The following is a 72089-nucleotide window of genomic DNA, read 5'->3' on the forward strand; positions in this document are numbered from 1 at the left end:
CCGCAGTTGGCTCAATCATGTACGCTATGACTTGTACTCGCCCTGATGTAGCCTTCGCTTTGAGCATGGTTAGCAGATATCAAGGGAACCCTGGCAAAGCACATTGGATTGCGGTGAAGAACATCCTTAAGTACCTTCGGAGAACGAAAGAATGGTTCTTAGTCCTTGGAGGGAGTGATGACTTGAAGGTGCGAGGGTATAGTGATGCTAGCTTTCAAACCGACAGGGACAACTACCGTTCGCAGTCGGGCTGGGTCTTTACCCTAAATGGAGGAGCAGTGACATGGAAAAGTTCCAAGCAGGAAACCGTAGCTGATTCAACGTGCGAATCAGAGTACATCGCAGCGAGCGAAGCGTCGAAGGAGGCAATATGGCTGAAAAACTTCATCGGTGATCTTGGAGTTGTGCCGGCCATAAAGGAGCCCATGGAGATTTTCTGTGATAACGAAGGTGCGGTTGCCTTGACTAAGGAACCGAGGGATCATGGTAGATCTCGACATATCGACAGAAAATATCACTTCATTAGACATCGTGTAGAAGAAGGACAACTCGTAGTGAAGAGGATATCATCAGAAGATAACCCAGCAGATCCGCTTACGAAGGGACTGAGTAGGGTTAAGCACTTACAGCATGCTAGGAGTATTGGGCTGAAGGATGATATTAGCATAGATTAGATAGTATTAGAAACGTATAATAGATAAATGTAATTAACATTTGATGATTACATAAAGAAGTTTTATTTATGAGTAAAGTTACTATCACATGTTAGTTGTTTAACTATTGTTTCACTTTGCATGTTTTGACTTCCAGAATAATTGAGTTTATTAGGAATAATCGAATTATTCAAATGGTCCACAATCGTTCATATGTTGGGAGTAGATATGAATGAAGATTGTCGTGAATTGGTGTGTAGAGTGTCTAAATGGTGTTAGACATAGCAAGAGTTGCTGCAACGTTCATGAGTGCTTACGAACTAGTTTTGAGCATTGGAATAAACCCGCGCTTGCTGGAATCACCTTATGGAATACGATATAAAAGGTGATCGCAAGACGATAATATCATATGGTCTTAAAACCTAGATATATGGTTTATTATTTGTTGATTGATTGTGCATTGATAATGCGAAAACGCATCAGTAACTTGATGTTATAAAACGCATTGTTGTGTATAGTTGGTTAATGAATAAGTAAATGCATATAAGTCGAAGTTTATCTGTAAATTTTATCCTAAGAGTGTAGAAGAGATATCTTGGCCACTCGATGATTTGATTTGACTTATGTGCCGGTCCCGGTCAGAACTGAATTGATGTGTTCGATTAAGTTCTATGTCAAATAAATCGAAGATCGAGAAATCTAAATGCTAGACTAACCATTCCATAGGATTGTCAGCATGATATCTAACAGAGGACTGTACGATCCCTTATCTAAAGGACAAGATTGATTAGATCAGAGTTGACAGCGTCTTTGAGAGCTACGATTGCAAACCGAATTGTACTTGTATAGTTACTAGACTTATCCAAGTGGGAGACTGTTGGAATAGTGTCTAAGGCTGTAACTATATTCGGTTGTGCATGGTCCTTTTGGGTTGCCTTCACCATAGCAACTTGAAGGATGATTTGTTAAGAGAGAGTAAATATTATAAGGAATAATATTTAGCTATTTGATTAATATAAGTCATAAATTAATTGGTATTAATTTGGTGACTTAAAGAGATTAATTAAATAAGAGGGTATAAACTGTCAATTGTTTGATAGTTAAGCTTTAGACTGTAAATCCATTAGGGTTGACTTTGGACGGTTTCTAAGAGCTTTAGGATAGCTCAAAATAGTCCATAAGGATATCTATGGAATGGATTTGGATAGCCTTAAGTGAAGATTATCCAATTAGGGTTTAGGGTGAAACCCTTAAGGAGTCTAAAGGTATAAATAGGCCCTTGGGGTGTGGAATTCGTGTACAACTTTTCAGAACCTAAAGCAAGGAACCTCTGGCCGAATTCCATCCCCTCTCCTCTCTCCTAAATCATCTTGCTTGCTATTGGTGTTTGTAAGCCATTAGAGGAGTGACAATTGTGACTCTAGAAGCTCCAAGACAAGAAGATCAACAAGGAACTCAAAGGTATGATTCTAGATCTGTATTAATGTTGTTGTTTAACCTAATTAGCCATTAGAAGTCTTGGATTCAAAAGCATGTTTATTAGAAAGCCTAGATCCAAGCATTAGGGTTTTGCATGCGCACATAGGAAAGTTCTTATGGCTAAAACCCAACAAAGCATACATAAACACTTCTCAAGACCGCCCCGACATCGGACCGAAGTCCGGTATACGCTAACATACATAAACAGACCGACATTGGTGCCTTCGACCTGTTCCTACTAGAGGAAAACTCACCTCTCAAACTGGTTGCTAATATCTCAAGTGAGGAATCTCTGATGGCTGCTCCAACGACTCCCCGACTATACATATACAAAACATTTAGTCAAAAACTGAAAATCCTTCTAAGGGTAAAATGACCATTTTAGCCCTCGGTTAAAGTCAACATTCTGGGTTGACCAACTCGCCGAGTCAACCTTTCAACTCGCCGAGCTCTTTACCCATTGATAGCCTTTCTTGTTCATTGGAAATAATCTTTCTAAGGGTAAAGTTTCCAACTTTACCCATTGATAGCCTTTCTTGAAGGGTTTAGCTAAAACCCTAATTCTTTTAGGACATAGATCTTATCCAAAAGGCCTTAATATCCCAAACCAAAGTATGAAAACCTAGATCTAGGGCCTAATACTAGTTGAACACGTAAAGTATCGAGCTTGCTTCCGTGCACGGCCTTTTGGGCTCCAAAAGGCCATAATGAAGTTCTTAGATCTTTTATGGGGGCTTTAATGACATAAAGTTTGCACCTTTATGCTATACCAACACCTGAAGGTCTTAGATTTGGAAGATTACCCTCTTGGGTCGATCATTATCCACAAGCTATCATTCTTTGATACAAAACCCGAAGACATAAATATATCTAATGAACTAAGAGCCAATATAAGAGCTTGATTACCAGAAAGTGTAGCAAAATGAGTGTAGTTCCTGGATATACTCTTTCCCTCTTGATCCCTCTATCTTCTTCTTCTTCTACAAGCTTCAAAATCACACCAAGATCACTCAAATGGCTCACACTCTCAGAGAAAACTTTAGGGTTTCGTGGATTAGGGTTTAGGACAAGGAGGCTAGAAATGGGACTAAGGGCTGGGGGTTAAGGAGTTTAAATAGGGTGCAAAACCCCAAGATTAGGGTTTCACTATAGCCGAGCTACACATCGAGTCGAGGGCTCTTGACTCGTCGAGTAGATAGCTCAAACCCCGCGCATACCCTGCTCTCTACTCGACGAGTTACGGCCACCAACTCATCGAGTCCCTCTTTCAAAAGAAATAAATAAATGAGTCTAATGTGTACCAGGAACCAAACGTTACATGTTTTGCTAGAATTTTTTGTTTATATATTTTTGTTACTGACAGTTTAAAAAAATTAATATATTATATGTAATACACGTATGAGTTGCTCGTGAGTGGCTTGACATAGCCAAGTCACACATGAGATGCCAAGGAACGGTCGGATTAGGTGTCTAAGCCCATAAGTATTATCGGTATGTACTTGACTCGAGAGTAGCATGGTCCATTTGGGTTGCATATCACCAGGACAATTTGATAGGATGGACTTTTGAGAAGAGATTATTTATGATTTGTTCATCTATTATAAGTTCTAGTATATTAATATGAAATCATGTTATTTAATTAGTATTGATCTAGAATTAATTTGGAATTAATTTTGTGATCAAAAGAGATTAATTAAATACATGGGGATTGATTGTGTGAATCATTCATTCTTATAATGTAGGCTTATGATCTATAGTTTTGTATGTTGGGATAAACCCATGTGGGGATTGATTGTGTGAATCATTCATTCTTATAATGTAGGCTTATGATCTAGAATTAATTTGGAATTAATTTTGTGATCAAAAGAGATTAATTAAGAAGCCTCACGATTACCAAAATGTTACAACAAGTATAATACTAGAGGGCTAGCCAATTTTTGTAGCATCCAAAAATATGACCCAATTTTTTTTTGTTTTAATAATACTAAAATCACATCATCAATAACATGATGGGTTTTGTACATAAGAACATTCCTATGTGCGCATACAAACCCTAATGCTTGGATCTAGGCTTCTCTAATTAAACATGCATTGAATCCAAGACTCCTAATGGCTGATTAGGTATAAGAACAATACAAAACCAGAGTTAGAATCATACCTTGAAACACTTGTTTGATCTTCTTGTTCTTGGAGCTTTAAAGTCACAATTGTCACTCCTCTAATGGCTTACAAACACCAACTAGCAAAGAGAATGATTTGAGAGAGAGGAAAGAGAAGGAAATCGGCCAGGGTATCCTTGTTGTAGAGGAGGTGCCGATTTCCTATCCCAAGGGGTCTATTTATACTTGTAAGGATCCTAGGGTTTCACCCTTAAACCCTAATTGGATAACTTAGACTCTAAGCAATCCCAATCCTTTCCATAGATAATCCATGGACGAATTTGAGTCTATCCCAAGCCCTAGAATTCATCCAACCCATATCCTCTAAGGATTTACAGCCTAAAGTGTAACTATCAAACAATTGACATTTTATACCCTCTTATTTAATTAATCTATTTAAGTCACCAAATTAATACTAATTAATCTATGACTTATATTAATCAAATAATATTATTATTCATTATATTATTCTCATAATATATTAATAATATCTGTTCTCTCATAATAAATCATCCTACCAAGTTGCTATGGTGAAGGCAACCCAAAAGGACCATGCACAATCGGGTCAAATACTAGCCTAATATAGTTGCAGCCTTAGACACTATTCCAACAGTCTCCCACTTGGATAAGTCTAGTAACTATATGCACAAGTAAAATCCGATTTGCAATCGTAGCTCTCAAAGACGCTGTCAAACTCTGATCTAATCAATCTTGTCCTTTAGATAAGGGATCGTACAGTCCTCTGTTAGATATCATGCTGACAATTCTATGGAACGATTAGTCTAGCATTTGGTTTCTCGATCTCCGATTTATTTGACATAGAACTTAATCGAAGACATCAATTCAGTTCTGACCGGGCCCGACACATAAGTCAAATCAAATCATCGAGCGGCCGAAATATCACCTTTTCCTTCTTAGGATAAAAGTTACAGATAAACTTCGACTTATATGCATTTACTTATTCATTAATCAACTATACACAACAATGCGTTTTATAACATCGAGTTACCAATGCGTTTTTGCATTATCAATGTACAATCAATTAGCAAATAACAAACCATATATCTAGGTTTTAAGACTATATGATATTATCGTCTTGCGATCACCCTTTTATCACATTCCATAAGGTAATTCCAGCAAGCGCGGGCTTGTTCCAATGCTCAAAACTAGTTCATAAGCACTCATGAACGTTGCAACAATATTTTGCTATGTCTAACACCATTTAGACACTCTACACACCTATTCATGACAATCTTCATTCATATCTACTTCCAACATATGAACGATTGTGGACGATTTGAACAATTCAATTATTCTTAATAAACTCAATTATTCTGGAAGTCAAAACATGCAAAGTCAAACAATAGTTAAACAATTAACATAAGACAGTAACATGACTTATAAATAAAACTCCTTTATTTAATCATCAAATGTTAATTACATTTATCTATTATACGTTTCTAATACTATCTATTCTGTAACATCCCGGAATAGCAAGTGTAGTGTTGAAGGGCTAAAAGTGTAAATCTTGTAGGGCGACTCGGCGAGTCCATGGATGGACTCGGCGAGTAGAGTCGCGACTTTGGTCGCGTGCCAAGTGACCTACTCGGCGAGTCCAAAGATGGACTCGGCGAGTAGGTGCTGGGTGAAGAAAACCCTAAATCCGGGGAATGAGCCCTATATAAAGACCATTATGTTTCCTGCACAACCTCCTTGATCCCCCTTGAGTCCCAGAAACCCTAATTTCGTGGAGGAACCCCATTGTTGAGCAAATTGGAGCTTGGAGAGGTGTTTGTTGAAGAAATCTTGAAGGAGAAGAGGCTTGGATCAAAGGGCTTTGCTTGGATTCGAGTTTCATTGCTGCTGGGGCATTCTTTGCAGGTAATATTTCGTTCTTGGGTTGTGTTCTCTTAGATTCTCATTTTTGGGGTTGTGTGGGAAGCTTAGTTGTGTGGCATCTTGAGTTTGAAGGATGGATCTGAGGTTGCTACCTCATATCTGGAGTGGAGAAGATCTTAAGAGCATTAAAGCCCCTGTTCTTGTGTTGTTAATGGAGTTATCATGTCCCAAACCTTAGTTCTAAGGTAAATAAGGCCTAGATCTCTTTGGATTCACGTAAAGTTTGCCACTTTACGTGATGGATGGATTGTAGGAGGTTGGATCTATGTTTTGGATCAATTGCATGGCCTGGAGTGCTTGTGAATTGATTCAGACCGGTGCTACTCGGCGAGTCACATGGGTGGACTCGACGAGTTGCTTGAAGATGGCCTGGAACTCGGCGAGTTGGAAGAACAACTCGGCGAGTAGGTTGAAGATAGCCTTAGACTCGGCGAGTCTGTTCTTGGACTCGGCGAGTCTTGTCGAAGAGTCCCAATATTTCCTGGTTGAGTCGAGAATCGGTGAGTCAAGGAATGACTCGGTGAGTTGGGTGCGAGTGGACTCAGAGTTGTTGGACTCGGCGAGTTGGGTCGCGGATGGAGGGAAGTTCTGAGCATAGGGACTCGGCGAGTCATCGGGTTGACTCGGTGAGTAGGGTCAGTCAGGGGTTGACTTTGACTTTGTCCAAGGTTGACCAGTTGTCTTCCGGGGGTATTTTGGTAATTAAGGGTATTTATTGAATTGAATGTTTTGGTGTTCAGTGAAGGAGTTCGTGTCAGAGTTGGAGCAGCGGGATCTTATCCTTTTCAGCCGGCAGTTTCGAGGTGAGTTATCCTCACTATATCAACAGGGTCTAAGGCACCAAGGCCGGCCCTTATCGGATTGTGATCCGGGTAGTTGTTATTATTTTGTTGTTGTGATATTCTTGCATCCTGAGAGTTAGGACGGTATATGTTAGAGACCTGATCGAGATCGGTATCCTGAGAGATAGGGAGATGCTATGCTAATGACCTGTTAGGTCGGTACCCTGCTTAGAGTATGTTATGCTATGTGATATGCTAGATCGGCTTGTTTGAATGTGAACTGTTATATGATTGTGTACATGGTTGTTTGGACTGGAGATGGGTTGAGGCGGTCCTGCTTTGTGCTGTAGGCCAAGATACTCAGGGCGGACCAGTTGTTCCGAAGGCCCAGCGAGCGATCCGGATATGCTGTAGGCCCCACGCGGGCGGACCAAACGTGCCGAGGCTCGGAGAGTGGACCAGGCCGACTGAAGGCCCGATGCGGGCGGACCAGTCATACTGTAGACTCAGAGAGTGGATCAGGTGAGTTGAAGGCCTAGTGCGGGCGGACCAACCACACTGTAGACTCGAAGGACATGACTAGACTCGGAGGATGGATCCGGTGGACTGAAGGCCCGATACGGCGGACCAGTCACACAGTAGACCCGATATGCATGGTTGTTCTATGTTCTGTTATGTTATGTATGTTTCATATGTTATGGGCCGGAAGGCAATATGTTTTGGACCGGAAGGTCGTAGCCTGGAAGGGCGTATATGTGGTTGGTATCTTGGGGGTATCTCACTAAGCTTTCGGGCTTACAGTTGTGGTTTAATGTTTTTCAGGTTCTTCAGGAGACTGTGGCAAGGCGAAGGCATGATCGTACCACTCCTCATGATTTTGTAGCAATGTGATTCTGGGAATACACTAAATGATTTGTATTGAAAACCTTTTGTAAACAATTTAATGAAATCGGGTTGTTTTTGAAAAATTTAAATTGGTTGTATTTTTCGGTCTTTACAAGTTGGTATCAGAGCCTTGGTTTGAGTGAATTGGAGGAACACTTGTGTGACTCCAGTCTCAAATCGAGGAGGGTTTTCAAAAGAGAATTTAAAATGGTTTTCAAAATAAGTAAAGGAGGACGTGGAGGTACGATCAGCCGGAGCCAGTAAGTAACCCCAAAATACTATACATGATATTTGTTTTATTGAGCTTTTTTAGAACAGCATGTTAGAGTTAGGCTAGCGATCTTCAGAATTTCTCGATTTGTTGCTTGATTTATGATGCCTGTTAGCCTAGGGTTTTCTTGTGAGAGATTTCTAGTGTTCCTCTAATTGTGAAGATAGAGCGTTGTTATGTATGTTTTCGCTAGGGTGTTGTGGAAGTACTTCATACAAATATGGGTAGGCGTGGAAGGTAGTATGGGCCCGTACTACTGAAAGCACAGGACCCACACGCGTATTAGGGAAACCATAACCTCTAGGGTTGGGTTGAGAGTTGGTTCCCGGGATAGTGGGAGGTGTCTGAGAGTTTTGGTGGTTTATTTTCAGTATGGAGATTTCAGGGCACGCTGGGAGTAGATCCGGGTCAGGATCAGGAGCAGGAGAGGGATTTCCGGGTGGGTTTGTACAACCCGAGGTTATCAGTCAGATGAGTACGCACGAGTTGGATGCGAGGATTCGTGAGATCCTGCATGATGAGGTTGCTGCATTGTTTCGGGCTGAGCTGTCGGAGTTGTTTGGGTCGATCAAGACCGCCATGGTGGAGTATTTTGATGAGCGTTATGCGGCTCTCACAGAGACGGCTGCCGCGGCGGCTACAGCAGCTGTAGCAGCGGCAGGGGGAGGAGCTAGTAGAGGTTTTCAGTATCGGGACTTCGATAATACGAAGCCTCCCACCTTTGATGGAGTTCAGGATCCGATCGTTGCTATGAGATGGTTATTAGATGTGGAGGGATGTTTCTTCACGTGTTCGTGCCCTGCTGATCAGAGGGTGAGGTGTGCTCTGAACCTGTTGAGGCTCGGGGCAAAGGATTGGTGGAGATTGACCATGGGGTCGTATTCGGATGCGCAGAGGGCTACGATTTCATGGGATGAGTTCAGAGGGATGTTCAGTACTCGTTATATTCCGCAGGTCGAGAGGGAGAGGTTGGCTCAGGAGTTCCTCGAGCTGAAGCAGGATTCGGAGTCGGTGACGGAAATCACCAGGATGTTTACTGAGAGGGAGATGTTTTGCCCTGAGTTCGCTTCGGAGCAGGCTCAGATGTCCCGATATCTGAGTATGCTAAAGAGAGACATCAGGCAGTTTGCGTCTGCATAGAGGTGCGAGACCTTGTTAGAGTTGCAGGAGGCCGCCAGGCGGCGTGAGTTAGAGATTGAGTTGCAGATGCGTGAGCTGAGACAAGCTCCGGTTCAGTCGCAGCCGACGACGAAGCGGTCTAAGACCGTTGATTTCAGGATGGGAGAGCAGAGTAGCCACGCTTGTGGAAAGTGTGGAAGGGGTCACGCCGGAGTCTGTCGGTCCGGTGGTGCATGCCGCAAGTGCGGAAAGGATGGGCATTATGCGAGGGATTGTCGGCAATCAGTGCCGGTTCGGGATTTGAGGATATGTTATCATTGTCATCAGGTTGGACACTTGAGGGTCAACTGTCCACAGCTTGTTGCAGAACCGGTGCAGGCTCCAGCACCGGCCACGTTGAGGATCACAGGTGGAGGTCAGCCCCCAAGGGCTTAGGGTTGTGCTTTTCAGCTTGCTGTTGTGGGTATGTTTCTTTCCTATTGTCTTAATTATTTATGATTATTGTGGGATTATCGTTTATCTGCTAGTCTCGTTGGATGGTTATGGGTTTGCGTTTCGGGTTTTCGTGAGGTATCCATTGTTCCGTGAGGGTTGGGCGAGTTGTGTTCGAGATTTCGTTTTGGTATCCGTTGTTCCTTGAAGGACCGATATGGTTAGGGATCAGTGCTTAGAGATATCGTTGTTTATCTTTGTGTGGATTAGTGGCGGATGCGGCTTTGGTTTGAAGGCCGGGTAGCTTCTGCAGTCTAAGGAATGGATAGTTAAAGATTGGGTTCCTTTCAAGCGGGTTGTTCAGTGTGGAAATATGTTTTTATGAAAGTTGTTAGCGTTGGCGAGGGATTAAGTGCGTGTAAGTGTTGTTTTTCTCTGCATTGTTGTTTTGGGAGATCGGTGATGGCGACCGGTGGTTAACTGTCAGTGTCTTAAGTGGGGGAGAATTGGAAATTCTCCGGATGGTCGTTAGGCTTGAGAGGTTGGTTAGCTGCTTGGGAATTCAGCGGTATTTTGATCAGCCGAGAGCAGGCTCGTATGAGTGAGTAGCAGGCGTGCGGGGCGGAATACAAACCTAGGGCATTTGATTGTGGAAGGCCTGGGCGCAGGCCGGGATCGGGTATGTATGATGGAGTTAGAGTTTGGAACCCCTATAGGGCTAGAACGGTATGCACGAGAGGACTCCCCGAAGAGATAGCTCGGAATGATGAATTCTAGTTGAGCGGTCCGGATAGACTGAAGGCCGGTAGGCGTACCAGTCAGGCCGAAGGCTCGGAGGACGGTCCAGCCAGACTGAAGGCACTGGGAGCGGTCCAGATTGGCTGAAGGTTCTGAGAGTGGTCCAGATTGGCTGAAGGCCTGGTGAGGCGGTCCAGTCATGCTGAAGACTCTGCGAGTATTGTTGGATCGGTTCGAGGTTATGGATAGCGAAGATAGTGCATGGGCTTAAGAGCCCCTGCGAAGAGAGTCAAAGTAGTTGTGTCGAATGGATATCGGGTGCACTTTGAAGAGGTAGTGTAGCGTGGGGTGAACACCATAGTACCTGTCATGGTGACAGGACGGGCGAGTGGTTTCCTTGGTAAGGAAAGAAGGAGGAATGAAATTCCGAAAGGGAGTGCGAATTCACGGAAGTGAAAGCGGCAGTGTAGAGTTATGATTGGAGTGGTCCGACGGTGGTTTTTGAGTAGCATGTTTGCGGCAGTGGAATAAAAGCTCATCCGACTTGAGATGTCTGCTTAGGGCGCGGAGGGAATCCCACAGGCGTAGAGCCAAGGGGGGGGGGGGTTCGGAAGGGATGCAGGGAGAGAGTCTTGGACTCTCAGTGAGATTCTGATCAGGGTTTTGGGTATGTATTAGTGGTTCATCCTGGAGGGATGTTTGAGGATATCATCAGTGTATCGGGTTTTCCAAACCTGAGGGTGCTAGAGCTAGTTCAGCATGTGTGTGTGATTGCATGAGCAGAACTCGTGGGGGTTGCTCCGGGATTGAAGAGTGGGTCTTTCTGTCGTCAGGGAATGGATAGTGTGGGATTCGGATCGGGGATCCGATGGTTCATGGTTTTCTAGCCATATGAGTCAAGTGAATGATGATAATTGGAACAATAAGACATCATGGGTAATTCTCGGTTGTGAGTGCGACTATCGGAGGGTAGAGCCGGTGCCCGATTTGAGACGGTGGTCGGACACCGTAAGGAAAGAGAGAGTGAGTTGAGTTTCGTGGGGTATGCCTTGAGGGACCTGGTCCGGTTAAAGCCAGGTGGTGCGTTGTGGGAGTATTTTGGAATTGAGTTGCCATAAGCTTCGAGGACGAAGCCAAATTTAAGTGGGGGAGAATTGTAACATCCCGGAATAGCAAGAGTAGTGTTGAAGGGATAAAAGTGTAAATCTTGTAGGGCGACTCAGCGAGTCCATGGATGGACTCGGCGAGTAGAGTCGCGACTTTGGTCGCGTGCCAAGTGACCTACTCGGCGAGTCCAAAGATGGACTTGGCGAGTAGGTGCTGGGTGAAGAAAACCCTAAATCCGGGGAATGAGCCCTATATAAAGACCATTATGTTTCCTGCACAGCCTCCTTGATCCCCCTTGAGTCCTAGAAACCCTAATTTCGTGGAGGAACCCCATTGTTGAGCAAATTGGAGCTTGGAGAGGTGTTTGTTGAAGAAATCTTGAAGGAGAAGAGGCTTGGATCAAAGGGCTTTGCTTGGATTCGAGTTTCATTGCTATTGGGGCATTCTTTGGAGGTAATATTTCGTTCTTGGGCTGTGTTCTCTTAGATTCTCATTTTTTGGGTTGTGTGGGAAGCTTAGTTGTGTGGCATCTTGAGTTTGAAGGATGGATCTGAGGTTGCTACCTCATATCTGGAGTGGAGAAGATCTTAAGAGCATTAAATCCCCTGTTCTTGTGTTGTTAATGGAGCTATCATGTCCCAAACCTTAGTTCTAAGGTAAATAAGGCCTAGATCTCTTTGGATTCACGTAAAGTTTGCCACTTTACATGATGGATGGATTGTAGGAGGTTGGATCTATGTTTTGGATCAATTACATGGCCTGGAGTGCTTGTGAATTGATTCAGACCGGTGCTACTCGGCGAGTCACATGGGTGGACTCGACGAGTTGCTTGAAGATGGCCTGGAACTCGGCGAGTTGGAAGAACAACTCGGCGAGTAGGTTGAAGATAGCCTTAGACTCGGCGAGTCTGTTCTTGGACTCGGCGAGTCTTGTCGAAGAGTCCCAATATTTCCTGGTTGAGTCGAGAATCGGTGAGTCAAGGGATGACTCGGTGAGTTGGGTGCGAGTGGACTCAGAGTTGTTGGACTCGGCGAGTCTTGGGGTAACTCGGCGACTTGGGTCGCGGATGGAGGGAAGTTCTGAGCATAGGGACTCGGCGAGTCATCGGGTTGACTCGGTGAGTAGGGTCAGTCAGGGGTTGACTTTGACTTTGTCCAAGGTTGACCAGTTGTCTTCCGGGGGTATTTTGGTAATTAAGGGTATTTATTGAATTGAATGTTTTGGTGTTCAGTGAAGGAGTTCGTGTCAGAGTTGGAGCAGCGGGATCTTATCCTTTCAGCCGGCAGTTTCGAGGTGAGTTATCCTCACTATATCAACAGGGTCTAAGGCACCAAGGCCGGCCCTTATCGGATTGTGATCCGGGTAGTTGTTATTATTTTGTTGTTGTGATATGCTTGCATCCTGAGAGTTAGGACGGTATATGTTAGAGACCTGATCGAGATCGGTATCCTGAGAGATAGGGAGATGCTATGCTAATGACCTGTTAGGTTGGTACCCTGCTTAGAGTATGTTATGCTATGTGATATGCTAGATCGGCTTGTTTGAATGTGAACTGTTATATGATTGTGTACATGGTTGTTTGGACTGGAGATGGGTTGAGGCGGTCCTGCTTTGTGCTGTAGGCCAAGATACTCAGGGCGGACCGGTTGTTCCGAAGGCCCAGCGAGTGGTCCGGATATGTTGTAGGCCCCACGCGGGCGGACCAGAGATTTCGAGGCTCGGAGAGTGGACCAGGCCGACTGAAGGCCCGATGCGGGCGGACCAGTCATACTGTAGACTCAGAGAGTGGACCAGGTGAGTTGAAGGCCCAGTGCGGGCGGACCAACCACACTGTAGACTCGAAGGACATGACTAGACTCGGAGGATGGATGCGGTGGACTGAAGGCCCGATACGGCGGACCAGTCACACAGTAGACCCGATATGCATGGCTGTTCTATGTTCTGTTATGTTATGTATGTTTCATATGTTATGGGCCGGAAGGCAGTATGTTTTGGACCGGAAGGTCGTAGCCTGGAAGGGCGTATATGTGGTTGGTATCTTGGGGGTATCTCACTAAGTTTTCGGGCTTACAGTTGTGGTTTAATGTTTTTCAGGTTCTTCAGGAGACTGTGGCAAGGCGAAGGCGTGATCGTACCGCTCCTCATGATTTTGTAGCAATGTGATTCCGGGAATACACTAAATGATTTGTATTGAAAACCTTTTGTAAACAATTTAATGAAATCGTGTTGTTTTTGAAAAATTTAAATTGGTTGTATTTTTCGGTCTTTACATAATCTATGCTAATATCATCCTTTAGCCCAATACTCCTAGCATGATGCAAATGCTTAACCCTACTAAGTCCCTTCGTAAGCGGATCTGCTGGATTATCTTCTGATGATATCCTCTTCACTACGAGTTGTCCTTCTTCTACACGATGTCTAATAAAGTGATATTTCCTGTTGATATGTCGTGATCTACCATGATCTCTTGGTTCGTTGGTCAAGTCAACCGCTCCTTCATTATCACAGGAAATCTCCATGGGCTCCTTTATGGCAGGTACAACTCCAAGATCACCAATGAAGTTCTTCAGTCATAATTCCTCCTTCGACGCTTCGCTCGCTGCAATGTACTCTGATGCACGTTGAATCAGCTACGGTTTCCTGCTTAGAACTTTTCCAAGTTACTGCTCCTCCATTCGGGGTAAAGACCCAGCCGGACTGCGAACGGTAGTTGTCTCTGTCTGTCTGAAAGGTAGCGTCACTATACCCTTGCACCTTCAAGTCATCACTCCCTCCGAGGACTAAAAAACATTCCTTCGTCCTCCGAAGGTACTTAAGGATATTCTTCACCACAATCCAATGGGCTCTGCCAGGGTTCCCTTGATATCTACTAACCATGCTCAAAGCAAAGGCTACATCAGGGCGAGTACAAGTCATAGCGTACATGATTGAGCCAACTGCGGAAGCGTATGGAACTCGGCTCATTTCAGCTATCTCGACTTCGGTACTCGGACTTTGAGTCTTACTCAACTTGGCATTGCTTTGTATAGGTAATTCTCCCTTCTTCGAGTTTTCCATACTAAAATGTTTTAGTACCTTCTTTAAGTAAGTGTTTTGACTAAGTCCTATTAGTCTCTTACTTCTTTCTCTTACTATCCTTATTCCCAAAATATAGGAAGTCTCTCCGAGGTCCTTCATAGCGAAGCACTTCCTGAGCCAGGACTTAACCTCCTGCAGGGTCGGGACGTCGTTTCCTATGAGTAATATGTCATCGACATATAGAACGAGGAAGCTTACTACACTCCCACTGGCTTTGACATATACACATGATTCATCTTCGCTTCGTACAAATCCAAACTCTTTGACTTTCTCATCGAAGCAAAGATTCCATCTGCGAGACGCTTGCTTTAGTCCATAAATGGACTTCTCAAGGTTACACACTCTATTCGGATGCTTCGGATCCACAAACCCCTCTGGCTGAGCCATGTAAACATCCTCAGCCAACTTCCCGTTTAGGAAAGCGGTCTTGGCCTCCATTTGCCAAATCTCATAATCATGAAATGCGGTAATAGCTAGCATCACTCTAATAGATTTTATCTTCGCAACTGGTGAGAAGGTCTCTTCATAGTCAACTCCGGGAGTTTGAGTAAAGCCCTTCGCAACCAATCGCGCTTTACACGTGTGTACCTTTCCATCCACGTCGGTCTTCTTCTTGAAGATCCATTTGCACCCAACGGTCTTACGTCCGGGCACATTGTCAACCAAATTCCAAACTTGGTTATCATACATGGATTGGATCTCGCTATTCATTGCCTCTTTCCACTTTGCAGACTCCGGGCCTGCCATGGCTTCCTTATAGCTATTAGGTTCATCAAGGTTTATTAGTGTGCTATCACTAATATACGTGTCCCCTTCGGTAGTGATATGAAAACCATACAACTGGGGTTGAAGTCTAACTCTTTTGGAACGTCTAAGAGGTAATGATACGTCAATTGGTTCAACCGGAGTTTCCTCCTCGGGATGAGCGCCAGCGGTAGAGATTCCTTCATCTATCGACTCTTGAATCTCTTCAAGATCGATTTGCCTCCCACTGTCTCCTTGGCTTATGAGTTCTCGCTCTCGGAAAACTCCTCTCCTCGCAACAAAGACAACATTATCCTTCGGTCTATAGAAGAGATATCCAAAGGATTTCTGCGGGTAGCCGATGAAAATACATTGCTCACTACGAGGTTCGAGCTTGTCATGAGTATCCCGTCTTACGAAATCCTCGCAACCCCAAACCTTGATATGTGTTAACGAAGGAGCTTTCCTCGTCCACATCTCGTGAGGTGTTTTGGCAACCTTCTTAGTAGGGACTCGGTTAAGGATATGGGCGGCAATCTCTAAGGCATACCCCTAAAAAGAGATATATAGCAAAGCACGACTCATCATAGAGTGAACCATGTCCAACAAGGTCCGATTACACCTTTCTGCCACACCATTCAATTGCGGTGTCCTAGGTGGCGTCAATTGTGAAACTATTCCACACTCCTCGAGATAATTGTGGAATTCAAGACTTAGGTACTCTCCTCCTCGATCGGATCGAAGCATCTTGATCTTCCTGCCCAATTGATTCTCCACTTCATTCTTGAACTCTTTGAACTTTTCAAAAGGTTCTGACTTTTGCTTGATTAAGTAGATATACCCGTATCTACTATAGTCATCGGTAAAAGTCACGTAGAAGCGGTTTCCATCCTTCGTGGTAGATCTAAATGGTCCACACACATCGGTATGTATGAGGTCCAATAGACCCTCACCCCTTTCGCACCTACCAGCGAAGGGTGACTTAGTCATCTTTCCAAGTAAACATGACTCGCATGTGTCATCTTCCCTAAGGTCGAATGACTCCAACACTCCATCCTTTTGGAGTTGGGCCATGTGTTTCTTGTTGACATGTCCAAGACGACAATGCCATAAGGATGCCTTATCCATAATATTGGAAGAATCCATGCATAAAACATCATTTCCTAAGTTATCAACAATTATAACAGTTTCATAAATTCCATTACATGGTATAGCTTCAAAGTAAAAGACACCATTCAAATAAGCTAAAATAGAACCATTCTCATTATTAAAAGAAAATCTAAAACCTTGTCTAAACAAACCTTGAAATGAAATGATGTTTCTAGCCATTTATGGCGAATAGCAACAATTGTTCAAATCTAAAGATAAACTATTCCTAAGCACTAAAGAATACACTCCAATCTTGGTCACAGGTGACGATCTTCTGTTCCCCATGATTAGATTTATTCTTCCATGCTCCACGTCTCTACTTCTTCTTAGTCCTTGCACATTAGGACAAATGTGGTAACCACAACCGGTATCAAGAACCCAAGAAGTATCATGAGATGAATCGTTAGATTTAATTATGTATATACCTGCGAAAGATGGCTTGATATTTCCTTCCTTGATAGCTTGCAGGTACTCCGGCCAGCTTCTCTTCCAACGTCCTATCTTGTGGCAGTGGTGGCATTCTGCCTCCTTCGGGTTAGGGCATGGCTTAGCGGTATCAACTTTGATCACACTAGAAGAGGCACCATCTCGGGCTTTCACCTTGCGATAGTTCTTTGACGAAGTCTTCCTCTTCTTTCCCTTTCCTTGTCCAATTGCCAAGACAGGAGCGGCAGGCGGATTGGGAGTTGGTGCAACAGACTTCTCCTTGAAGTTGCTCTCAGCGACCCTCAAGAGACCTTGGAGTTTGCTTAGGGTGACCTCTTCTTTGTTCATGTGATTGGTCATCCTAAATTGATTGTAGCTTGGAGGTAAAGAGTGAAGCACCATGTCGATCGCCAAGTCTTCCCCAAAGTCAACGTTTAACTTGCGAAGGCAGTCGACATACCTTTGCATCTTTTGCAGGTGCACGGTAAGAGACTCTCCATGACCCATCTTAGCGGAAATCATGTTCGTGAAAATCTCATAACGCTCTTGTCTCGCATTTGGATGGTATCTCTCCAATAAGTCTTGGTGCATTTCGTACGGATACATGTCCTCGTAGGACTTTTGGAATTCGGGGTTCATAGTTACGATCATGATGCAATGTACCTTCGTTGCATCACGCTCGTGAGTTTCAAAAGCGGTCATTTCGGCGGGAGTAGCGATTTCGGGGCTGATTTTCTCAAGCTTCTCATCGAGGACATACTCCTTATCCTCATAGCGAGCAATTGTGCGAATGTATCTTATCCATTCGCTAAAGTTCGTTCCATCAAAGGTGACCTTTTGGCAAAGGCTCATCAAAGTGAATGAACTAGCAGCAACGTTGTTAGCGTTCGATATCTACAATAGAAAGGATAAAGATTGATTAGAATGTAAATCCCTAATTATCACCCAATAAGAAAAATTAGGACTAGGATCCAACAACAATATTTACACATTAGAAAAGGGATGTCGTAATCTAACATGCAAACAATTTGAAGGTAAGTGAATGACGATTCACTAATTCTCCACCATGAAAAACATAACTTTAAGTCCTAAATGTATTGAGAATTCCTAGGTTCGGATGAGATTCATTGAAACTTTTCAATGGCATGTTTAAATCTCGATATGCCCCTCTTGTTTGTGACTGGGATATCGAGGATCACAAAGCGGGTGTGAATTACCATGCAAATTCACATGGTGCCTTCATTGTAACGATCACCTATTCGATGTGTCGGTAAACCACACACGCTCCATCGAACTATGATAAACAATGAATCACCCTTTGCTACCTTCACTTAGAACCAATTAGTGTGCCGGTAAACCACACACGCTCCACTAACTTCTTAGCAAGGTGCAAAGTATAATTTCATGGGATTGCATCAATTCACTTTTCCTAAAGTAACTAAGATTGGGAAGTTTTAAGAAAACTTGTAGTTACTTTGTATTTCTTATTATACTTATAATGAAAGGATGAGGTTGCCCTATCCTACCAAGTCGGCTAACGACCCTCCACCGATCAAGCAAGCGGTGGGTGTGAGTGTACACCCATTAAGCACCATTTTATAGGCCGCAACCTTATACCCACCTTATAGACCGGCTTCGTGAATGAGGCCTAATAACGGTAAGACTAGCATTTAAGTTATACATATATAGATATTAATCTTGTAATATTATATTAGTATAGGATTGTATTTTAAACTTGTAAAATTCTAGGGTTTGAAATTTAAATTGTCTAAATTAAACTTTTAATCACAAAATATAAATTTCAAAACTTGAGGGCAAGTTTTTAAACATTTAAAAACATAAAGGATCAAATAACAAATAATTCAAATTAACAATTAATCACATAATTATCCATATTTGATTTCTTGAAAAACAATTTACCAATTTAATCAAAATAATTAATAATTATCATATAAGGAAATTAAATATTTTATTAATTGATAAATATCTTCAATTGGATCAAAAATATAGTCATATATATCATAAAATCGGATTTGGGTTGATCTAATATGATTAAGGTAAGTTTCCATAAGATAAATATGAAAAAATCCCGTTTTTGGCTCTTCCTGACGCTCGGACTCGCCGAGTACCCAAACTGGACTCGCCGAGTCAAGCCAACTCATCGAGTCCACTATGGGACTCGCCGAGTCCATGACTCAGAAACACAAAATTCTAATTTTGCAGTTAGCATTCAAACAATTAAGCATCAATTTAATAGAAACCAGTCTAGGCTCTGATACCACTGATGGGTTTTGTACATAAGAACATTCTTATGTGCGCATACAAACCCTATTGCTTGGATCTAGGTTTCTCTAATTAAACATGCATTGAATCCAAGACTCCTAATGGCTAATTAGGTATAAGAACAATACAAAACCAGAGTTAGAATCATACCTTGAAACACTTGTTTGATCTTATTGTTCTTGGAGCTTTAGAGTCATAATTGTGACTCCTCTAATGGCTTTCAAACACCAACTAGCAAAGAGAATGATTTGAGAGAGAGGAGAGAGAAGGAAATCGGCCAGGGTATCCTTGGTGTAGAGGAGGTGCCGATTTCCTATCCCAAGGGGTCTATTTATACTTGTAAGGCTCCTAGGGTTTCACCCTTAAACCTTAATTGGATAACTTAGACTCTAAGCAATCCCAATCCTTTCCATAGATAAGCCATGGACGAATTTGAGGCTATCCCAAGCCCTAGAATTTGTCCAACCCATATACTCAAAGGATTTACACCCTAAAGTGTAACTATCAAACAATTGACATTTTATACCCTCTTATTTAAATAATCTCTTTAAGTCACCAAAATAATACTAATTAATCTATGACTTATATTAATCAAATAATACTATTATTCATTATCTTATTCTCATAATATATTAATAATATATGTTCTCTCATAATAAATTATCCTACCAAGTTGCTATGGTGAAGGCAACCCAAAAGGACCATGCACAATCGGGTCAAATACTTGTCTAATATAGTTGCAGCCTTAGACACTATTCCAACATAACATACCAACAAAAATTGTGGATCAAGTATCCAAAAAGGTCATAACAAATGTAACATAACAACTATATCAAAACATATCACAGTTTCTAATGAAAACTCCCAGGATAAGGAAAACTAAAGTTGTGGTGTGTGCGATGTTATCATCCCGAGCTCTTCCCCTTACTAGCGGAAGTACCTGAAACCAAAAACTGAAACTGTAAGCACGAAACTTAGTGAGCTCCCCAAACTACCACATACCATACAATAACATATAAACACATATTGGGCCCCGCCCACTGCATCGGGCCCTGCTCGACATCGAACTGATGTTCGGAATAACTTGGGCCCTGCCCACTACATCGGGACCTGCCCGGCATCGGACCGAAGTCCGGAATAACTTGGGTCCCGCCCACTTTATCGGGCCCCGCCCGGCATCGGACCGAAGTCCAAAATAACTTGGGCCCCGCCCACTTCATCGGGTCCCGCCCGACATCGGACCGAAGTCCGGAATAACTTGGGCCCCGCCCGACATCAGACCGAAGTCCGAAATAAACTGGATATAACATATCATGAACATATAGCGTAATTACATTTTGTATCGGGCTTGCCCAACATACTACACATAACAAAACATGCATGAATCACGAAGACATCAAGCATACATACTACTGCATCGGACCAAGGTCCGGAACTACTGCTAACTAAACGGGCCGACATTGTGGCCGTAGACCCGTTCCTACTGGAAGGAAAACTCACCTCGTAACTCTAGCTGCTGAGATGCTAGATCTGAAGCTGGATGATTGCTACTCCGGAACTCCCCGACTACAATTTCCATAAACACTAAATCAGTTATCGATAACTGAACTAAGGGTATAATGACCAATTTACCCTGACCAAGTCAAAGTCATTATTCAAGGTCATCCGCCCATGTTTAACTCGCTGAGTACCCGAGACTACTCATCGAGTCACCGGGGTGACTCGCCGAGTCCTTAAAACATGATACGTAAAATGTAGTCTTAAATGTCAAAACTAGAATGTACAAGTATTTTCCATGCTTAAAATAAATCATGCAAGTTCAAATTGACATAAACTCTTTAGTTGAAAGAAAAACCCGATACTTTGTATTGTACCTTTTTTTTTTTTGTATAAACCCGGTACTTTGTATTCGTACCCCATTTATATGAATAACCTAACACTTTATAGTTGTGCCCCACTTAATGAATAACTCGACACTTTATAGTTGTACCCCACTTAATGAATAAACCGACACTTTATAATTGTACCCCACTTAATGAATAAACTCGACACTTTATAGTTGTACCCCACTTATTAATAAACCAAAACTTTATAGTTGTACCCCACTTAATGAATAAACCCGACACTTTATAATTGTACCCCACTTATGAATAAACCGACACTTTATAGTTGTACCCCACTTAATGAATAACCCGACACTTTATAGTTGTACCCCACTTATGAATAAACCCGACACTTTATAGTTGTACCCCACTTAATGAATAACCTTTTTTAATGAGTTCGAAAAGTAAATGGATCATAAACTATACCTATTATAGTTTATAAAAAAGTTTGTAATGTAATGAACATAACTTTGCCTATGATAGTTTATCAACTGTTTGTAAGGTTAGAAATCCTTTTGTTTTTTGTGTAATACCTATTTCCAAGGTAAAATGGCTTTTAATATAACCAACATGTATTTATATATGATAATACACACCATGCTCAGCAAGTTACAAGGTGTAAATGAGTTAATAACAATTTGTTAGTTTTATCCTTTCTGTTCCTGTTCTTGGAATAATTATAAAAATTTCATACGGAGTTGAAAATTGATTCCGTAAATTACGAGAGTTTATAAATTTTTTCTAGTTTGTTCATAATTTTTCTCATGATTTTTAGAAGTCTAGATCTGGTGTGAAAACGTTCATATTCACAGATTGGTCCGGATTTGTTCTTGAAATGATGGGCAGTTTTGTAAAAGTCACCATAAATTGTAGAAAAATCGTATGAACATGTGCAAGTAGTCATTTTAAAGGTATAAACCTAAAATATTTTCATCTAATACAGTTTTGAAACCTAAAATGATTAAGTTGACCAAAACAGTCCGTGAATGGAGTTAAATTTTTCTGATGAAAGCTGTTGGATGAGTTTAGTTATGTTCTTGGTGTTTTAACTTGTATTCCCCCCTTAAAACGTAAGAAAAACATGAAAAAATAGGGGTATGAACTCACATTGAGTGATTTCAGTGGATGGATGTTGAAGAAGGGAAGTATTCAACTCAAGAACACTTAGAATGTGGCTAGAAGATTCGAAGATGTAACACCAAAATGATGGAATTTGTGTAAGTAATCTATGATTTGGATAAAAGGAAGTGAAATAATCATATGAAGGGTAATAATACTTACCAAAAATAAATGAAAACTTGGAGAATAGCCTTGAATATAGAAATTTTAGATAGAGAAAGTGAGAGAAAATGAAGTTTGTTCTTTGGTGGAAAGTGAGAGGAATGAGAGAAATATGAGGAGAGATGAGGGTTTTCTTGCCCTTGACCAAGTGTGTGGCTGGAAAATGGTGAGGAAAGTACAATGGAATGACTAGGTATGGTGGAAGGACAAGGGTTGGTCATGGAGTGGGTAGGGGTGGTTGCTTGTGTCATACACTAAAGCAAAGTCAACACTCCACCAATAATATCCCACCCACTCTTCTTGGATAAGGATTATGCCCCAAACGTGATTAATTATGAAATAAGGGGTTTTATATATTGAAATATGTTTTTGGTTGAAAACCGAACGCTAAAATAGTTAAACTCGGGCTTAGAACGCAAAACTAGTCGAAAATCGGGAAGAAAGGCGAAATCCGCGATACCTCTCGGTACTGGGCCGAAGGTTCGGTTCGGTCCTAAAGAGGCCGGAACCGAAGGCAAAAAGGGTTAGGAGCAACATAGGGCGTAGGCGAAGAATGGAAAGTTCGGTCCAAAGGCATAGAAGTGAAGCTCGGTTCGGTCCCTGGTGCGAGGTTCGGGTTCGGTTCTGGTCACTTTGGGTTTGGTCCTCCTGGTTTCGATTCTTCAGCAGTTTGGTCCCTATAGGGTCCTTCGGTTCTTAGGAGGGTTCGCTCCTTAAGCTTCAGCTCCTAAAGGCTATTTTCCTCATTTTTGCCCCGTTTTAAGCAGTTTTTAAACCGGTTAAGGGTCAGGATGACCCGAATGATTTCAAAAAGTTATAGGAACTTTTGAGAGAGATTTGGGAGAGATTTATAATAGGGAGAGATAAAGAGAAAGAGATTAGGAGAGGTTTCGTTTGTGACATTTTTGAGTGTCCGGCTTCGCAATGCAAGGTCCGTAAACTTCGTTAAGCCGTGTTTAAGGATCTTACACACTCCCGATGAACATGCAACATTGTTTTATCGGTTTGGTTCATTACTTACCACAGTTTTAGGTTAAGGAAGTCTAGATACACGAACTTTTCAATTGATGATTTCTCATTAGAATAACGATTTGTACTTTAGTTATGTAACATAAAATCTAGTATACAAGGGTTAGTTGAGTTGATCAGTTTGCCTTGTTGACTTTGTTTGACTTCGACTTAACCAGAATTTGATGGTTGTCACACCCGACATCGGACCGAAGTCCGGAATAACTTGGGCCCTGTCCACTTCATCGGGCCCCGCCTCGGCATCGGACCGAAGTCCGGAATAACTTGGGCCCCGCCCGACATTGGACCGAAGTCCGAAATAACTTGGGCCCCGCCCGACATCGGACCGAAGTCCGAAATAACTTGGGCCCCGCCCGACATCGGACCGAAGTCTAGAATAAACTGGATATAACATATTATGAACATATAGCGTAATCACATTCTGTATCGGGCTTGACCGACATACTACACATAACAAAACATGCATGAATCACGAAGACATCATGCATACATACTACTGCATCAGATCAAGGTCCGAAAACTACTGCTAACTAAACGGGTCGGCATTGTGGCCATAGACCCGTTCCTACTGGAAGGAAAACTCACCTCGTAACTCTAGCTGTTGAGATGCTAGATCCGAAGCTGGATGACTGCTGCTCCGGAACTCCCCGACTACAATTTCCATAAACACTAAATCAGTTACCGATAACTGAACTAAGGGTATAATGACCAATTTACCCCTGACTAAGTCAAAGTCCATATTCAAGGTCATCCGCCCATGTTTAAATCGCCGAGTACCTGAGGATACTCGCCGAGTTCCTTGAAACTCCTTCCCACTCGCTGAGTCCTTACAATTTTTGATCGAACCCTTAAGGTTACTCGTTGGGTTTCCTCTAGCAACATGACAGATACACACGCATTCATAGCTTGGGGAAAACTCATCCGACTCATCGAGTTGTTCATACAACTCGTGGAGTCTATGACAATCTTCATCGGTCTCGCCGATTTACTCATCCAACTCGTCGAGTCCACGACTATCTTCATATGACTCGCCGAGTCAACCTTGAGACTCACCGAGTCCATTCAGTCCTTTATCCATACATACTTGTTTGGGCCATGCAGCGGCTCCAAATCACAGATCCAAGCTTCTAGGGCATGCTTTTCACATAAAGTTGCAAACTTTATGTGCATGCATGGCTATAAAGGCTCTAAATTCCTAATTTAGTTCTTCATGGAGCTTCATGCTCAAGAGGGACTTCAATCACAACCAAGATTGCAACTTTATGCTTCTAGGACCCAAGGAGGGTCCATATCTGAAGTTACAACTTCAGATCTAGCCCATAACTCATCTTATCACCTTAGCATTCCATAAAAGAAACCCTAGAACTAGACCAGTAGAAGATATTTACAAGGAAATGACGATTTGGGTACCTCTAGAAGATGATAACTGAGATAAGTGTTGATTCCCACACTCAACTTGCTCCAATCGCCTTCTCCTCCAAGCCTTCTCCCTCCAAAGATCATCTTTTCAAGCTTCAACACACAAAAGGGAACACACACACACGGATTAGGGTCTAACAAAAGCTTTCTAGACTGTAAAGAGGCCCAAAGGAGGCTGAGGTTCCTTTAAATGGGGTGTAAAACCCCAAGATTTAGGGTTTCATCTGCCAGCAGCTACTCGCCGAGTCCCAATATGGACTCGTCGAGTAGGCCATCTATCACGCGATCCCACCACGTTGCTACTCGATGAGTAGGGCAACCAACTCGTCGAGTAGGCCTTAACCCAAGAAATCTTATTTAAACCATACCTGAGGATTGGGGCGTTACAATTATGTATAATAAGATACTATCTCAAAAGTCTCCTTTATCCAAAGGTGTGTTGTGATTCCATTTGAGGTGTAAAACCCATAAAATCAAGCCAATTTAAACCTTTTTCAAACATCCAAAAACCATTAGTTATTAAAAAATGTTTTCAAAATAGTTTAATATCAGATTATCCCAGAAACCATAAGTCCAAAACACTAGGATGTGTACGGTCACGTCTTCGCCTTGCCGAGTCATTTGAAGCACCTAAAACAATAAACTGAAAACGTAAGCACAAAGCTTAGTGAGTTTCCCCTAAAATACTAACACCATACAAATATAACCATATCATATAACAAATACATAATAACATGCATAATGAGCCTTCATTCGGACTAAACCGCCTCACAGGGCCTACAACCTATCTGGACCGCCTCGCAGGGCCTACAGCCTATCCGGACCGCTCACCGGGTATGTTGGCCTACAGCACAAAGCAGGACCGCCTCAACCCAACCCTAATCAAACAAACATGTGCACATAAATATCATACACTAGCTCATATCATATAACAGTCAAACCGATCTTAACAGATCACTAATCATAACAACATCCTAATAACCTGGATACAGACCTAACCGGTAACTAACATGACATCACCCTATAACCAAGACACTGACATAACCAGGTCACTAAGCATAAGCATATCACCATCCTAACTACTAGGATGTAATCAAAAAACATATCATGCCATAATATGAATACAATCCATAAAGGTTCAGCCTTGGTGCCTTAGACCATATTGATATAGTGAGGATAACTCACATGACACTACTGAAGTTCTGCGGATGAAACTCCAGCTGCTGGTTGACAATTTATCGAACTGCCAACATCAAACAACACCCAATTAATAATTGTGTTCCAAGCCCAATGCCCAACTCACACTCCAAAGGACCACAAGTCAAGTAATGGGCCAAAGCCCTACATATGACCCAATTTTCTAAATTGGGCCCAAACCTTTACATGGTCATAATTAAAGGCCCAACTACTTAGTCCAGTCCAAACATTTGGCATTTCCAATGGCCCAATATCATATAATCATCAAGGCCCAAATTATGGCCCATCTACGACCATAATTTATAAATTGGGCCCAAACCCTCATATGAGCCTTACCTTAAATCCCATTAAATTATATTGATCCATTTGCTTGTTCTTGAATGGCCCATTAATAACCTAATTACCAAAGCCCAATAGAAAGGCCCATTTAAAAATTAGGGTTTCTTACATGAAATGTAGCACCCGGTTCCTGGTATGTATTTTACTAAAATATATTTCTTATTTTGACCTGGGACTCGGCGAGTTGGTGACCCAACTCGTCGAGTAGAAGATAATTAGACACGATAGTTAAGTGAGCGACTCGACGAGTCGGCAACCAGACTCGATGAGTCCGCACTGTCTGGATAAAACCCTAATTTAAGGAGGTTTTCACCCTATTTAAAAGTCTTATTCAGCCCCCTTCGTCTCTATTGCCCTCAGAACTATCTATAACCAAAACCCTAACTGTTTGTGTGATCTATGGCTATTTTGGTGCTTGTGGTTGGTTTGTGAAGCTTGAAAGGGAGGAAGAAGCTTGGAAATTTGAGTGGGGGCTTGTAGATCCAGACATCTTACTCCATCTTCAGCCCAAGCAAGGTAAATGCACCCTGTTTTGGTCTTTCTTTTGGTTGTTCATCTTTAGGGCTTAAATTTTGGGTGCATTTAGGGCTTTCTAAGCCATTTTCAGATTTGTGATGTGATTCATGGAGTTCTACTTTCAGATCTGAGTCATTAGAGGGGCTCATGGCATAAAGGTGCCAACTTTATGGCCATGAGAGCCCCATGCACATTGTAGAGCACCTTTTATGGATTTTTGAGCCAAAAACCCCATGCATGTGCACCAAGTTTGGAACTTTACGTATATAATGGACATTAGGAGGTCAGATTTATGGTTTTGATGTGTTAAGACCGAGTTAAATCTACTGTATGGTATTGGTCAAGGATGAACTCGCTTAGTTGTTATTGGGACTTGGGAAGTCGAGGCGTAATGACCACCGAATTCATTCTGCGAATGGACCAGTGTTAGGGAGGGGAGTCCCGTAGATGTTTCAAACGTGAAAAAGGACCTGAGAACCATGGGACTTGACGAGTGTATGAATAGACTCGGCGAGTCCAAGGCAATCTCCCAACGTTTGAAGATGAACTCGACGAGTTGTTCATACAACTCGGTGAGTCAAGGGCAGGACTTGTTCATAGGATGGTAATGAACTCGATGAGTTGTTCATACAACACGACGAGTTGGATGAAGGCTCATTCAGAGTTATTTAGAAGGAGAACTCGTCGAGTCATTTCCAAACTCGATGAGTTGAAGAGTGAAGAACGACAGATGAAAGGATAGGGACTCGACGAGTTGGCGGCCCAACTCGGCGAGTCGGGTCAACTGGAAGTTTACTTTGACTTTGACTTTCATTTGGTCAGGGGTAAAATAGTCATTTTACCATAAGAGTATTTATTAGTGTATGATTTAATGTTTTATGGATTTATAGCCGAAGGATTTCCGGAGCAGCAACAAACAGAGATTTCCCGCACAGATTATCAGCAGCTACTCATTCGAGGTGAGTTACCTTCCAGTAGCGGTGGGTCTACGACCACAATGCCGGCCCACCAGTAGAAGTTGTATGTTAGATAATCGTCATTGTGATATCATCTAGGTTTGCAACTACCTGATATGTTATATGCTGACATGATATGTTATATGCGATAGTAGTAAAGTTCGGTCGTTAGGACCGAAGGGTAGGTCAGGCACCCCAGATATGTTTGACAGTATGTGATGATATGTTTATATGCTGGCATGATATGTTATATGTGATAGTGGTATTAGGAGGGGAATAATCCTCAAGTTCGGTTGTTAGGACCGACAGGTAGGTCAGCACCCCAAAACGGCTTGACACGTATAGGTCAACACACTAGAATGGCTTGACATAGGTAGGTTGGCACCCCAAAATGGTTGTACCGGGTGGGTCGACACCCTAGAATGGTCGTACCGGGTAGGTCGGGCACCCCAAAATTGCCCGACAGTATGTATGCTATATGATTGTATGGTATGTGGTACGATGGGGGAACTCACTAAGCTTCGTGCTTACAGTTTACAGTTTTGGTTTCAGGTTCCTCTTCAGTGAACGGGAAGGAGCTGGCACTCCCTACTTGAGGTTGAGGGTTCAAGTCCCGTCGTGGACATAGGTGGATTTAAGGTGTAGTTTAGGAGTAGGTTAGATTTGCCGTTTAAAAAAAAAAAAAACACAACTCCCATTCCAATGGCCCAAAAGTGGGTCCCGATAAGTCCAAGGCCCATAAGCCCAATAGGCCCAGTAGCTAGGTCTTTTGATCAGTTAAGGTTCATTAGGACCATTAGGGTTTCAACAGGTCAATTAGGGTTTTGCCAGTCGGGCACCACCCACTACCACCTCGGGTAGTGGTGGTCAACGGTGGTGGTGACAAATTTTTCTTACTATTCCAATCGATTACAATGTTACAACATGATATCCAAATAAACTCATACACACACACAAGACACACATACACACACACCCAGTCACCCTTGTGGCGGCAGACGATGGTTGGAGGTGGCAGTCACCACCTCACGGTGGTGGTGGTGGCCTTTCCGTGAATTCCGGTTACACAACATACACACACTTAACACAATAAAGCAACATCACACACGCATATCACACACACATACACACACCTAAATACATAGCAAAACTCGCACACAACCACTTCCCACGGTGGCTGTGGCGGCGAAAGAACCGACGAACAGCTACATCGGCGACGCGATGGAGATGGTTAGTGGTTTACAGCCTCAACAGAAACATATATCCATTCACTACACAAGACCACCGCTGCAAACCATCGACTAGGTAGCAGGTGGCGCATTCACAGATGGCGTTAGGCGGAATGGTCGTGGTTGATGAAGGGACAACAGAAGAAGCGAAAAGCGACACTAGAAGGCGGCCACAAAACGGTTCACAGCAACAATAACAGCCTAACGTCCGACGACGGCTGGGTCTTCAACGACAATGGCAACGACGGTGGTATCAATGCAATAGTTGAGTGAGAACGGCGGAGGGGAACCGAAGTGCAGGAAATAGTTGCTCGAACGACGCTCCTCCACAACGTTTGCCAAAACTACTCCTCACTTGGACTTTAAAAATTCCTATAAATCTAAAACAAAGACAAGTAATAAAACTAGGAAACAAAGTCAAACAACCAAATAAAAGATAAATATCCAAACAACCCACACCAAACAAATAAAAATAAACAAACAAAAGAAAAGAAACATGTCTTTAATCCACTCAAGAAAAAGATGAACTCTCTTAATCCTCATAAGGTGTGACCTTAGAATCATACATCATTAGACTAAGTTATGGGACCAAAAATGCATATAAATTCTAGGCTAACAAGATCCAAAAAATTTATACATCAAGGTTCAAACTTTATTCCTTTAAATGATGCTTGAGGGTAAGATACTTTTGGATCAAAAGTGCCTTAGGCTTCCAATATGGTTTCCTTTCCTTCTCATTCATTCGAGAACACCACAAAGCACACTTTCAAGCTCAAAATGCACACACAAGGGAATTAGGGTTTGCTTAGGACGAATATAGGGATGGAGGCTGATGAATGAAGGAGCCTCAAAGAGTTAGTGATGTTTAAATAGGGTCTAAGCCGTAAAAATTAGAGTTTGGGTCTTCGCCATGTACACCCAACATACATAGTGTATGTCCAACGTAGTTAATCTGGTCCACGCTCTTCATTTCAACGCCACTTGGGACCAATATGCAAACATATTACATAATAAGGGTCAGAAAAGTAATTTACCAAGGCCTCCATTTGATCCATTAATTGTCCACGATCCTGAAATAAGAAATTATCGAAACATGATGTTACAAATCCTTTTGCTTCGATCATGTATGGGCATTCAAAACTTTTCTCTGTTTTAAAGACATGTCAACCGGTGCACATAAAAGATGCAACTTTGTTTTTTGACAAAGGATTGTACGGGTCTATCAATGATATGGTGGTTTATGGAGGCCCTTTCTTTGGAGACATCCGGTGGCGTCTGACTTCCTTACCTATTCGTTTTGGTGGTCTGGGTTACATACGAGGTTTCCTCTTATGCATTTGTAGCCTCGAGGGCCCCATCCTGGACCTTACAGTAACACATCTTATGTGACAATGACATATGTGGTATGGACTTTGATTACCTTTGTGTTTTGACTCGTCTTCACGATACAATTCTGAAATTTAACTATAGCAGTTTCACTAACAAGGACGCCCCCTAAACCCCAAAAAGCATTGGTGTGTACCCTTTTTAGCAAAATCATCAAAGATATGGAAGTCAACTTCGACATGACGGTTAGACATAAAACAGTTTTTGAATGTCTTCGGGCACCTTATGCTCAAGATTTTCTGTTAATTATCCCTATTTATGGTCTCGACCAACATGTCTCATGTGTAGTACCAAACTATCATTCGTTACCGCCTCATGATTCTTCTATTCCCGATTGACGAGATATGCCCGGTTTGACGCAAGGCATGTTTGAACACCTTTGGGGAACATGCGGTACTTTGCAGAGAGCTCCTTGGTTTCAAGTACTAACATGATGTGGTTATGGATGTTCTCTTTGATGTCTGTCGGCGTGCTGATATTTCCGTGAAGAAAGAAACGTTAGTGAGCTTTTTAACGGACCAGCTAGATGAAAGATTTGCACTCATACCGGTTGACATTTTGATATTTAGATGGGTAAAAGGGAAGCATGCTTGTGTGGATCTTATTGGGATCTCTCTTTTTGTCGGTTTGAGGAGCGAAAGTTTCACAACAGGGCATGCCGCTTTGAAAGCCGATGTATGCAAAGTGGCAAAAAATGATATTGCATGCATAGAAAATCAACATGTGTTTATACTTTTTGCATTGGATACTTTTGGTTTTTTCGCAGCAGAGACGGCGAAACTCAATGGAGTCAAACGAATTATGCATCATAATGTTATATGTTCTAGAATTTAGAACCATAAATGTTTTCAAAAAAATTAGTTTTACCATTAAAAAAAAAAAAAAAGAAAAAAAAGAAAAAAAAAAAACACTAGTTATTGCCCGTTTGTATTCCGCCGATACGAAATGACTTTTTTTTATCACCAATTTAAACTAGAATATATATTATTTTCAAAACAAATCAAATGGTTGACACGGATTCACTCAAGTAACCCGATACAAGCCCATTGGGTCAAAACTCAAAAGAACGGGGTTCATCCATGGATTCCATTCTATGATTATATCCTAACATCATCCGACGGCTCACAAAGCATCACCATCATCACAAAGACCTCCATCCTTCTCCTATAATAAGCCTCTTCACTTGGCTACATCAACAAGTAACCCTAGCTAAACACACAACCTTCATCAGGTCACACCCCCCTTCAACCCTCTCAAATCTAGGTTTTTTTTTCCTTCTAAATTTCAAATGTCAAGAAATCATAGATTTGTAGTTATCGTAGCCGACAATTTACAAAAATTTGGGGCGAAATAGTTGATATTCGTAAAACTCAATGGTAAATCGTCGCAAATCGAGCCGTCTCTGTGATCACAGCGGTTGAGCCGCCCTTCGCCGGGCGGTTCCCGTTAACCGGAGAAGGCGTTGTTACATCCTATCGCCTTGGGGAGCGGAGTCTCTGCAATTACCTCTTGGGATTGGCCGTGAGAAAGACATTCACTAATCGTTTAAATTCCATAGTTGAAATCGGCCTGTGATGAAATCTATTTAAAAGAACACCATCTTTCGGGACTGAATGGTCTTTCTCGAGATCTTGATGTCAATTCTGCAATTCTGAGGCCATTTTGCTGTGATATTTTTTTATTTAAAATGTTATAACAAATGGATATTGTATCTGAATTCGAATGTGGATTCAGGTACCAATAGTCATCATTAATCAATTCCTTTTGCTATCAGAATGATGAGTTTTTTCAAACAATATGAACACTTTCCTGGATTTCTGTCTTTCATAAAATGCATCGATGAAACTCTGAAATCTCAATTGATAGCTTGTCTGTTACCGATTATTTACAAAATGTTTGTGGCAAGATAGTTTATATTAGAATAGTATATCTTAAATATAATTGCTGAATTTTTAAACTAGATGTTTTCTTTTAAATTCTATTTATATGTTGCATACTTCCTACTTTTGGTAAATCCATCAATTATTGATAAATTCTACTACTTTTGTTATCTACTCGGTTTATGGTTTTTATGTGATTTGGTATAATCAGTAGTAATTTGTTTTTCTATGTGGTAGAAACATTTTAAAATTAAAATGTCTTTTTGGGCTATTAAAGGATCCACATGCTAATATTTTAGAGCACAATTCACAAAATCAAATTTATGCATGAACAAATTCGGTGTCGTTTTCCTCAAGCTTTTGTTATTTCACCATCGTATACATGTATATCAAAGTGGTTGTTTACATATTCATTTTTGATTAAATGTTTATTGCATAATAGCATTAAAAAGCATTCCCTTAAATCAAATACTTTATTTAAAACAAAGCCCACGACATATTCAATCTTTAAACAAATACTTTTACTTTAATGAATCAGAAATATTATGAATTTAAGTAGGCATGTTTACATGTATATATAACTATTAACATTTTAATAATATTTTTACTTGTTCACTTTGGGTTTACCGGCCTTGAAGGTTGTATCTTTGAAGATAGTTCTATTATCTTTTTTAGAATTTTGTAGCTTTGTTTGTGGGTAATGGTGCCATTAGAAATTTGAAGTGAATTACCTTAACAACATTAGGAATTGGATCATTTTTTTGTTATAATGTTAAATAACTGTAGATCACAAACATATCTTACTATCTTTTGTGCCATAAAAAGGTTGTTTTTCATTAAGAGTGGTTAGACATGAAAGACGATGAATTCCATGTTTGCTTGGTTTGAGGTCTATCTATAACTTCTAAGACCATCTTTAAGACCATCCATAATGGTGAATTCAATGAATGAGTTTAATGAGGTGAAATGTAGTTATAATTTCTAAGATAATCTTGTTGTGATGAAATTCTATGGCAATGAGATTTTACCTAGGTATTTAATAGATTTGGAATTTTTTAATGAAAAAAATAAAAGTTTTTTGATTTTAAAATATATATTATAAATCGAATTTGTAATTTTTATTGAAATTTATAGAGTTGTATGGGTTGTAAAAAAGTTATATGACAATTCATTGAATTTTAACACTGCCCCAAAGTTGAGTTGTTTAGTTTGGCATCTCGATGAATAAGGACGAAGACGCCCTATAAGAAATTAGCAGCAAAATTGGTCACATTTTTTTTTCCTATTCACTACTAATTCCACCGATGAACATCATTTCTACTATCTAATCGGTTGCTTGTGGAATAGTAAAAAATCTATATGACCTTTTCATACCTAAACCAGCCTTCTTTTTATACCTAAACATAAGGATACCCTACCTAATGTCACTATTGCATAAATTTCTAGAAAGGTTAATGAAACGGTAAAAACACAAATTACAAACCTAACCACCAAAATTGCAGATGGATTAGAACCATTTGCGACTTTGGCATTTGAACTGTGAAGATACAAATGTTTAAAGTAGGGTTGTGCATTGTGGGTTGTATCATGTATGTTTGCAGACGGCACTCGGTTTGTTACTATTTTTTTGTATACATAAAGGTAGTTCTCGTAGCTGATTTACAAAAATTTGGGGCGAAATAGTTGATAATCGTAAAACTCAATGGTAAATCGTTGCAAATCGAGCCGTCTCTGTGATCACAGCGGTTGAGCCGCCCTTCGCCAGGCGGTTCCTGTTAACCGGAGAAGGCGTTGTTACATCCTATCGCCTTGGGGAGCGGAGTCTCTGCAATTACCTCTTGGGATTGGCTGTGAGAAAGACATTCACTAATCGTTTAAATTCCATAATTGAAATCGGTCTGTGATGAAATCTATTTAAAAGAACACCATCTTTCGGGACTGAATGGTCTTTCTTGAGATTTTGATGTCAATTCTGCAATTCGGAGGCTATTTTGCTTTGATTTATATATATATATATATATATATATATATATATATATATATATATATATATATATTTTAAAATGCTATAACAAATTCGTATTGTATTTGTCTGCGAATGTGGATTCTAGTACTAATAATCATTGATTCCTTTTTTTTTTTTTTTTTTTTTTTTATCAAAATGATGAGTTTTTTCGAACAATATGAAGACTGTCCTCGATTTCCATCTTTCATAAAAATGCATCGATGAAACTTTGAAATCTCAATCGATGTTTGTTTATTATCGATTTTTTACAAAACTTTTCTTGCGTATCTGTAATTACTGAATTCTGAAAGGGGATGATGATTTTAATTTCAATTTACATTTTGGAAACTTTATGGTAATTCCATCAATAGTTGATGATTTTTGTTGCCTTTGTGTCAATATCCACTCTGTTTTTGGTTCTTATGTGATTTAGAATAATCAGTGTCAATATGGTTTTCGATGTGGTAGTAACATTTTAACATGAAAATGTCTTTTTGGCCTATTAATTGTTAACATTTTTTAGTACAAAATCAAATTTCCAAGAAGTGATGTTTTAAACACGACCAAATCCCGTTTCGTATTCCTCAACCTTTTGTGATTTAACCATCCTATTACACGACCAAGTAGTGTTTATCAAAGCGATTGTTTCCTTATGCTTTTATGATTAAATGCTTAAGCGTTTGTTTGGATTTGAGTAAAAAACGAAAGAAAAATGCTATGATAATCTTAAGTACATTATTTTAAAGCAAAGCCATATATACAATCTTTAAACAGATACTTTTACTTTATTGAATGAGAAATAAGAAGTATTTATGTAAGCAAGTAAACCTTAACCTAAACAACATTGCGGAAGGGATCATTTTTTTTTTATCATCTCAACCATTATAGATCAGAAACATCTCTTTACCATCTTCATCTTTTATGCCATGAAAAAGAATGTTTATGATTTAAAGTGGTAGGACATGATGAGAGAAATATGATCAATTCCGTAAAGCTGTTTGGTTTGAGATTTATTTGTAATTTTTAGAGGGTGTTTGGTTTAGTTTTTGTGGGGCAAAAATCATTTTTGTAAAAAGATTTTTTATAAAAGTTGTTTTTTAAATTGTATTTGGATTAACTTTTAAAGGGAAAAAGTAAAAAGTTAAAATGTTTGGTTTAACTTTTACATAAATGATTAAAAAGGATATGTTTATATATTTACATTGATTTACTACTTTTCATATATTATTTTATACTTAATTTTTTTTCAAAACATATCATAATTTTATAAACATTTTATTAGAAAATATAAAATATAAATTTCTTTTAAAATATTTCTAATTTTTTGGATTAAACCATGACAATATTAAAATTACTATGTTTATATAAATTGTAAATAATTCATAAGATGATTTTTTGTATTAGACCATGACAATATTAAAATTACGTTCATACAAATATAAAACACAATTTACGTTCATACAAATTAAAATATTTATAATTTTTTGGATTAGACCATAACAATATTAAAATTACATTCATACAAATTCTAGATAATTCATAAAAAAATATCATAGATAATATTACATTCATCTTCGCAATGTGATTATATATTGTGCAATAATATCCTGTATCGCTGTCATATATAAATCATCATTGCTCGTGCGACGTGTATTTGGACATTCTTTGTAAACATCACTATCGGTATCACCTCGTAAGGAATTGTAGGATTCTTGTTGTGCACCATTAAACGCTTCATCGGACATACCGAATTTTCTGATGTAGTTATGGATCGCCATCGATGCTATCACAATTCTCACTTGGTTCTTGTACTTGTAATTAACATGCATGTCTCTTAATAACGCCCACCTACCTTTCCAATCTCCAAAAGTTCGTTCAATGATATTTCGCAATGGTGAGTGGAGATAGTTAAATTTGTCTTTCGATCCACGAGGTTCACGAATAGCAACCGTGTGTCCACGTCGAAAATCTGGTAAATGATAACGAATATTTGTGCCTTTATATGGAGCAAGATACCATCTCGTATTTGGATATCCGACATCAACAACGTAATATTTATTTGTAAATAAAACAAACATTTATTATTCGTTTCAAACAAGTAGTAAAAACATAAAACTTGTGTTCAAAAAAAAAAAAAAAAATACTAACCACCGGTTGGATAATGAAAATTAAGATCTAGTCTTTCTAAGGTTTCATTAAAAATTCTTGTATCATTTGCAGTCCCCTTCTAACCGGCCCAAACAAATGTAAAACACATGTTAAAATCACAAACAACCATTATATTTTGTGTTGCATATCCCTTTCGACCAATGTACTTCACTTCATCTTTTTTGTGGAATCGATGCCTTGACGTGTGTCCCATCTATAGTACCAATGCAATCCTTCAAATTCAAAAATATATCATAAATAAATAATTTGTTAAAGTTTGACTACCAAGAGAATAAACATTGGATAATACCTTGAACATTGGATAATACCGAGGCTTATTTAATATATATTCAGGAGCATCATCATTATAGTTTGCGTCTGGATTGATGATGTTGGCACTCAGTTTTAGCACGGCTTCCAAAACTATATGGAAATGCATGTGAATCGTTTCCCTCGAATGATTAAAAAATTCTTGCACAAATCTATTACTACACCCTTGAGCCAAAGTCATCAAGAATATTCTTAAAGACTCCTCAATAGATACTTTTCATGTTTGTTGTAGCCCGTAATTTGTAGCAAGATCTATGCATAACTGTCTAAAAACCGGTACGTTGAGTCTAGGATGCCCATTTAGTACTTTAATAATAAACATGTGCCCTGTGCGGTCTGAAGTGTGACATGACGTACGTAAGTTACGAGCGAGTATTATCCCTTGCAAAGCTAATCCACATAACATTTCAAATTCTCTATCCTCTTCCATTTCACATTCTTCTTTATCATTGGATGAATTAGAATCATCACTATCCATCCTACATAATACAAATAAAAAGATGTCAACCATTAACACATAACATAAAGACAAACAATAACACATAATATTAAAAAGTCAAATACATAATGTCAAAGGACAACACATAATGTCAAAACATAAAACTTAATGTCAAAGCATAACACATATTGTCAAAGGATAACACATAAATGTCAAAGCATAACACATATTGCTAAATCATTATTTCATAAGTAACTTAAGAAACTTTATATTTGCTTTGTCGGTCGTTGGAAACATAAAAGCTTCACGATTTTGCTTTTTGGTGAAGACAAGCAATGCTTGTGAAAATTCGTTGGACCCTTCATGAAAATCGGGGAACTTGATGACAATGGCCACGTAATCTGCTATTGTTAGGGACAAATTATTTTGTGGATAAGTTTGTGTGCTTTTTGATGATATGGCATCCAATAAAGTATCAACTTTTTCTTCATAAATTGAACTTTTACTCTTGGTTGGACGGTTGTTGGAAACAGACTTAGACCTCTTCCTTTTACTTGAACTACTTTCATGGAGACTAGTAAAAAGAGGCTCATCATCATCTAAATTGATTTCATCACTATCTCCTTTGCCCTCCATATTTTCTTTATTTAGATTACTATTGTTTTGAAATTGTAATGGAGTCATAGTCTGATCTCCAACTGCAACAGAATCCCGGAACAAAGTAGCATATTTCTAATCAAATATGCTTAAATCTGTGTTCCTAAATTTGGCATAATATTTATCCTCTTGCAAGACAAAAAGATATTGTATATCAAATATGTTCAATCTATATGCAATCATAATTTAAAATAATTAAAAAGAATAGTAATCATACCTTTATTTTCTCCTCTCACCACTCAGGGGACGCATCTACTAGGCTTCTCGTCCCACTAAGTCCGGTTTCAAGCCTCATTAAGCGGTCATAAAGTTTCCACTATTTTTTCATGTTCTCCTATTTGTTTGTTAGTTGTTTTTTTTCAAGGCTATAACCTGTTTTCTCCTTAATGCATTTTTTTATTTTTTCCCACCCAACTTTATCAAAGGAAGTACCAGGTTTATGGCCTTTTTTGTTCAATCAAGCACGAATCAACAAACACCATGAAGCTAGGATTATCCTACCCAAATTTTGGTTTTTTCATTTTTAAAGATGTTTCATAATCAACAATTATAGTGTTGTTTTCATCCATTATCTATGAATTACATATATTATCAACATTTAGGCAACAAACAAATTTCATTAACCTTCCTAAATGATTTCATTAATTTATCAAAATTCTAATCAAAATAGAAAAAATAGAATATGACAGCATATCATCAAGTTCACAAAATTGTTAGTTCATATTTCATCAAGTTCACATATTGTTAATTCACAACATATCATCATCTTCATATTTCACCAATTCACTAATTGTTAATTTGTATTTCATCAAGTTCACAGAATAATCACTATTTCACAACATACTAATTTTAGAAATCGGGAGGAACATCACTATTAGAGATGCAAGAAAATCAGAAATAGGCAGGAATATCAATTTCAGCATATCAATTTTAGAAAATCAGGAAATATTTCATCAATTTTAGAAAATCGGCAAATATTTCATCAATTTCAGAAATCGGGAAATATTTCATCAATTTCACAACATATCTTTTCTACTGAAAATCGGAAATAGACAGGAGATCGGAAATCGACTGAAAAAAAAAACAAACCTGATCGGAGATGGAGAAAGGCCGGTGTTGAAGGTCGCCGGATGATGTTGCAGGTCGAGATGCGATGCGAGAGAGAATAGTGAGTGAGCGGAGAGAACGAGAATGAGGGAATCGCTAATCTGTGAATGAATTAATTAGGGTAGATGGGGGTATACTGGTAATTTAATATTTTTAGCTGGTGAAAAGTTAGAAAAAGTCAGGTAATCGTGACTTTTAAAAAAACTCAAACTACTCTATTGGAAAAGTCATTTACAAAAGTCTTTTTCACTTACCAAACATCTTGTTGATTTTTTCTAAAAGATAAAATCAAAAGTCATTTTAAAAATTAAACCAAACACCCTCTTAATATCACTATTACACTATCAAACAAAGTTGCATAAAGTTCTAGAAAGGGTAATGAAACAGTTTTTGAAGATGTAGCCTTTGAATCTTTATGCAAACTCATCTTTTTGTATAGACCATGTTTATTTTTTCAATGCAAGTTTGCTATAAGCATTTTATATAAACACTTGACAATTGACCAATGTTGTTTCTCTTTTATTTTTGATTGTCAAAAAAACATATAAAAATTAGGTATGAACACTATTTCATCAAACATTTAATTGAAGTTAGAATGTCATTTTCATCAACAATAACATTGGATTTTAATTATTTAGAACACCATTTTAAGATTTCAGCAAATCATGTACATTTGTAAGATATTTTTTTCTTTTTGCCTTAGAAGAGCTTAGAAGACTTTCGAACCTTGACCCATATCTCTTTCAACAAGAATATGCACATACCATTTTTGGTCAGTAGTCTTCTAATTTTTTTTTATTTTTTATTTTTTTTTATTTTTTTTTTTAGGTTTGTGGTTTTCTAAAAAACAAGCAATATGCAGATTGAAATGTTTGCTCCAGGTAGACATAAGAGGTTTAGAAGCTTCTCTGGCATATATATATATATATATATATATATATATATATATATATATATATATATATATATATATATATATATATATATATATATATATATATATATATATATATATATATATATATATATATATATATATATATATACACCACCTCAGTAAATAACATGTTTCAAATTCTACAATTGACCCTATACATTTTACCATCATCGGAGGAGTTTGTAGACATTGGATGGACATGGTGAAATTGCATCTTTTTATATTAGGAAAATATAGTCATAATGTTTAAACCGTTGCTTGTTGCAAACGTCTCGCAACATGCAAATAGTTTTTCTTGAATGGTTGAATTATGTTAAAAAGTAACGAGGAAGCTACTAGAAATAGTAAATCAGCACAATTGAAAGCTAACATTATTATGTAAACACTACAATAATATTCGTAACATTTTCTTGGGTCTGCTCTCCAATAAAGATAACGTGATGAACAAAGAAAAATAAAACGAGATATAACAAAATCAGAACTACCAACATTAGCACCACAATGGGAATGTATAGGCCTTCCATAACCAATGGCAGCATGCAAACACTTTGATATATAACTTTTGTCAGAAAATTTGTAACATTTGAAAAAAAGTTATATCTCAAGATCCCATTTACGGATTCACGATATACATAGCCATTTTGAGATAATTGTTAAAAAAGAAATAAGGAATATTGTGATTTGACACCTTATATTTGATCATTTTTATGATTAATTCTTTATTTATTATATACTTTTGCTTTGTATTGACAGTAATCAGTACAGTTTAAGAACTTGTAGCATATGGTGGTAGGGAAGCTAATAATCATTTTTAGGGGTTAATTTTGGATTAATGATAGGTTTATTTACTCGGTTAATGTTTAGTTTCCTAGGCCTTGCTTTTAATCATTTGGATAGTGAAATCAGTGGGCCTTTTTTTATTTCTTTGATCATGTGATTTCATGAGGGAAAGGCATGATGCATTTTGAAGAAAATATTGATCCTCGGAAAGTGATAATGGTGTATGTATTAGTGGAAAGAAGTTGTTGCTTCAAAATGGACTTTTATATGGGCATTATGAATCTACATTCTACCGTCAAGAGAATCTAAACCATTAGATCTTTGATATTTTTATGATATCATTTGTAAATTTCCAAAACAAAATAATATATTATCACGAAACTTTGAATAATTTTAAAAAGATTATTGAATATTATTTGAGCTTGACACCACTTCCAAATGTTAGAAATGAAAATTAAAATGTGATGTATACGAAAACAATTTTCTTAAGAAAGCACTAATAGACCACTAACCACAAGATCTTGGATTTATACAATTAAAACCTCTGAGTTTTAATTTGTTAGAAGTGATCAATGATAATCATCAGGAAAATGATCAAAAAAGACATCATAATAATTTGTTTTTGCTCTCCTCATCCTAATAAATGATTGAAAATGATAATACCGTCAATTTTCTCGGACCAAGTAAGATTGGTAGCTAATATAGATATGTTACATAAATAAGGTATAAATCCTATGAGTTTTCATTTGTTAGAAGTGATCAATGATAATCATCATGAAAATGACCAAAAAAGACATCATAATAATTCGTTTTTGCTCTTCTCATCCTAATAAATGATTGAAAATGACAATACCGTCAATTTTCTCGGACTAGGTAAGATTGGTAGCTAATATATATATATATATATATATATATATATATATATATATATATATATATATATATATATATATATATATATATATATATATATATATATATATATATATATATATATATATGATACATAAATAAGGTATCCATATAGGTTGTTCGTCTGCATGATGTCACCCATTCAATCACATCTAATCGAATTTGATCCAGACAATAAGTGTTTAACTTACATTTGGTTAATTGCTTGGCGACGTTTTGGGGCAGAACTAAACTTCAATAACATTTCTCACCCATAATATGATAGGTAAATCGAAGTTGTCAATCGAACACTTAAAAAAAAGTTTTTGATGCTTACGTAAGCAGAAACCAAAAATATGGGATGTAACCCTAGTTCAAGCTAAATTAGCCTACAATAATGCCATTCATAGTTCAAAAGGAGCTTCACCTTTGTTGTGGTATACAAAACTTCCCTACCACAAGTTGTAGACTTCGTCGAATTTCCATGGAAGATTGACAACATAGATAACAAACTAATTGAAGACATAAAGAAAACTCATGAAGAGGTGCGAGCAAAGATTTCCCAAGCTAATGTAAAGTATAAGGTAACGACCAATACACATATGCGTTCAAAACTATTTTGAAGCAGGAGATAGGGTAATGGCACGCCTATATAAAAAGAGTTTTCGGGCAGGTACATTCAACCAGCTAAGTTAGCGGGAGAATGGTCCTTACAAGATTTTGCGGAAGATTAATGATTATGCTTATATCGCTGACTAGGTTTGAATATAATAACAAAAAAACTGAAACAAAACTGAAATAATCGATAAAACCGAACTATTTTTTAAACTGTTTGTCTTAGTTTTTTTTTGATAACCGAAATCTAATGTTTCTTTTTCGGTTTGATGGGGAAACCGACCCTATATTAACTGAACCGACTACAACATAAATAATATATAAATTATAAATTATAATGTGCATTTATTTGGTTTTTATGTGTTTTCTTGATTTTATTATAAAAATAGATTGTAAGGGTTGATATTGAAAATGGATAATCACTTAAAAGTGTAATACATTTTTTTAATTTGTACACATTTAGTCACTGAGTTTTTTTTATCCACATTTACCCCTTCAGCTTGTTAAATTGTACACATTTAGTTCTTATGATTGGCTACTTCAGGTTAGCCGGTAAAAATGACTCAACAGAGTAATATATTTCTCATTTTGTACACATTTAGTCTTTAATATTTTTGTACACATTTAGTCCTTAATATTTTAATTTTTGTTGCAAAATAAGTCAATTTTGCTTTTGTACTCATTTAGTACTTATGAATGATTTCTTTAGTTTTTTCTCACGATATCTTACGTGATACATTCATTAATGAGGCGTTTGATGCTTATGTCCATCGTGATCTTGACTACAACTTTCATTTAGATTGCTCCCGTTAAAATATAATATTTATACTTACGATCTTTATACCTATACGTTTTTTTTATGAATGCATGTAATAATGTTTTTTGTTTTTTTTAATAATAAAATCGTAAGTAAAAATACATTACGTTTTAATGGGAGTAATCTTAACAAAAGTTGTAGTAAACTAAAAAACGAACACATGGATATAAAGATCTTTAAAATCTGATATCATATGAAGAATTTATGAAATTCAAAATACAAGACCCAAGCCAAACCACAAGGCCTACGCAAGAAACACTCGAGATCGTGATAGACATAAGCATCAACAGCCTCAAACACCTCATCAATAATTGTCATATGTAAGATGTTGTGAGAAAACCTAAAAAAATCATTCATACGTATTGAATGAGTACAAAAACAAAAATGACTTATTTTGAAACAAAAAAATATTAAGTGCTAAATATGTTCAAAAATATTAAGTATTAAATGTGTACAAAATGAGAAATATATTACCATATTAAGTTATTTTTTCCGGTTAACCTGGAGTACCGGTCATAAGGACTGAATGTGTACAATTTAACAAGTTGAAGGAGGTAAATACGGAAGAAAAAAAAACTCAATGACAAATTGTGTACAAATCAAAAAATATATTACCGTTTTAAGTCATTATCCTTATTGAAAACTAATTATTAATTTTAGAAACAGCAAAACAAAAAACAAATACATCATCGTGCCAAAACGCAGTGCACAATATCGGATCTTTTGACAGGTAGCCAAATGCAATTTTCCCACTTATCATCATTAAATTCCTCCACTTATGGTCTTAACTTTAATTCCCCCTAATCTTGGAACTCTTACTTTTTATTTTTATTTTCATTTGTTATGTTTTTTTTATGACATTACTATAATTTCTGTTTTTTCTTTGTTTATTTCGAAGTTAATTGGAGAAAATTGATGTCCACAGAGTGGCTCGCCAACTTCATCATCACCATCGTTAAGACCTTGCTACCATTTCTTACATATGTGCTAAGCACCTGCATTAAGATTGGCTCGCAAGTTGCTTGGCGAGATGAAGGAGAAGAATGAGAGTAACACTGGTGGTCCCTGGTCCCTATTTGACCATTTGACTATTTCTGTTTCAAATACTTGTAACTTGTACCATATAATTAACTTCAGCTTTAGCAACTTGTATCATTTTATAGTTTATTTCATTTAAATATTTAAATAAAAATTTATTTGATTTAAGCAAAAAAGTGTGTACCTTCTAAACACATCACTACTCTATATCATAATATTATACTTAGATGTCTATAAAAATATGACGTGTCAATGTTTTAACACATGCTACTAAATGCTACCACTCCCACTTAAGGTTTCTTCATAGACATCTTGAAAATCATAAATACATTTCATTTTGGTTTTCTTGAACAATTGTATTGTTCTTTCTTCCATTGTGTGTTATTTCTAGAATGTTCTTAATTTATGTAGAAGATTTTCATAATTTTACTTTGATCTTTACACATGACACTTAAACTTGACGGGTCATGACTCAGTAACAAAATACAATCTAAACTTGATTTTTAAAAAAGAACAGAACATATATTACTAAACTTTCAAAAAACGTCAAAACACAATCTTTTTAGCTCACCCCGGCTTACATACACCCCCAATAGGAGCCCACTAACGACCTTTAGACCATACCCCTATTTTCTACACATTATCAAGTCATGCAACTTCTACATACACTATTAAATTCTTTTATTAATAAAGAAGAATATTTTAACCAAAGAAAGGGTTGGGATTGCTTATCTCTTTATCATCCTTTTTCAACAACTAAAACAAACCCTTTATCAAGATTATTCTATCACACATATAATATAACTAAACAAACCTTTTTTCAAGATTATTTTATCACACAAATAATATGTCCAAGCGTAAGCATATAGCAAAATCAATGGGAGATATATCATATCACACTACTAACTTGCTTTTAGTGTACCCATTGGTAGGTATACGTCACATTGGTTTACAAGTCATAATCGTGACATTCTAATGACTTGTCATGTATTACTATAAGATTTTTACTTTTTATATTTATTTTAAATGCTTATGAAACCATGGACCATATATGGTGGTTCTAGGTGGATAGTGTTGACCAATTTGGCCGGCACCGCCTGGTTTCAGATAGATAGATACCAGTCAACAAAACATTCAAGTCCCCAAGAAGCTCACACATGGGTTTGTCTTCAAATCTTCATGTTGACCTTTTTCTGGTCAACACTTTACTTTGTTTTGTGTTCTTACGAATGTCCTCCTCATGCCAAACAACACCAGAATAAGGCTGTACCCTTCTCTTTAGACCCTTCTTTTGTCCCCAAACACTTTTGTTAACCAAGAACGAAACATTATAAAAAAATAAAAAATGTTTTACAGGCGAATTCTGAAATAATAACAATATTTTAGATATGTCAGTGTTTTAAACCCTACTTATTATATAGAATACCACTCCTTAGCCACTAGACTCTCAGGAACAAAAGATGTGGAATACCAATATTTTACTTATATGTTTTTCTTCTATTTTCTTCACACCCTTTCATGTTAAAATTGATGAGTATTGTGAAATTTGTTTTTTAATGTAAGGGTAAAATGATTATTTATCTCGTTCAATACAAATAGAATTGAAGTATCATAGCTCAAAATATAGATCAATATATAATCATTGATTCATTAAAAAACTTGTCTCGGTTACATTTCGTTCTAACTTACCGAAAGTTATAAAAAGGAGACATTTGATCACTTCCAAGCACAAGAAGCGACTAAATCTCGGTTCATCCATCCAAGATACAAAGCTCCATCTCTTTCTTCAAGTCTATATCTCTCACTATAATTCTTTAACAACCGTTTGATCGTTTGGTTCACCAAGGGGCTCATCGGGCTCGGGCTAAACCCTGCCATACCGAATCGCAACTTCCACTTCCCCAAAAGCTCATGCCTTTCAACACGTTCACCCCCCTCACACGCTATAATGTTTACAACATCACGGGCCAAACAATGTTGCTCGATATTTATCCTTTCCTTGTGATGACGTGGCAACGTGATGTCAATCGACTCAAACATCGCGTTATAATAATCGAGAGCTTCAAGAAACCGAGGATAAAACGGGGCAGTATTTGTGTTAGATTCTTGCTCGACTAGGGTTACAACCTTTGGCTTCATACTCTTTACAAGCCTCAACACCCGGTCTCTATGATTCCGGATACTCACACTCTCGTCCGGCATTTGATGTAAAACAAAAGCGAAATTTACTGCTAGTGATTCACCTGGTCGGGCCTGAAAATTTTCAGGCCCGGATTCAGTATGAAACTCAAAAGGCACATTGTAGGCTTTTGCAAGCCTACATAGCCTTTTGCCAACGGGACCCAATTCACTTGTAAAGTTGTGGAATCCCGTGATCCGGATATGCGGGGGACCGCCAGGTCTCTTTGCAAATGCCTGGATCAGTGGGACCCATTGGGTCCCGTGTGCGATGTGGAAGTCGATGATGTGGACGCGTTTTTCGTTTTTCATCGCTTCTGCTATTGCACCGTTTGCTGACATGTACCCGAATTTGAAGTACGGGCAGATTTCGTATAGAGTGTGTGTGTTTAATGGAGGATCTGACCGGTAGATTGTGCTGCCCGAGGAAGAAAGTCTAGCTACTAGTCCTTCCAACATGTATGCACCCAGCCTCTGGATTGGTTCTCCGGCGACTGACACCATTTGCCGGAGCTCCGATATCAACAATTGGGCTTTTGAGAAATCGTTATTGGAAACGGATTTAGCACAAGCAATGAGGACTTGTTTCAGGTCTCGTCTTGGAAAACCCACCATCATCTCTTTCCAAATTTCTAAATCCGGCAAGTCTACTACACCGCCGGCGAATGATCTCCCGTTTCCGGCATCATCTTCGAAATCTGAATCTCCGAGCATTACAGTCTCTAACTGGCGCAATTTATACCTGAAATTGTTTACATCAGGGGAATGAGGTTCGTTCTGCGAGGAAGAGAGAGTGGAGGGCGAGTAGTACATGGTGGTGCAACTGCCGTTAGCGGAGGAGGATTCGAGGGTGCAGTAGGGTTCCGATTTGGCCAAGTAATTGGTCCCACGGCTGAGATCATTTAAACACTGAGCTTGGGGCTTATAAAACGAATCGAATTCTTGCATCGATTGACAGTAAAAAGCGTTGGATATAGCGGATCTATTGTAATCAGATGCTTGCATTGCAAAATTCGTTATAAAACCCAGTTGCAGAAAGCTTCAATCTTCAATATGCACAAAACCCAGGTTGAAATTGCTCAATAAAATTAGGTAATCTACAGTAAATCATTACAAACAAGGTCAATCAACGAATAAAATTTCAAGAAAACTTACCCAAGTCGTGATTTGGGCATGGGAACCGTATAATCTTCAATCAAACAATTGACCCACCTTTCCAGACACCATTAAAGTTGAATTCCGAGGTCGGAGCTGTGTAAACAGGGGAGTTATCGAGGAAGAAGAGTGAAGAAAAACGAGACATTTAGAGTGTCAGAAGTCAGAAGCAGCAATTATGGAGGATGAAACCAATTATATGAAGGTGAATCGATGATTGACAGATGAAGGAATCTAACATGGCTCTGAATTACACTCAAACCGCAGTTTAGGGAGAAAGGGGGCAAAGGAGATAGGTACTTTGAGCAGGAAAGAGAAGTAGCAAACTATCGTATGTTTATAAAAAGAAGAGTTCATGATAGTCCTCCATTTATCACTTTTTAAAGAAAAAAAATTCTCTCTCAAAATCAATGCCCAAACACCTATATTTTGTTTTTTTTGTTTTTTCTGCTGTCAAAGAAATAGATTGTTGTTTTCTCACGTTGCTAAATACCAAAATAATATTGTTTGGCACTAAGTGAGGACATGCTAGACATTGATACTCTTCTTTTTCTTATATTAACATAAAAGGTACAATCTTTGTCTTGTTTGGATAACATCTTAGATCTATGATACATTGTGAGCACTTAAGTGTTAAAAATTCTAAAATGTAAAATAGGAATCATAACCGATTTCAATTACAAAACTGGAATCGGAATTGATTCCATTCAGTTCCTAACTTTAGAATTAGGAGCCTAAACAAATAGCATTGGTTTCGGTTTTGAAACTGGTAGGTATAACTGTATAGCTTAAGTTCCAAGTATATAGTTGTGATTCTCACCCATGTATCTATCGTTTAGAAAACATGTATTTCACTATCCCTCAACTCACAAAGAAATATATCAATGAAAATTTCTAATATGTGCCCTGAAGACACATACAAAAAACATTAAATATCACAAGTATTATCATAATTAAATATGAAAATCCGTATATCAATTGATAGGGTGGGGACATGCTTCATGATCGATGACATAATCCCGAAAAAAGTTAGCGTGTATGATCATTTTTGTTATATGAATATTTTGTATTTTGATAAAGATAGTTATCATATATATGCATACATGTTCGTTACTTTTCTCATCCACACAATTATTAATGGTTATAGGTACTTTATGAATCTATAATACATCATAATGCACAAAGGTACACATGCTGACATGCATGGCATATAATATGATTGCCTTTTATTAGTTACTCTTTTATTAAAATAAAAAAACTAGAAGTAGTTGCATTATATATGTATATAATGAGGGCAACAAACATCATCATTTTAAAACATTTCTTTACATTTGTATATTTGCGACTGTGAAAGGCAAAATAAGGTGCGTTTTGCTCTAATTTAACACATACAATATATATAATATAATGTATATATTTACACTGAAAGTTTTTTCGGAGTTTCATTATTACATGTACGATATTATGTTCATGGTGTATGTATTTATGAAGCATGTGTATGGGTAAGAAATGCATGCATATTTAGAAAAACTTTTAGTTTATAGTGTCCTGTTAACATATAAGAATATATCTTTTGTATATCTATATCTAAATATTTCTTATTGCAAATAAATTTAAAATAACATATTTATGGATAATATGAACATAAAATTAAAAAAAAAATAGATATGTAATCAAACAATATCACTTTAATTTGCCGTCACCAAATGTGTCCCTTTTCCCTTAGTGGACCATTTTAGAACACAACTTGTCATCACTTAACACTTATTCACTTTCAACTTTCAAGTGAACCCCCCCTTTCTATTTTATTCCATCTTCAAAATTTTCTCTATCTTTAGTTTACTACACTTTACAATAATTTAATGCCTTTAGCTATTCAGGCAAAAAATAACATAGGTAGGACATTAGGACGTATCGCTCAACAAAAATATATTTACTACACTTTTTTGCTATTTTCGTTATGTCATTTGAAGGCTTTTAGTGAAATCTCATGTAACCGGTTTTAGCCGAAAATATACCAATAATTTCATAATCTTAACGCACTCCGAATCTTAAACTTTAAGAACGAGAGCTTAAAGACTGGATTACAATTTTTTGTAACCGGTTTTAGCCGAAAATATACCAATAATTTCATAATCTTAACGCACTCCGAATCTTAAACTTTAACAACGAGAGCTTAAAGACTGGATTACAATTTTTCGGAATAAAACTCAGGTCTTGAAATTTCATCACCAACCTAGCTACATCCACCTCAATAGTTTACCCTCATAATTAATCATATAATTCTTCTTTAGCTAAATTAAAAAGTGGCATGAATCAAAACTATGGATCATGATGTTCATAAATATCTTCCTATTAGTTAAATTGCAAGTATCATAAAAAGGTATGATATTGTGATAGTCTTTGTGCCTTCTTATGCAACTACCACTTCGGGGTGGATCTGGTCACGTTTGTACTTATTTGTATATGGATTTTATGATCCTATTTTCAATACAATCGATTGAATTTAAAACAAGAAATAAAATTTATTGATTACTTGTTAGTTTATTTTATAAACACGGTTTTATAAGTGATTATATATGTTGGAGCCTTCTATCTCTCTATAAATACTGTTTGGAAAAATAATATTGGGGGCACATATGTAACACCGTCAATTTTCAAAAAAAAATTTCATTTTTTTAAAAATCAAATAATTCTCATAATCATAGTTCACAAATCACCAAAATGACAATTTATCAAAAACACATGTTCATAAATTGTTTAAACACAATCCAGGATCCTCAAAACATAACTCCGCCTCGTGTGTACAATCAAATAATTATCATAATCATAGTTCACAAATCACCAAAATGACAATTTATCAAAAACATATGCTCATAAATTGTTTAAACACAATCCAGGATCCTCAAAACATAACTTCGCCTTGTGTGTACAATCAAGCCGATGCCTTCCCATGATCCTGAGAAGTACACGAAATACATAACACATAACACGGTAAGCACAAAGCTTAGCGAGTTACCCAAAATACCATACACATCTCATTAGCCTCTCATGGCCATACTGAAATAAGACCCTCTGGTCAATGTGTCTCAGTGGAACCCTCCGGTCCCACAACTCGGGTGGACCCTCTGGTCCTAACTCAGTAAGCTCAGAATAATACACAACATAAATCACAAATACATAATGCAGGATATCACACTACTCAATATAAGCACGTAAGACCCTCCGGTCACACAAATATTACCACTCTAGGTAAGTATAGTGAGAAGACTCACCTCGTAAGCAAGCAAATAAACCTTGTACACGAATCACCGATCTAGCCTCCGCCTAACACATATGATAATTATCTCTAATTAACACTCCATTCACAACTCTAAATGACCAATGGCTATTCTCTTTCTCCCTAGCTCCTGGAATGTATAAAAGACCATTCTACCCCTCCATGGTCTCCGTATAACCTATCTTGACCAAACCCTACAGTCAACTAAAGTCAAGACTCAAGTAAACAGTCCATGTTGACCCGACTCGTCAAGTGCATCTATGTGACTCGTGGAGTCCCCTTATTCCTTTACAAAACTCGTGAAAACCCAACTTAACTCGTCGAGTTATCTCATCAACTCGCCGAGTTACTCATGTCCAGACTCATCGGGGAAAACTCTAGTCGACTCGTCGAGTTGGCTCATCAACTCAGCGAGTCCCTTAAGTCCTATTTCTCATTCAGACGTTTTAAGGCATATTTACAATCCCAAACTTCAGATCTAGCCTCCCAAAGATGAAATACAACGTAAATCTACAATCTTTACATCCATGCGTGGCACTTAGGGCTTGAAATGCCAAAACAAACTCCATTTAGGGTCTTAAGCATAAAAGATACTCCGTAGCTAAATAAATCTTGGACCTGGGAGTCGAGATGTTACAATTCCCCCCCTCCCACTAGAATCAGACTTCGCCCTCGAAGTTATGCTTCGAAAACAACTCTAGGTACTGCTCGCCCATCTCAGACTCTGGCTCCCAAGTCCACTCGGATCCCCTATGGTGCTCCCACTACACCTTAACCAGTCGCACCTCCTTTTTCCTCAAGGTCTTAACTTTACTATCTAAAATTGCTATCAGTTTCTCAATGTAATTGAGGATAGCATCAACTTGAATGTCCTCTAAGGGTACCACCTCCATCTCATCGACTACACACTTCCTCATCTGAGACACGTGGAAGGTGTTGTGAATCTGGCTCAACTCTGCAGGTAGCTCCAATCGATAAGCTACCTTCCTCACTCTGGTAGTTACTCTGAAAGGACTGATATATCTGGGACCCAACTTTCCCCTCTTCCTGAATCGGATCACCCCTTCTACGGGGATACCTTCAGGAGGCCAAAATCTCCAACCTGGAACTCAAGCTCAGATCTCCGCCGATCTGCGTAACTTTTCTGGCGACTCTGAGCTGTCAGTAACCTCTGTCTAACCTGCCGAATCTGCTCAGTCATCATGAGCACTATCTCGGTGCTACCCATCACTCTTTGCCCTACGTCTCCCCAACAAATGGGTGTCCGACACCTCCTCCTATATAAGAGCTCAGAGGGAGGCATACCAATACTGGAATGGTGGATGTTGTTATAAGAAAACTTAGCCAAGGGCAAATAGGTATCCCAACTCCCTCCGAAGTCCATAACATATGCTCACAGCATGTCCTCAAGCGTCTGAATCGTCCGCTCACTCCGCCTGTCAGTCTGTGGGTGGTATGAGGTACTAAAGTGAAATCGGGTACCCAAATCCTCATGAAACCTCTTCCAAAATCTGGAAGTAAAACACACATCCCGATTTGACACTGTCAATGTCGGCACTCCATGCCGTGCCACCACCTCTCTCATATAAATCTAGGCCAATCTCTCTGCAGAAGAGCTCTCACTGATAGCAAGGAAGTGAGCACTCTTCGTCAACTGGTCCACAATTACCCATATTGTGTCGACACCTCGCGCGGTTCTTGGTAATTTGGTGATAAAATCCATGGAAATATGCTCCCACTTCCATTGGGGAATCTCTAGAGAATATCGTTCTATGTACCTAAATATATTTCAAAATAAGCACAACAAATCTCAAAATAATATAAATAAGGAAATACGTACCGGTCATGACATCAGATGCTGCGCAGACCTCCTCTTATGTCATCTAAAAAGCTCTCCTACGAGCCCTCGGAGCCTCAGCCTTCACCGGCCGACTATCAGTAGCACGCAAAGCAACAAGAGTGGAACCCTAGGCTGATCCCTGAACAATCTGAGGGAACTCGGACTTCCGATGGCCGGTCTGGTTGTAGTGAAAACAAACTGGAAACCCAATGGGGTAATCCTTCGCCATGTGCCCCTCTTTGCCACATTTGTAGCAATTCCATGCCCGACATGATCCCTCGTGACTTTCGCCGCACTTGCCACAAGTACGGCCCTTCTGGCTCCTAGCTCCCGCATCATCGGGCTTTGCCCGCTTTGTTGCCGACTGCGACTAAATCGGTCTCCGGTCCTTCCCCTGGGACTCTCCCTCTTCCCTGACCTGTAACTCTAGCTCAATCTCCCTCTTTCGGGCATTGGTTTGCACCTCGGCCAATGTCCGGTAAGACGAGTTCACCACGACCTCCCGTATATCTCTCCTCAGTAAACTCAGATAACAACTCACACGTGCCTACTCAGTAGACATGTGCTCAAGGCAAAACAACCCCCTCTCATGGAACATCCTCGAATTCTCAGTCACAGTTTCTATCTTTTACTTTAGAGACATAAACTCCTGGGCCAACCGTTGCCTCTCCACCTGGGGAACATACTCGTCTCAGAACAACTGTGTGAACATCTCCCACGTCACTGCAAGATGTTCTATAGGATTAAAACTAGCTATCACAAACTTCCACCAGTTCTTCGCTACCAAGTGAAGCTGGTTTAGCACTAACCGAACTCTCAAATGCTCGGGGCATGAACACGTATAAAAATACCCCTCGATATCGGAGATACATCTTATAGCAACAATCAGATCCTGTGTCCCATCAAACTCTGGTGGCTTCGTGTTAATGAACTCCCAAAACAACAACGAGTCACCTCCTTGTGGCCTAGCAGCGACTACGGCTGCGATAGCTGCTGCGGCAGCAACCTCAGTAACAACCTCATAAAACTTATCAAATGTCTCAATCAATGTGCTCTTAATAGACCCCAACATCTCCGGTATCGCCTCTCAAATAGCCGTGACCATCTCTTCATGAATGATCCAATAGATCTCCACGTTGTTGGCACTACCGCCCTCGGGGTTGTGGCGCGTACCCACCATGATGTCTCTGAAACACAACACAAAAATCATTAGAGACTCGTTCGAGCATACTCACACTCGATTTCCTACCCCTACATGCTCCTTAGGACCCTAATGATTCTTACTTGGGTTGCATACAGATCCAGTGTTTTTAGTAGTACGAGCCCAATACTACCTTCCACACCAACCTGTAGTCAGCCCAAGTCCTCCTCCTAGGATTGCAATTCAGAAGTGCTCTATCTCTCACATATATCAGACTACTGTCTCAGGAGACTCATCATATACTCATCTGGATATCTCTCCTAGATTATCCCTCGACTCAGAACTCTTTCCAAGTGATTCCTGCTAGATACTCCTACTCAACACATATTCAAGGCAAACAACAGATAATAGTAACTCCTAGGCTAAGGCATCACAAATCAGGAAAATCTAGCCCTAAATATGAAATAGCTAGCCTATCCTCTAGCATGCATCCCTAACATCTCATAAATATCTCATAACACAAATAAGTAAGGGTATTTTGGGAAATCACCGTTCGGGCTCTGGCTGATTGTACACACTGCTCCAACTCGTTTTACTTTTAGACACTTCCTCATTTTGAAAAAATCATTTCTTTGAATTTTTTTTCTCAAATCCTCAGTTTGATTCTAGACACACCCGAAGATATATCCGAATCCCTCAAACCAAGGCTCTGATACCAACTTGTAACATCGTAAATTTTTAAACAAAATTTCCATTTTTTAAAAATCACATAATTCTCATAAACATAGTTCAAAAATCTCCAAAACGACAATTTATCCAAAACACATGTTCATAAATTGTTAAAATACAATCCGGGATCCTCATAACATAACTCCACCTCGTGTGTACAATCAACCCGATGCCTTCCCGTGATCCTGAGAACTACCTGTAACACATAACACGGTAAGCACGAAGCTTAGTGAGTTCCCCAAAATACCAAACACATCTCATTAGCCTCTCATGGCCATACTCAAATAAGACCCTCCGGTCAATGTGTCTCAGTGGAACCCTCCGGTCCTACAACTCGGGTGGACCCTCCGGTCCTAACTCAGTAAGCTCATAATAATACACAACATAAATCACAAATACATAATGCAAGATATCACAATACTCAATATAAGCACATAAGACCCTCCAGTCACACAAAGATTACCACTCTAGGTATGTATAGTGAGAATACTCACCTCGTAAGCAAGCAAATAAACCTTGTACACGAATCACCGATCTAGCCTCCGCCTAACACATATGATAATTATCTCTAACTAACACTCCATTCACAACTCTAAATAACCAAAGGCTATTCTCTCTCTCTCTTTCCATAACTCTTGGAATGGGTAAAAGACCATTCTACCCCTCCATGGTTTCCGTACACCCTGTCTTAACCAAACCCTAAAGTCAACTGAAGTCAACACTCGAGTCAACAGTCCATGTTGACCCGACTCATCAAGTGTATCTTCTGAAAAGTCGGGAAAACCCAACTTAACTCATCGAGTTGTCTCACGAACTCACCGAGTTACTCATGTCCAGACTCATCGGGGAAAATCCTAGTCGACTAGTCGAGTTGGCTCATCAACTCAGCGAGTCCCTTAAGTCCCATTTCTCATTCAGACGTTTTAAGGCATATTTACACTCCCAAACTATAGATCTAACCTCCCAAGGATGAAATACCACATAAAGCTACAATCTTTACGTCCATGCATGGCACTTAGGGCTTGAAACACCAAAACAAACTCCATTTAGGGTCTTAAGCATAAAGGATACTCTGTAGCTAGATAAATCTCAGAACTTTGGACTCTAGGGACCCCATAAGGTCCAGATCTGAAATCTTAAACTCTTGGTGAGTTCAATACACTAAAAGCCTCAAGGAAAGATGGAATAATCCCTAAAACTCCATAACATGATATCTAACCAAACTAATGAGCAAAGTGGAGAATGTTTACCTTTAATAGAATCTCTAGACGAATTAACACCAGATCCAATAGTCTCTTCTCGATCCTTGCTTTGATACTCCACTTTTCTCTTGAAAAAGTGCACTAAAATGCCCAAAGATTAGCTATCTTTCTCTCTTAGCTCATTATAGACGATTAAGGTTTCACACAGGGGAGTTAGGTGGCTGGTGAGGCAGAAATTAGGGCTTAAGGTCCTTTAAATAGGACCTAACCCCGAAGAATTAGGGTTTCCTCTCACAGCGCCAACTCGCCGAGTTGGTCTCTCCGACTCGTCGAGTTGGTCATAAAACCTACGTGGTCAATCCGCCTCTACTTGACGAGTTGGGGCATCCAACTCGTCGAGTTGCTCCTACAATTCAAAAATAAATGAATAAATATTATACATGGGAGTTGGGATGTTACAACATATATTTACATGGTATCAAAGCCAATGTCCCGCACCTCATGTCTCAAAACATCTATATCGATAAATTAAGTAAAATTTAGATTAATTTAATTTATTGATGGCTGATTGGATACTTACATAATTATGAAAATCAACCACACAATTTGTGGAGGATTGATATTCATTATATAATAACGAGTACAACTCTAATTTAGGATAATTACAAAAATTATCGGGATATACACAATCCTTTACTAAATATAAATATTCATCTAATACCCCCCCTCCCAATCTAAAGGGCGGTGGGCAAAGACAAAGCATGGTACAAAATGTTTTAAATTGTGTCCTTGGCAAACTCTTCGTGAAGATGTAGCTGACCTGAACATTGGTTGGAACAAACTTGGTGTACAATGTTCCAAGCGTAACTAGTTCTCGAATGAAATGATAGTCAATATTGATACGTTTTGCTCGTTTATGAGAAATGGATTTTAAGTCATAAATAAGACACTTTTATTATCACACAAAAGTGCTGGTCGATCAAGTGGTAGAGTACACAATTCTTGAAAAAGATGAGTTATCCAGACTAGTTCAATAGTAGTATTGACCATCACATGATATTCAAACTCACAACTAGATAGAGATATAGTGGGTTGTTTCTTTACACTCCAGGAAATAAGACTGCCACCTAGAAATATAGAGTACCCGTAAGTAGAATGACGAGTGTGAAGACAACGTGCCCAATCAAGAGTATCCAAAAAGAAGATTCTTATGCGGATGAGTAAAGGTAAGACCAAATGATCAGTGCCTTTGACATAACGCAATATCCTCTAAACTGACTTAAAATGAGTAACGGTTGGAGCAAATAGAAATTGACTTACTTGATTAAAAGAGTAAGACAAATATGTTTTGGTAATGGTCAAATATTGCAGTGCCCCCAACAAGTGATCGACAAAGAGTAGGATTTGAAAATAATTTACCATCAGAACTGAAAGACTAATGCAGAGCAAGAGGAGTATGATCTAGTTTGGAGTCAACGAGATCATCACGAAGAAGAATGTAGCAAGCATATTAAGACTTAGTAAAAAATAATCCATGATCGGTATATGCAACTTCGAGACCCAAATAATGATTGAGATCTCCAAGATCCTTAATTGCAAACTGTAACGTCCAAATCCTAGTGTGTATTTTAAATTAAATCATTCATTTTTGCAAAGGGACCCGATGAGTTGGAGGCCCCAAAATCTTCGAGTAGAAACGGATTTTTGGACACGGGACTTGAAGTCTACTCGACGATTCGAGAAGCCTCAACTCGACGAGTAGGGCTGCCAGAGTGAAATCTTAATTTTCAGGGTTTGTACCCTATTTAAGCACCATAACACTTCATTGTAGCCTCCTTAATCGCCTCCCTTAGTCCAACAAAACCCTAATTCATGATCTTAAGCCTTTTGAGTGTGTGTGAGTGAAAAAAGAGTGATTCTTTGGTATTTCTTTGGAGTGGAAGCCAGAAGTGCTTGGTTGAAGGAAGAAGCCTTGCATCTAGAGATTTCATGGTCAAAACAGCCTTATTGAGGTATAAAGTCTATACCTTGACTATTCAATTACTAGATCTCTTCATGAAGTAGTTTAGGGCCTTAAGGAGCCTATTATGGAACCATTCATGAATGTAAACATGTTTTGGAGTCATGACTACGGATTTAGAGCCCTTGAGGGACTCCATGGCATAAAGGTGCCAACTTTATGGCCATGGGAGTCCCATGCAACATGTGAACCACTTTTTAGGGCTTTTTGAGCTAAATAACCCATGCATGGACGTAAAGTTAGAAACTTTACGTATTATATCGACACTAGGGAACAAGATCTATGATTTGGATGCATTAAGCCCAACAGAATGTGACTTAATGGATATAGCGGGGGGGGGGGGGGGGGGGGGGGCTCGACGAGTTGGTCATACAACTCTGCGAGTTTGGTCGTGGTCACCCAACCTTTTTTGTTACTGAGCAAACTCATTGAGTCTAGGATATGACTCAATGAGTTGGCCATGGTTTTGGGTTATGTAGATTGAGGAACTCGACGAGTTCAAGGATGGACTCGATGAGTTACGAGTGAAAGGTCCCAATTATGTTATGAAGATTGAGGAACTCGATGAGTTCAAGGAGGAACTCGACTAGTTGTGTGAAAAATATCTTGATTCTATATGAAGGAGGACTCGAAGAGTTCGAGGAACTCAACGAGTTGTGAGTAAAAGGTCCTAACTATGTTATGAGGAAGAAATCGACGAGTTCATGAAAGAACTTGACAACTAGGATCTAGATTTCAGGGTTTTATAGATTATGGAACTCAACGAGTTGATGGACCAACTCAGTGAGTTGATTCAACCAGGCTATTGACCTTTACCAAGATGTTGAATTTGACTTTGACCATTGACCAGAGTTGACCCTTAAAGGGGTTATGAGTATGAAACGATAATTAAAGGAGTTTATTATGTGTAGGATGTTGAGAGGAGTTAATCCCAACACCGAGTACAGTTCAACTACTACTCGACATTGAGGTGAGTTACCTTCCAGTAGAAGTGGGTCGAAGGCACCAATGCCGGCCCACTAGTAAGATTTATAGTAGAGATGATTGTATTTGTGAAAATCATCTGGTATGTCACTATCTGTTATGCTTTATGTGCTAGTATGTTATGTGTTATGTGATAGTGGTAGGAGGGGTAGGATAGACCCCAATACCGGTCGATAGGACCAAAGGGGTATGCCAGCACCAAGATAAGCTAGGAAGTATATAATTTATATGTTTATGCACTAGGATGATATGTGGTAGAGTAGGGGTGAAATAGTCCTTGGTACCGGTCAAAAGGACCGAAGGGGTAGGCCCGTACCCTGATATGCTAGGCGAGGTACCGGTCGAAAGGAATGAAGGGGTAGGCCAGCACCATGATATGCTAGGCTAGGTACCAGTTGAAAGGACCGAAGAGATATGACAACACCCTGATATGCTAGGCAGTTACCTGTTGAAAGAGACCGAAGGGGTAGTCCAGTACCCGGATATGTTAGAAATTATATATGTTGTATGGTATGTGGTATGATGGGGGAACTCACTAAGCTTTGTGCTTACGGTTTTCAGTTTTTTTACAGGTCCTTTTTCGAAGGGAAAGGAGCCGTCACTATTGCAGTGCATCACACAAATGATTTCCGAATATGAAATTCTTGGGATTTGTACTTTGATATTGTTACTATCTTATGACATACTTTTGAGACATATGATCTATGGATTTTATGAAAGAAATAACTTGATGATGTTTTCTATAAATTGTTTTATAAATCGTTATATCAAAAATGAAGTTTTTGGCCTTGAATTTTGGTATGTTACAAGTTGGTATTAGAGCCTTGGTTTAAAGGATTCAGACACACCTTCAGGGGTGTCTGGAATCAAATCGAGGGTTTTGAAGATTTTTACAAGAAAATAGTTTTTCTAAAATTTAAAACAAGGAGTTTTGAGAAAGAACAAGGTGTGTGATGCGTGCAATTGGCCGAGCTCAAGTAAGTTTTCCTCAAGATACCCATACATGTTGCTATGATATATGATATGATTACGAGAATTACATGCTAGATTAGGTATGAGGATCTAGGAAGGATGCCTTATATGCCTGTTATATGTATGAGAACTACATGCTAGATTAGGGCTAAGGATATAGGAAGATGCCTTATGTGCCTGCTATATGTGCTTATTGAATTTCATGCTAGAACTGATTAGTCAGTGATATGATGGCCTGAATAGGACATGCTTGGTTTTGTTACTCAAATCTTGAATGTTGCTTGCTTTGTGCTTTTAGGAGTTCTAGTTATCTTTAACTAACTAGTAAATGAATACGTTAAGTTACATATTGTGAGGACTAAATAATTTCAGAAGGTTAGGTCTAGCCCTATTTTGCAGCTCTTGTTTGAGTCCAACTGTTGTAGAGTAGGACCTCTCATTCGAAGAATTATATGGTCTTAGTGATATGTAATGGTATTCGCGGGCTAGTTAGGTAAAGGTAACAGGGATTTCTTCTGCAACTGATGGCTGAGAGTTGGTCAGAGAGTTTCCCAAGGGTATGCCTAGGATGAGAGTAGTGCAGCGAGCAGTAGTTGTAGAAAGGACTTAGTGAGGTCATGGCAATCCTTGAGGAAAGTACAGATAGATGTGGAAGGTAGTATCGGCTCGTACTACTAAAAGAAGAGGATCCGTACTCGAGTCAAGGAGGGATGAGATTGAACCAGGGAACTTGTAGAAAGTGTGAGACCTCTTGAGATTATGTATGACCTTGATGATTATGTGTTTTGTTTCAGAATGGTGGTGACATGTCACGTAATAGGAGGTTCAGGGTCTAGGTCAGGATCAAGTTTAGGTTCGGGTGCAGGTTCCGAGCTGGTTGATGACGGACTACGCGAGTTCACCGCGTCCGAGATTACAAGAGGCATCCTTGAGGTGACCCCGGTGATTTTCGGGTCGATCAAGGAAGGGATCATCAAGATGATGGACGAGTGTCTCAGGGCATTCAGGAGCGATATGGAATCTAGCCAGTCAGGGACACACACACTCTCCTTCAAGGATTTCAGGGGATGTGGTGCACCAGACTTCCATAGGGTGAAGGACCCTATTATGGCCAGGAGGTGGATTGCAGACATCGAGTCTACATAGTTGAAGAGCTTCTGCCCTGAGGGTTCGAAGGCCCGGTACGCTGCAGGTTGTTTGAGAGACCGAGCTCGAGATTGGTGGGAGGCGGTCAGTGATTCATTGGGAGCCCCAATCATTGAGGCTATAACCTGTTCGGACTTTGTGACCAGGTTTAGGGCTGAGTTTGCGCTAGTTGTGGAGATTTAACAGCTAGCCAGGGAGTTTCTTGACACGAGATAGACGACTAAGTTGGTGTCGGAGATTACCGCCAAGTTCGAGGAGAGTGCCTTGCCGGTGCCTCGGTACGCAAGTGATGAGGAGATGAGGAAGACCCGATACTATGATATATTGAGAGCTTACATCCAGAAACATGTCAGTTACTCAGCATGCCCGACCTTGGAGAACATGATAGTCAGGGCGAGAGAGAGGGAGATTAATATTGAACACACCCGGAAGAGGAAGTCAAAGGCTGGGCAGGTGATTGGGGTTTCGGGGAAGAAACCCAAGGGATCCAACACTAAGTCGAAGGGCCATCAGGGCCGGAGACACTGTGGGAAGTTCGACAAGACACATGAGGGGGTTTGTAGACTAGGGTCATCGGGCTGCTATAAGTACGACAAGCTTGGGAATTTTGGCAGGGATTGTACTGCCCTTACCCCTACTCTTCATACATCAGACCTGATTTTCTTGCATTGCAATAAGAAGGTCCATAAAAAGCCAACTGCTCGAGGTTGACATTAGGAGCACCAGTGGCGGTGCCATATCCAGTGACCTTGTGGATCACGGATGCCCAACAGGGAAAGGCGGATGCTCCAGTGGTGAGGAGCTGAGCTTTCCAGCTGACCGCCGATGAGGCGCATGCCGCACTGGATGTGGTGACGTGTATGTTTTCTTCTCCCTAACTCTTATTACATGTCGTTTATGATATTTATGTGCTATGTTTATGTTTTTTGTTTAGGATCGTTCCATGTGAATGGAATTCCAATACATGTGTTATTTGACTCGAGGGCTACCCGATCATCTGTTTCTCTTGATCTTAGCAAGAGGTTTTATGAGTCATCAGGCATGTTGGATTGTCCTTTAGAGGTCGAGATAGCTGACGACCGATCTGTCCAGGCATCAGAGGTTTTTAGAGATTCTGTTTTGAGGTTGTATGACGAGCGTTAGCTCGTAGATTTGGTCCCCATTTCGTTACGTAGGAACAAGGTTATCACCGACATGGATTGGCTGAGCCCTAGTAGGGAGGTGATCGACATCAGAGTATCCTAAAATAAGATTCTTATGCGGATGAGTAAAGGTAAGACCAAATGATACAATGCCTTTGACATAACGTAATATACTCTAAAATGACTGAAAATGAGTAACAGTTGGAGCATATAGAAATTGACTTACTTGATTAACAGAGTAAGGCAAATCTGGTATGGTAATGGTCAAATATTGTAGTGCCCCCATCAGGTGATCGATAAAGAATAGGATTGGAAAATTAAGTATCATCAGAACAGTAAAACTAATCAGGAGCAAGAGGAGTAGGAGCCGGTTTGGAGTCAACGAGACCATCATTCTGAAGAATGCCAGAAGCATATTTGGACTGAGTAAAAAATAATCCATGATCGGTATATGCAACTTCGAGTCCCAAAAAAATGATTGATCTCTTCAGGATACTTAATTGCAAATTGTAATGCCCGGATCATGGTATGTATTTTAAATTAAATCATTCATTTTTGAAAAGGGACTTGATGAGTTGGATGCTCTATACTCGTCGAGTAGAAATGGATTTTTTGGATGCGAGACTTGAAGTCTACTCGACGAGTCGAGAAGCCTCAACTCGACGAGTAGGATTGGCAGAGTGAAACCCTAATTTTCTAGGTTTGCACCCTATTTAAGCACCTTAACACTTCATTGTAGCCTCCCTCATCGCCTCCCTTAGTCCATCAAAACCCGAATTCGTGATCTTGAGCCTTTTGAGTGTGTGTGAGTGAAAAGAGAGTGATTCTTTGGTCTTTCTGTAAAAGAGTGGAAGCTAGAAGTGCTTGGTTGAAGGAAGAAGCCTTGGATCCAGAGATTTCGTAGTCAAAGCATCCTTATTGAGGTATAAAGTCTATACCTTGACTATTCATTTACTAGATCTCTTCATGGAGTATTTTAGGGCCTTAAGGAGCCTATTATGGAACCATTCATGGATGCAAGCATGTTTTGGAGTCATGACGTTAGATCTAAAGCCCTTGAGGGACTCCATGACATGAAGGTACCAACTTTATGGCCATGAGATTACCATGCAACTTGTAAACCACTTATTAGGGATTTTTGAGCTAAATAACCCATGCATGGGCATAAATTTAGAAACTTTACGTGATATATCGACCTTAGGGAACAAGATCTATGATTTGGATGCATTAATTCTAGCAGAAGGTGACTTAATTGATATAGGCTATGGGGCGGGGGGGGGGGGGGTTGACGAGTTGGATCCTTGCCCTAATTTCTCGTTTTGGGTGTTTAATTAGGGATTCATTTCTAATCAAACTTTTTTCCTTTTCCTTTTCATATGTTAAACATGAACAACAACAATGGTTCCGGCTCAAGTTCCTACGGCTCATTCTCACTCATGAACTTATGTGGGAGGGTGATATTCGATGAAAATAATTTTAACGATTGGATCTGTAACATTAGAATGGTCACCCGTTATGAGGACAAAGAGTATGTCCTAGATAAGGAGTTGAAGGAGATCGACATGAACACTGCTACTCTCGAAGAGATCGTTGCCTTTGAGGCCCACGAGTGTGATGCCATGAAAGTCCATTGCATCATGCTGGAGACAATGACTTTTGAACTCTAGAAGTCCTATGAGGACATGTATCCCTATGAGATGCATCAAGACTTGCTGGACCGGTACCACCAAAGTGTGAGGCAAGAGAGGTATGAGATCATCACTTCGATGATCACTACCCGAATGGGTAGTGGAGAGTCCCTTATCGCTCATCTGCAAAAGATGCAGAGATGTGTTGATCGTCTTCTCAATTGAATGTTAACTTTGATGAAGAGCTGGTAATTGACATCATCCTTCACTCCCTGGCGCCCTGATAGAACCATTTCCGCATGACATACCATATGAATAAGGAAGAGGTCACCTTGAGCAAGCTTCAAGGCTTGCTTAGGATTGCTGAGAGCAATTTCAAGGATAAGTCTGTTGCATCAACTCCCACTCCAACCGCTGCCCCTATTTTGGCAATTAGGAAAGGGAGGGGTAAGAAGAGGAAGGCTCCCTCAAAGAGCAACCACAAGGGTAAATCCCAAGATGGTACCTCTTATAGTGGAACCAAAGTTGGTTAACCCGAAGGAGGCAGAGTGCCACCACTACCACAACATAGGGCATTGGAAGAGAAGCTGCCTAGAATATCTGCAGGCCATCAAGGATGGAAAGATCAACCCATCTTACGCAAGTATTTACACAATTAAATCAAATGATTCATCACATTCCATTTCCTGGGTACTTGATACATGATGTGGTTTTCACATATGTTCTGATTTGCAGGGCCTAAGAAGAGATATGGATGTGGAGCATGGGAAGATAAATTTGATCATGGAGAATAGAAGATCGTCACCTGTAACCAAGATCAAAATTTACTCTTTAATGCTTAATAGTGGATTAGGATTAGATTTAGACGATTGTTGCTATTCGCCAGATATGGAAAGAAAAACCATTTCATTTCATGGTTTATAAAGACAAGGTTTTAGATATTCATTTGATAATGAAAAAGGTTCTATTAATGCTTATCTTAATGGTGTATTTTATTTTGAAGCATTCCCTTGTAATGGAATATATGAAACTGTGATGGTTGTAGATAACTTAGGAAATGATGTGTTGTGTGTTGATTCATCCAATGGGTTGGATAAAGCATACTTGTGGCATTGTCGTCTTGGAAATATCAACAAGAAACGCATAGCCTAAATCCAAAAGGATGGAGTATTGGAGTCATTCAAACTTAGGGACGATGATGTGTGCAAGTCTTGTTTACTTGGAAAGATGACCAAGTCACCCTTCACTGACACTTGTGAGAGGGGTGAGGGTCTATTGGATCTCATACACACTTATGTGGGTGGGCCCTTTGGATCAACCACAAGGGATGAGAGCCACTTCTACGTGACTTTTACCGATGATTATAGTAGATATGGGTATATCTACTTAATCAAGCACAAATCAGAATCCTTTGAAAAGTTGAAAGAGTTTAAACAAGAAGTGGAGAATCACTTGGGTAGGAAAATCAAGATGTTTCGATCCGATCGAGGAGGAGAGTACCTAAGTCTTGAATTTCACGACTATCTTAAGGAATGCTGTTGACGCCAATTAGGACAACGTAGTTGAACGGTGTGGCTGAGAGGCGTAATCGAATCTTGTTGGACATGGTTTGTTTTATGATGAGTCATGCTTCATTAGCTATCTCATATTGGGGGTATGCCTTAGAGACTGCCGCCCATATCCTTAACTTAGTCCCTACGAAGAAGGTTGCCAAAACACCTCACAAGATGTCGACATGGAAGGCTCCCTCGTTGGCACATATAAAGGTTTGGGGTTGCGAGGCTTTCTTAAGACTAGAGACTCACGAAAAAGTCAAACCTCATTGTGAGTGGTGTATTTTCATCGGCTACCCGCAGAAGTCCTTTGGATATCTCTTCTATAGACCGAATGAGAATATTGTCTTCGTTGCGAGGAGAGGGGTTTTCAGAGAGCAAGAACTCATAAGACAAGGGGATAGTGGGAGGAAAATTGATCTTGAAGAGATTCAAGAGTCGAGCGATAAAGGAACCGCTAACACTGGCGCTCAACCCGAGGAGGAAACTCTGGTTGAAGTGATTGGCGAGTCCTTACCTCTTAGATGTTCCGAAAGAGTTAGAGTTCAACCCTAGTTATATGGTTTTCATATTACTATAGAAAGGGACACATATATTAGTGATAATACACTAATAAATCTAGACAAACCTAACAACTATAAGGAAGCCATGACAGGCCCGAAGTCTGCGAAGTGGAAAGAGGCAATGGACAGCGAGATTCAGTCTATGTATGACAACCAAGTTTGGAATTTAGTTGACCATGTGCCCGGACGTAAGACGGTCGGGTGCAAGTGGATCTTCAAGAAGAAGATCGACATGGATGGGAATATGCACACATACATGGCGCGATTGGTTGCGAAGGGTTTCACTCAAACTCCCTGAGTTGATTATGATGAAACCTTCTCACTGGTTGCTAAAATAAAATCTATTAGGGTGATGCTGGCCATTGCCGCATTTCATGATTATGAAATATGGTAGATGGATGTCAAAACTGCTTTCCTTAATGGGAAGTTGGCTGAGGATGTTTACATGGATCAGCTGGAGGGTTTTGTCACTGCGAAGCATCCCAATAGAGTGTGCAAGCTTGAAAAATCCATTTATGGACTTAAGCAAGTGTCTCGCAGATGGAATCTTTGTTTCAACGAAGCGAGGATGAATCATGTGTGTATGTCAATGCCAGTGAGAGTATATTAGCTTCCTCGTATTGTATGTCGATGACATACTACTCATAGGAAACGACATCCCTACACTATAGGAAGTCAAGTCCTGGCTCGGGAAGTGCTTCGCTATGAAGGACCTCGGAGAGGCTTCCTATATTTTGGGAATAAGGATAGTGAGAGACAGAAGTAAGAGACTAATAGGACTTAATTAGAATACTTACTTGGACAAGGTACTAAAACGATTTAGTATGGAGAATTCAAAGAAGGGGGAGTTACCGATCCAAAGTAATGCCAAGTTGAGTAAGACTCAATGCCCGAGTACCAAAGTTGAGATAGCAGAAATGAGCTGAGTACCATACACTTCTGTAGCTGGCTCGATTATGTATGCTATGACTTGTACTCGCCCTGATGTGGCCTTCGCTCTGAGCATGGTCAACATATTTCAAGGGAACCCTGGCAGAGCGCATTGGACCGCAGTCAAAAACATTTTTAAGTACCTTCGGAGAACCAATGAATAGTTTCTAGTCCTCGGTGGGAGTGATGACTTAAAGGTGCGAGGGTACAGTGATGACAATTTGCAGACCAATAGGGAAAACTACCGTTCGTATTCGGGCTCGGTCTTTAACCTTAATGGGGGAGCAGTGACTTGGAAAAGTTCCAAGTAAGAGACCGTGGCTGATTCAACGTGCGAATCAGAGTACATTGCAGCGAGAGAAGCGTCAAAGGAGGCGATATGGTTGAAGAAATTCATTGGAGACCTTGGAGTTGTGCTATCCATAAAGGAGCCCATGGAAATTTTCTGTGATAATGAAGGAGCGGTTGCCTTGACCAAGGAACCGATGGATCACGACAGATCTCGACATATCGACATAAAATATCATTTTATTCGACATCGATTGGAAGAAGGATTCCTCGTAGTAAATAGGGTGTCGTCAGAGGATAACCCAACAGATCCACTTACGAAGGGATTGAGCAGAGTTAAGCACTTGCAGCACGCTAGGTGCATTAGGCTGAAGGACGATATTGGTTTAGATTAGATAATTTAGAAACATGTAATAAATAAACTGTAATTAACATTTGATTATTAAATAAAAGACTATTTTTTAGTAGTAATGTTGTTGTCTTATGTTATTTTTTTAACCTATTGTTTCATTTTGCATGTTTTGACGTCGTGAATAATAAGAATTATTCGAATCGTCCACAATCGTTCATATGTTGGAAGTAGGTATGAATGAAGACTGTCATGAATTGGTGTGTAGATTATTTGAAAGGTATGAGACATAGAAAAAGTTTTCTACAACGTTCATGAGTGCTTATGAGTTTGATTTGAGCATTGGAATAAACCCACGCTTACTCGAATCACTTCATGGAATTTATCTCAAGTGATCGCATGAGGATGATATCATATGGTCATAAAACCTAGATATATGGTTTATTGTTTGGTAATTGGTTATGCATTGATGATGTAAAAATACATCAGTAACTTGATGTTATAAAACGCATTGTTGTGTATGATTTGGTTAGTGAATAATAAATGTATATAAGTCGAAGTTTATCTATTCCTTTTATCGTAAGAGGGTAAAAGCGATATCATGGCCCCTCGAGGATTTGGTTTGACTTATGTACCGGGCCCGGTTAGGACTGAATTAATGTGTTCAATTAAGTTTTATGTTAAACGAATCAGAGATTGAGAAAGTAACTGATGGGAAATAAGTATGACTATGTTCCATATAATTGTTCGCACGATATCTAGAATAGAGGACTATACGATCCCTTATCTAAAGGACAGGTTACTGATAAGCACAGAGTTTGACATCATCTGTAAGAGTTACGATTGCTAATCAGATTGTGCTTATATTTGTAGTTACTAGACTTATCCAAGTGGGAGACTGTTGGAATAGTGTGTAAGCCCGTAACTATATTTGGTAAGTATTTGACCCGGTTGTGCATGGTCCTTTTGGGTTGCCTTCACCATAGGAACTTGACAGGGTAATTTATGGAGAAAGAGAAGATATTATGATTTATTAATATATTATAAGAATAATATATTAAAGGAGAAATCATATTATTTAATTAATATTAATCATAAATTAATCAGAAATTAATTTTGCGACTAAAAGAGATTAATTGAATAAAGGGGCTTAAACTGTCAAATGTTTGATAGTTGAATTTTGGGATGGGAAACCTAATGGATAAAGGGATGAACAAAATTATGATGGGAGCCCATCATATTTTCGTCCATGGCCTTATTCCAGAAGGTTCCATGGGCTGCTTAATATTTAAGCTATCCATTAGGGTTTTGATTGAAACCCTAGCTGCTCACAGTATAAATAGGACCCCTAGGTTATAGAAATCAACCATGCTTCTCCTAGAAACCTAGAGCCGATTTTGTGTGCCTCCTCCCTTTCTCATATACTACCGTCTTGCTAGTTGGTGTTTGTAAGCCATTAGAGGAGTTACAGTTGTGACTCTAAGCTTAAGGAAGAAGAAAGATCAAGAGTTATTCAAGAGGTAATCATCTAGATCTCATTAGTTACATTAATTTTGTAATATGTATGCTAGATCTAGGGTTCCAAATCTTGGATGAATTGCATGTTCAATAGTGAAACCTAGATCCAAGTATTTAGGGTTTGCATGTACACATAGAAATGTTCTTATGGCTCAAACCCATCAGTTTTCTATAAATTTTTTTATGAATCGTTATATCAAAAATGAAAATTTTTGGTCTTGAATTTTATGATTTTACACAAACTCATGATGGAGCTGTGAAATAAAAGTAGAGATAATGGACACATCCTTGCCAGTGAGGATGATATCATCAATATAAACGGGTAAGTATATGACACATGAGTTTCATGCATATATAAAAAGGGACATGTTAGCACGACTGCAGGTGAAGCCGTAGGTGGCAAGGAAGGTACTGAGTCATTGAGACCAAGCACAAGGAGCTTTTTTTAGACTATACAAGGTATTTAACAACTTGAACATGTGTTGTGGGAACTAGGGATTTACGAAAATACGAGGTTGCTCCACAAACACTATCTCATTTAAGTATCCATTCAAGAAGGCATTCTTGACATCAAGCTAGTGTAGTTTCCATCCATTTAACACATTAAGAGATAGGACAATGCGAACAATTGTGGGCTTAACAACATGGCTAAAGGTATGCAAATAATCAAGTTTCAATATCTGAGTAAAACCTTGGGCCACCAAACTAGCTTTGTAACGCTGAATGGTTCCATCATAATTATACTTGATGCGAAATATCCATTTTGAACCAACAACATTAGATGAATTTGGACGAGGTACCTATTTCCAAGTGTTGGAATGTTTCAAAGCATCCATTTCCTCACACATGGCAACCATCCATTGAGGATCCTTGGCAGCCGATTTGAAACCTCTTTGCTCAGTTGTAGATAAAAGAGCAATATGAAGAGGATTTGTGGTAAGAGATTCAAGATCAAGCACATATTTAGGTTTGAAGATACCTGTGTTTTCCCGAGTAACCAAAAGGTGCAAAGAAGATGAATCCAATTAGGAGGTGGCTTGAGTAGACACTGATGGTGTTGGGGTGGATGATGGTGAAACAGGCTAGTATTGAGAGGTCGGCTCAGAGATAGTGGAATGAAAAGGGGTAGAGGTAGGTGTATTCTAGACCAAAGGAATATCGGTTGATGTTAGAGGTGTCTGGGATAAGGTGACAGATTCTGTTTGAGTCAACGGGGAGGTGGAAGTCGTAGATTGTGGTGTTTCAGGTATGGGAGTAGTAGGTCGGCAGAGAGAACAATGAGAAGTATTGGTGGGTTGAAAGGATGTAGTAGGAGGCAAAGGAAGCGATGAGGTCAAGTTCAGTTTGGGAAAAGGTTAATCTTCCTTAAATATTGATAAATCCAATGCATATATATTTGGTGAATGATCGGATCTAGCAAAAGGAAAAACATTTTCATCAAACCGAGCACTTCGTGTTATGTAGATGAGAGCGATGATTCGATTAAGGCACTTGTAGTGTTTGTATTGAGTTCTATATCCCATAAATACACATGGGATGCTTCGTGGTGCAAGCTTATGACGAGAATAAGCACGTAAATATGGGAAAACTCGGAAACTGTATGCATAGAATTGACCATATTGAGGTGCTTTACAATAAATCAATTCAGAAGAACTTGTATTATGTAACATCCATAAAATTCATGAAAATTTTCAACTTTTTAAACAACCCAAAATGCATCATTGTTTACAAAATAGTTTTCAAAACACGTCTAATATGAGAGTTTGCCCAAAATCACACAAACAAACACGAGGAAGTGCATGATCACACCTTCAACTTTCCTCGATCCTCTGAAGTACCTAAAATATAATAAAAAAATATAAGCCCAAAGCTTAGTGAGTTTCCCCAAACTACCAACACAACACATAATCATAATAATAACCATAAACAACATGCATACAGAACCTTCAGTATGACTGGACCGCCTCACCGGGCATTCAACATATCTAGACCGTTCTCTCGGCCTTCCGCCTGACTGGTACGCCCCTCTGGCCTACAGTCTATATTGGCTGCCCTGGGTCTATTTGTGACATCCCCATTTTCATAGCCAGAAAAAACCTATTTTTTTATGCTTTATAAAAATCAGAGTACCTCTTTTAATAAAAATGTTGTGGAATTTGTTCCCAGTAAAACATGATAAATACATTATCAAAGCATTTATGAAGAAAAGTATTTTTATTGATTTTAAAACATTTGGGATGTCATCGTCAATACAGAAACATAAGCATAAACAGAACCTACATTCATTATCACTAGTGATTTATATCTCCTTAATCTCTCAGTGTAATATGACTTTATATCAACACCTATGATATATAAACTCAGTGGGTCAGGTTGGGAAACCTGGTGAGTACATAGGGTTTTCAACCCACAATAAATAAGTTTATTAACTTTACCAAACCAATCAAACCCGATTACCCGTTCCCGTTATCCTCATCTTACGTCCCTAAAACATCTAACACAAGGGACCTATTCTAAGGGACTTTCATCAGGGTGACAACACATGCTTCCGGGGTTCCTTAGCAATTCATGTCAAATAAGGCAACCATGTGGGGGATGGAGTACACCTGGTGAGCACACAGTTCAAATAAACATGCAGTTCAAATAAACACCTATAGGTTGCGAGCCTACTAGCGTTCCACTGGACTATCTACAATAGTCTGTGGTTGTCATCTATACTCTGCTAGATGACTGGATCATCAATAACATCTATAACGAGGCCTCTCAATTTTATTTTGTCACACAGCAACTATTACATCTACTCTTGTTTTACCCAACACATTTTGTAGATATAAAATACATATATAGTTTAAATCATTTAAAACATCTATAAAACAGTTCATCCAACATAGATAGCAAGTATACAGATAATATGCACACACAACACGTAATTTATATAAAATACTTCATATCTATGTGTAGGCTGAAAGTAACTATGCACTCACTTGAAAACGTGGTGATTCCAAACTCAGACAGCGCTTCGCTTCTTAAAAATAATTTCCTTCGACGAAACCTAGTATTATTACCACTAGAGTTTAGTATATTATTCGCCGAGACTAATTAATAGCCTAGCTATTATTACTATTATATAAGCGTTAAACAATACTTATATAACCCATAATAATAGCCCAAGTAGTTATTATAAGTTCCTAATAACGTTACTATAATTAAATAAAAACTATATTAAAAATAGTGTAGGTGTAGCTCACTTACAACGGGTTTTATAGAAAACTGGGGCTTTGCTTGGAGCAGCATTCCCGAGCTGAAAACCTCTTCTTCTCGGAGTCATCGAGCACTCCGGGGCTTCCACCTCGTGCTAGGGAGGTTCCCTAGGCTTTTCGGGGGGTTT

At 39.1% G+C, this 72089-nt stretch overlaps 1 protein-coding gene and 2 non-coding genes across 5 annotated transcripts; 2 read left to right on the forward strand and 1 right to left on the reverse strand.

Annotated features, from left to right (window-relative positions):
* The first annotated feature begins 32004 nt into the window (after positions 1 to 32004).
* LOC145007670 (small nucleolar RNA SNORD96 family) lies at positions 32005 to 32099 on the forward strand. The gene has a single exon (XR_013663043.1). It is a non-coding gene; the product is annotated as a small nucleolar RNA SNORD96 family (small nucleolar RNA).
* Positions 32100 to 34213: 2114 nt separating this feature from the next.
* Positions 34214 to 34308, forward strand: LOC145007671 (small nucleolar RNA SNORD96 family). Its single transcript, XR_013663044.1, has one exon. It is a non-coding gene; the product is annotated as a small nucleolar RNA SNORD96 family (small nucleolar RNA).
* An 11399-nt stretch (positions 34309 to 45707) lies between these two features.
* Positions 45708 to 47810, reverse strand: LOC145004871 (scarecrow-like protein 21). 3 transcript variants are annotated; one of them, XM_078963888.1, is made up of 3 exons: positions 47417 to 47810; positions 47073 to 47307; positions 45708 to 47003 (listed from the first exon to the last, which is right to left on the reverse strand). In XM_078963888.1, the coding sequence occupies exons 2-3, from the start codon at positions 47264 to 47266 to the stop codon at positions 45800 to 45802; spliced, it is 1398 nt and encodes a 465-aa protein (XP_078820014.1). In that variant the 5' UTR covers positions 47267 to 47307; positions 47417 to 47810; the 3' UTR covers positions 45708 to 45799. The 3 variants fall into 3 exon arrangements, with proteins under 3 accessions (XP_078820014.1, XP_078820013.1, XP_078820012.1); XM_078963887.1 differs by having other exon boundaries at positions 45708 to 47358; positions 47474 to 47809; XM_078963886.1 differs by having other exon boundaries at positions 45708 to 47307; positions 47417 to 47809.
* Between the last annotated feature and the right edge of the window lie 24279 nt (positions 47811 to 72089).

This window comes from Lactuca saligna, chromosome 7 (genome assembly GCF_052625555.1).
Source record: "Lactuca saligna cultivar CGN05327 chromosome 7, ASM5262555v1, whole genome shotgun sequence".
Classification (NCBI taxonomy): Eukaryota; Viridiplantae; Streptophyta; class Magnoliopsida; order Asterales; family Asteraceae; genus Lactuca; species Lactuca saligna.

What these genes read in the sequence shown, in the direction of transcription:
- LOC145004871 (XM_078963887.1), bottom strand. Translation starts at nt 47,266, where the DNA reads ATGCAAGCATCTGATTACAATAGATCCGCTATATCCAACGCTTTTTAC.